Genomic DNA, 68247 nt, shown 5'->3' with positions numbered 1-68247 from the left:
CCAAATTGATATTTTTTGCCATGTGACACGTTTTGATAGGCTCCACACGTCCTCCCGTTTCTTTAATACCGTTTACTTAAAGTGCTAAATCGGCGGACAAAATTAAAGTACTAAAATGGGCAAAAAAGTATTTAAGGTTAAAATTTGCTTCTTAAATTTAATTCCTCTACTTTTATTTCTAAAAATTTAATTTCTCTATTTTTAAACTTCTAAGTTTAAGTTCAATTAAATCCAATAAATATATTTTAAAATAAAAAATGCTCATCTGGTAATTGCAAAAATACTTTAAAATGATGTTGGATTTAAATGAATAATTTTAAAAATATTAACAATTAAACTTGCATTTTAAATTTAAAAATACAAAGATTAAATTAATTGAAATAGAAGTAAAAAGATTAAATTCTGAATGTTCAAAAAGAATATAGACTTGAAATATATGTTAATCAAAATTTAAATACTAAAGTAGAAAATTTGATATAATTAAGCGTGATATCGTTAATGAATATAATGCTCTACTTTCTTTATGCATAAATAATATGCCATAATGTATAGCAACTTACAAATACTTCGAATATTCAATGAGCCCCAAAAGGCTGTTGAAGAGTCTGTTTTTAACATCCATTATCTGTATCTGTGATCACTACCAATTGATTGTGTATCACGACTTCAATCAACTGCATAACTCTTCTTAACTGTTCATCTGCAAAACCATTTACATCATACACATCACCGATGGTGGATGAAAATAAAAACAAAATTAAAAAGAAAAAAGGTCAACACTCAACAGCAACTTTGGAGAGAGAAGATTACCAAGGTGAGGAGATGATGATGGTACAGTTAATAACTTATCAGACAAGTAAATACTCGGACAATAGGGCAACACTCGTAACACCAATCAAGCATACCACGGCAATTAAATCTGCCATCCCAATTGATGAGTCTGATAAGAAGTAAAGCTTATGAGCATTACTGTCACCCCTGAATCCCCTAACTATCATTGCCTGTTAAAAACCAATTCAATTGCTCAGATATTGCACGCACAAACCTTTATTGGAAGCTATATTACTGAGGTTCGAGAGTGAGTGTTCAATATGGGTACATGTCCCAAACATTTATGTTTAACTTTATCCATTTGGAAGATCGATCATGAATCCATCAAAGGCACGAGAAAAATGACTGAATGTGTGAAATGTTAGTTTTTCCTTTTGGCCCAATAAAAAACTGGAGCAGGAATTGCAAAGAGAAATAGCATTGAAAAGAGCTAAGTCTGAATATGAACCTGAGAGATTTGCTCTGCATGCTTAAAAATGTTTTTGAAGATCCGCTGAATGTAGGAAGCAAAAACTGGAATCAAAGCCCAAAGAAACAATAGGTGAGGAATACATGAAATCAGAACCGGATAAGGCAGAAACAAAGCCCCTTTGTCTAATGTAGTTGTCAATCACACAATATGATAGAAAATAACTTCTAGGGAAAAGAAATAAAAACTCTATAGTCAAAAAGTTTTTGCTAGATTACATGTTGTACATGAAGTTTTAAAATCTTTAAAGCAGATAAATATTGAAAAATAATTTGAAAACAAATAAGTTATAACTTATAAAGGATATATTCATAGAATTACCTATTTAAAGAGTTAACCTGTTGAAAACCATAATTTCATGTTTTTAACTTATGGGTTTGGTGCCTAAATCTGATTGTTTCACCTAAAAAGAATCATATAATTTTCCATTAATGATCCTAAAATTTCATTGTTTTTTCTTCTATTTTTCCTCTACAAGTAAAAAAGCCTATGTTACTCAATCCTTGGGTGTCAATGTCATTACGTGTCTAACATAAGTATCTACAATTTTTTGCAAATTAGTCCATGTACTTAAGGGTCATATTCTCATACGTATATCTAGCCATGCATGGGAACACTAGTACGTCAAGAAAAACGAAGAGCCGGAAAAACAGGTAAAGAAGCAGCAAGTTTTCACTAAAGATTTTCATTACTATACTATGATAATGATTTAACCATTCCTGCAGAGGTCAGATATGTAGTTCTAGACTGTCATTGAATTCCTAAGTATTTAAAATGGAGATATGTGCAATCTGCAATTTATTTATAAAAGCTAGCCATTATGATGATTTTTTTCCCTAAACTTTATCATGGCCCATTAACTTCAGTTTGTACTGCTGAAAACCATAACAAACCTACTCTCCCACCCCCACAACCATCTTTTCTCTACACACAATCAATGAAGAGATAGAGATAGAAAGAGAGCTCCATGTCTAGTGTATATTCTTACTATCAATCGTTTCCTTCATTGTCAAGTGTTGCCAATTTATCCTACGAGATACAATCCCCAATGCAACATTACGAACCTGTTTACACATGAAGTTTGGCAGGATTAATCCTGCATTAACAAACACAAACATGAAACAAGAAAATTTTCCTACTAAATAGAATGAAGAAATACCAACATGATCTCTCTTACCTCATCAAACACTAAATTGATAAACCTCAATGAAAGCATGAGTGTAAGAACAATTTCAGCCACTGGGACACCAATATATCTCAAAGGAAGCATAAACCACCGCAAAGCAAATGCAAGTTGTTCTGGGGTTGTGGTTGCTAAGCAAAGGCTTGCACTTTGAAAGATCTTTCAAAAAAATAGAGACCTAACTGAGAATAATTAAGAGTATTTGTTTCTCAAACACAATATGTCTGAGCTACTATGCAAGACATATACATATTTGAGTAGTTATAGAATTGCCTATTTAAGTGGTAGAAGGTTTTTGAAAGTAATGTTATATCATTTTTTTTTTACTTATGTAGCAAGCAACTTACAATGAATGTTAAACATGATGCTGTGCTAGCAACAGACAATCCCTTCCTTGTAAACTGTAATGGTCCTAGCTTCATGATTAAATATGAATAGCCACTTAATGATTTTGGAAGATCAGGCAACCCTGTCAGTGAAGATGGTGGGGTTCTTGACTGAAGAAGTTGTGGTACACCATCAGTACCAAGCCCTGACAATACGAATAAAATTCCACAAAGTAGTGACACCCTTCCCAATTGATCCTACAAGAATTGCTGGACTCAGTATGCCAGAATTAAAAAAGATTATTTAATCGGTAAATTTTACTATATGCAACTAGTACGGGCATAATGTTTCCTAGTACTATGCAAGTTAAACTTGAAATGAAATGTGAAAGATTGGAACACAGTTTAAGGCGCACAGAACAACAATGCAACAGAGTAAGCAACCAACAGCCGTCACAGTTTAAAGGATGTCTTTAAACAATAGCATATTTTGAAACCAGTGCTTGGACAGCAGATGACAGAACCTTTGACAAGTAAATATAAACTATACCAACGTTTGGCATAAAGAAATAATCACTAACTACAAAACTAGATTAAGGAAAAAGCTGAACTTGATCAAGTTCATTAAGGAAAAAGTTCAAAGGAATAACATGAAAGTTGCATTGAGAAACTGAATAATTTATCAAAACATACTTCACTCTAGCAGCTAACAACTTTAAAACCTTACCATCCACACATTTTTTGGGAGAAACAACATTGACAAAAGAGCAATGTACGCTACCAATCCAAAACGAACTGCTATTTGGGCACGTGCTGGTAAAACAACTAACGCCAATAGCCATACCTGCATTATGAAGATTAGTATCTAAGATACTGGGAAACACTCTCACAACAAAGTTTACACATATTCTCTCTATATTTTCCCAATAGCATGCACGATTAAGGCATAAGTCATAGAGAAAGAAAACCTGAGGGCAACTCACAATGCTATAACATTCAGCTAAATATTTAGGTGAATTCCTGAACTTACAATATTTTATAACTTCATCTGGACATTTACCAAATTGCGATGAGGAAAACCCATTAAGAAAAAAGAAAAAAAAGAAGAAGCCAAATAACTTATTCATTCATGACACTCCATAACGAAACTAATCTAATCAACCCACAAGCAACTTAAACCATAAAAACTGTCCCCCCCAAAAAAAGAAATCAAGATTACCAAGTAGCCAACTATTCAAAGAACTCAATTTGGCCAATTTCATCATATTTTACAATCATAAAAGATTGAAATTGTAAATCTTTACCAATTTGATTCTAGGGTCCACTGAATGCAAAAAAGTGGTAGGTGAAGAAATGAACTGGCAAATGGGACTCGAAGTAGCAGTTGAAATCAATCTCAAAACTTTATCAGCTGCTAAACCTCCAGTGGGCAACCAGCGCACCCAGTTCCCTGCTTCACCATTGTTACTTCCGGTTGATGCTTTGACTTCGAAATTCCTTTTCTTTGAAATAAAACGAAAATTGGGGGATTTACTGCAATATGAAAGAAGGGGTAAACGGTTGGGATGCTTTGGAGGGAAATTTAAAATCCGGGTAGCAGTTGGGTGGATTAGGGATTTGAAATTAGGGCTCAACACGAAATGGAAAGGGGATTTAACCGTTGGAATTGGACTGTGAGTGCGGTTCATTGGGGGGTTTTGGTGGGGGAGAAGATAATGGAAAGGCTTATATTCCTTTTCAATTTGTTGATGGGTTGGCGGGTAATTTAGCTAATATAACCGGAATTTGGATCCTTATCATCAATCACCAATCCCACCATTGTTCTAGATATGAGAGTTCTAGCCCTAGCTTCTTCCATCTCTATTCCCTAACGACAATGGATATGTTTACATGCCCGGAAGTGGTTTACCAAACGGGTCAAATCGGGTCCGATTTGAGTTCGGTTTAAACTGATATCAATATTATTATAGAAATAAATATTTAGGATGTCCTCGTAAGTAATTTAGTTCTTATATTAGTTTTGCATTTTGTGTTTTATAAATTTTTTTGCAATGTATATTATAAGCTATAAGATATAATTTAGTTGAAAATTAAAAAATTAATTATTATAAATGTAAATTAAAATAATTATTTACCTATAATATCCATTATAAACTCTAAATAAAATTTAACAAAAGTTTTAACAATATTATAATTTTAAATACTTCATTAGTTTAAAAAATATAATGCAAAAATATTAACATCCATGAATGCCAAAATCATATAATATTTGAAATTGAAAAAACTATATGAAGTAACGTTACCTTCATTTCAAAGTATATCACCAAATCACATTTAAAAATAATAATTATTTATTTTACATAATATTTGATAATTCAAAATAATAAAATTAATTAAACATTTCCTTAAGGGGTGAAATAAAAAATGGGGAACAATTTTAGATTATAAATTTTGAAGGTCTACATATAATTTTATCATTATATTAATTTATATATATATTAATTTTAAAAGAATGATGTATTGAATTTTTTGAATAATTTTATTATATATTCGATCATATCTGTTCTTTTTTTACATAATATGAGGATAATACATTTTAAGCGCAAGGCAACAATGTTCATATTAAAATACTCATAAAATCCATTAAATATAAAAGAAAAAGTTTTGATATTTTGCAAAAATAAAACAAAAATTAACCTATAATATATATAAAAATAAAATGTTATATTATGAAATTGAAAACTGGTTAACATTGTATCGATTATCCAAAACTAAACTTTTATTTAACAAATATCTTTTTTATTATAAATAAAATTTAAAAGCCATAACAAATGTATACAATCATTCCTACAAAAGACAATGATGAAAGAAAGAATGTCCATCAGTTCATGGGATAAAATGCAATTCCAAGTCAAACTGTTCCGGCAGCAAGGGTTGTTGGAGTAAATTCTTCAGCACCAGCATGGATTGCACCCGTGCATATGAGCTGCGTTGCGCTCGCAACTATAGTTATCACTTCCAATGTCCGCTGCATTATCCGCCACCGCCAGTATAAATAATACATTCAAATTAAATGAAATAAAATTTACTTTTAAATATCAGTTTAATAATTAAGAGACTTACCAAATTGGCATCTGTCCAGCCAATGTAGATCTCTTTACATGCAAACCTACAAAACCAGCTCCATACATAAGGTTCTAAATACGTATAAAAAGTTAAAAACTACCAAAAAAAATTATATAAAAGTCATCAACAATTTTACTTTAATCCCAAGATATTGGTGTATTTTCAGGTACCATTTTGAATTTATTAATATTTTTTAATGATATATATATATATATATAAATATGTATCAATGAAGTAAAAACTAACCCCATGGCCAGCATAGTGAGGGTCCAAGTGAGAAGGGAGGAAGCAGCGGCGGCACCTAAATTAGGGGCATCCCATTGAAGAACATTGGTGACACCGGTAACCGAGGTGGCGACCCCCACAACACCCGCAATGAGGGAGAAAATCACAAAGAGACCGGTGGCCATGTTTCCCATCGGAAAGTATATCGGAAATATACGAGCCGGGATTGATAACACAGATGCTGCAAAAATCCAAATACAATTTTAAAAACAATTATTTTGTGAATTTGACACAAACAAAGCAGTTAAAAATGACCTGTTTCATGGGTTCTTTCAATTGCATGATTTACTGCCCAACCAGCTATTATTGTAACAATGATATACAATCCAAGATTGAGAAACAACAGCATTAATGCAGTTGATTTTGATCCTCCAGAACCCATAGTTTTAATCTTTTTTGAGCTAAAGAGAAACAATAAAAATAAATGAATTCACAAGGAATTGAGACAGGGATCAGTTATGTATATATAAGCAAGGACTGGGTTCTTTTTCTCCAATCATGAAATTTATTTAATCATATTTCTTGGATGTTCTTCACTCACTTTTTCATATAAAGTGGAAGTGACGCTTCTTCATTTCAAAGTAATGGCTTGTATTCCTATTCCTTTTCTGAGGTTACCTCAATAGAGGGATAAGGAATCCAAATATTCAATCTTGTATTTATTTTAGTTGGATAGTGGATTGGGGTGGAGAGTTGTGCCGGAGAGTTAGCAGGATTTGTAGAGTTAGCATTTGTACGAGTGTTTTGTAACGGAGAAGAAAAAGTCATTAGAGAAGAAGTGTAAGAGAGTATTAGTAGAGAAGAGATTTGTTAAGTATGACTACTATTTCAGTCAAATTTAAGAAATAAACTTTCAGTTAAATTTTGTTTATTTGTTTCAATCAAACTCTGATTAATCTAAATTATTTTATTATTATTTGACCTATGAATTTAACTTATAAATAGACCATTTTACAACCTTAGAAAATACACCTATTAGAGATTAGAACTCATAACACATTTAGAAAATTTTGTGTTTACGTTTTGAGAGTTCTTTATTTTCGGGTTTAATTTTTATCTCAATCTTTTGTACTCTTCATTCTTTTGTCATTATAGTAAAATTATCTTTACTCGTAGCCTTTTATCCTCTTTGAAGAGGTTTTTCCACATTAAATTTGTGTATTCAATTTCTTAATTTATTCTGCTATTTTTTTACTTGTTGCTTAATCAGGTTGATTCCAACAAGTGGTATCAGAGCTAGTTCAATTTTTATAGATCAGCTCATTCAGAGATGACAGCAACAAGGTTTGAAATTAAGAAGTTCGATGGTGAGAAATTTCAATCGTGGCAAGTTCGAATGATGGCAATTCTAGTTCAAATCGGCTTGAAAAACGTTGTTACCGGGAAAAAGCCTAAGAATTTTAATCAAACAGAATGGAAAGAGCTTGATGAAAAGACCTTGTCTGCAATCCAGTTGTGCCTCGCAAATATGGTATTGCAGGAGGTATTGATGGAGAAGACCTCATCCGCCTTGTGGATAAGGTTAGAAACTCTTTACACGACTAAGTCTCTGGCTAATCGTTTAGTGTTGAAACAACGTCTATTTACGTTTCACATGAACGAAGGTGAGCTTCTTAGAGATCACATCAGTTAATTCATTACTCTTTTAAGTGATTTAAATAATGTTGAGGTTCATATTGACGATGAAGATCAGTCTATGCTATTATTGTGCTCTTTACCCCCTTTTATACAAGTCTTTCAGGGAGACCCTAATTTGACAGAGATAAACTCTCGTTTGAATATGTGAAGAGTCATTTGTTGAGTAGAGACAAACTCGACAATGAGTTTGATTTGGATAGCAAGGAAAATAGGCAAGTTTCCGTTTTGGTAGCATCAAAGAAACGAGACAAAAGGTGTCGCTATTGTAATAAGTTAGGTCACATCAAAGCAAATTGTTATAAACTGCGAAATAAAAGAGCTGCTGAGAGTAACGAGGAAGATGTAGCTGGTGCTAATTTGGCCGATGAAAGTGGTAATTTTTTCTTGTTAGTGTCAATGAGTGATAACTCCAAACTTATGCCCAAGTGGATCCTAGATTCGGGATGTTCTTTCCACATGTGTTCCAATAAAGAATGGTTCTCCACATATAGTTCGGTTGAATGTGGAGTTGTGTGCATGGAAAACGATTCATCTAGTAAGGTAATTGGTGTTGGTACTGTTAAAATTAGGATACATGATGAGACGATTAGGACACTTTCAGATGTCAGGTATGTACCTGATTTACGAAAGAATCTCATCTCCTTAAGTATTTTAGACTTGAAAGGATGCAGAATCAACATCGAGTCGAGCGACATTAAAGTATCTCGTGAAGCTCTCATTTTGTTAAAAGGTAAAAGAATCGGCAACCTTAATATTTTTGAAGGTTCTACAGTGACCAGTGAAATCGGACGTCCCTCGTCCGTTAAGGAGTCGAAGTCAACTCGTTTGGAGCGGAGGCAACTTGGTCATAGAAGGGAAAAATGTATAACTGTTTTGTTGAAGAGAGGTTCTCTTTTGGATGCATGTTTTGAAAAGTTAAGGCATCGTGTTCTTGAAAATCAGACTCGGGTTAGTTTTAATTTGGCAGTGTACAAGTCGAAGGCTAGAAGTCTTCCAGTTTCTAAGCACATATTCGACTTAATTAATTCCCTACATAGTTCAAGATAGGCCCGTGGCGGGTTTTGGCAAAGATGGCATTGTGGAAATATGAGTCAAGGTGGAGATTTGTTGAGTATGACTCCTATTTCAATCAAATTTGAGAAATAATATTTCAGTTAAACTTTGTTTATTTGTTTCAATCAAACTCTGATTAGTCTAGATTATTTTATTATTATTTGACCTATGAATTTAGACTATAAATAGGCTCTTTTATAACCTTAGAAAATACACCCATTAGAGATTAGAACTCATAACACATTTAGAGAATTTTGTGTTTACGTTTTGAGGGTTCTTTGTTTTCAGGTTTTCGGGGTTTAGTTTTTATCTCCATCTTTTGTACTCTTCGTTTTTTTGCCATTATAGTAAAATTATCTTTGCCCGTGATTTTTTATCCTCTTTGAAGGGCTTTTTACACGTTAAATTTGTATGTTTAATTTCTCAATTTATTCCGCTATTTTTTTACTTGTTGCTTAATCGGGTCGATCCCAATAAAATTGATACTTGAAATTTATACCCCGTTCCATAGTCATTGCTAGATGAGACATGCAGCTTGGGCTACGCTTTGATAAAAATGTTGGGAGGTAAAAGCATTTGATTAGGGTGTTAATTCAAAATAACGGACTGAATTCTATTTACCCACAAATTAATTAAATCGGATAAAAATTTAATTGAATTGACAATTGAATCAGTTTTATTTTTTCTTTTTAAATAATTTATTCAATTAAACTAGAAAAATCGATTGGATTTATGATCCAACTAATTCAACTATCAATCCAATTTTAAAACCTTTGATTAAAACTACTTTTATGTAAAATTACATACTCTATAAGCTCGAGTTTCTTTGGATTCTTAATTTGAGTTTGTTTAGATATTAATCTACTCTATTATATGAGTAGGATAAATTTGAAAATCGAATTGTACATGTTTAATCTAATTTAATAGTGAGATGATTTATTAATTAGTTGGCATGAATTGCAAAGTCTATATTACTTTGGATGGAATAAACTTTTCTTGTTCAACATTGCAAAGAAAGAATAAAGTTGAATGGTTCGGTAGCAAGCATTTATTTATCTATTTAAATCGTAATTGCATGTCTGGTTTTTATTTAGGTAATCAAACTTTGACAAGATAAAGAAAAAATGAATTGAAATAAACTAGAAATTTGAGACTTAAAATGCTTGAGATTGACTAGAAATTTGAGGTTGAAGTTCTCATGCCGAATGTGAGATAAAAATTGAGATTATGGACTTTGCATTTTTTGTAGCAAACCAACAACAAAAATATCAATTAAATGAAGATAGTTTATAAGATCTAGTAATTTTGATTCACAAAACATAATCCATTTGAGAATCATCAGACAAGGTAGGAAAGATCACAATGCAACTCATTTTTAGGACCCTTTATTTACAGGGATATTCCCTAAATTAGAACAAATGGAAAAAAAAAAAAGAGGCAAAAATGAAAACCATCCATGTGAATGAGCTGCCTCAACCTAATTGCTTACTTAATGAGTTGATACACACACACACATATATATATATTGCAAATTGTGTTAATTAGACCTTCAAAGCTACCTTTTGAGCAGCAAGTGCTTCAGCTTCAAGTGTTGGCTCATACAAGATTGTAGTTTCTGCAAGTAATCCTGTTACAACATAAGGGTCCATGTTCGAAGCCGGACGCCTATCTTCCAAGTAACCTAACAAATGAACGAGTGTTGAAATAAGAAACTTTTTCATATATTTGGAGAATCTTATCTTATATCTACGAAGGACCTGACATTGTGATAGTAGTACCTTTTCCATTCTTCTCAGTGTCACGCCCGACACGGATGGAGCAACCACGGTTAGCCACTCCCTGCAAGTTGAAATTTACGAAACGTGAAGAACAATTAAAGAAAAAAAGAATCTAATGATTCATTCCATGGCATCCAATACATATATCTTCATCAAACATACCCAAGAAAACGAGTCAATACTGGCAGTCTCATGCTTCCCTGTGAGTCTTCTCTCGTTTCCTTCACCATAGGCACTAATATGTTCCTTATGGCGAAGTGACAAATTCAAGATGGCCTTCTTTATAACTTCAAAGCCTCCCTCTTCCCTCATGCTCTTTGTACTGTAATTGGTGTGGCATCCAGCACCATTCCAGTCACCCTGGAAAACATGAAATGAGAATTGAGAAACCCTCTAATACGGGACTAACGAGTAAGAACCGAGCTGCTCAGGATGTTCGGTTACCTCTATTGGCTTAGGATCAAGGGAGAGAACAACGCCAGCTTGTTCAGTGATTCTCTGTAGGAATAGAGGAAAACATTTGTAAAAACGCTACGTTAGCCGGACTCGGAGGTGACCATGGGATACTAATGTGTTCATTCATATTTGTACCCCTATACTTGATCTATGTATGGTAATCAATGGCAAAGCCAACACACTGCACTAGCAATCAAGTTAAGTTTGCCTAACACACAGTCCTTTCATGTTGAAGAAAAGGGTCTTGCAGTTTATGCAATAAGCAAAATGTACTATTATGGATGTACAGGTTCTGAAAATTAAAGCCACAATTCATTGCATCAACCACCATAAAAGTATAGCCAAATCATATATAGAGAATAAATACCTCAAGAATGTATCTGGAACACCAGATATGGTCTCCAGCTTCAATGCCAACACTTGGACCAACTTGATACTCCCACTGCATGGTAATTTACAATATCAAATGGCGATATCTGATAAATATACAAGCAAAGCAAGCATGAAAGCAACAACAACAGACCTGGCCTGGCATGACCTCCCCATTGGTGCCACTGATGTTAATACCAGCATATAAGCAAGCCTTGTAATGAGCATCGGAGATGTCACGCCCGAACGACTTGTCAGCTCCAGCTCCACAGTAATAAGGACCCTGAATTTGGCGATAAAAGAACCACATATCTTCATTTATGAGTGCATGTGAAACTATATTATTTATATCATGAATGCATACAATTATATTACCTGAGGACCAGGGTAGCCTCCAACAGGCCAACCCAAAGGCCATTTCACGTTTTGTTGAAGCAAAGTGTACTCTTGCTCAATCCCAAACCTAAACACAACATTTTTAAGACACTTTAACAAAATCTTTGCAGCAATAAGGATGTTAAAATTAGTTCTGAAATTAATCCAAATTTAAACGGAAGAACGAGATGATTGAATACATACCATGGGACTTCATCAACCACCTTCTTGTTACTGAAAATCTCAGCAGCTTTGTGACGCTTGTTCGTGGGGATCGGCTCGCCAGCCGGTGTGTATGCATCACAGATCACCTTTGTAAAATACAAGAGAAAATACCATCCACACTATTACTTGAAACAATGAATTAATTAGAATATTTTAGATGATACAAATACTCACCAAAATATTGTTACCTCCCCTGAAAGGGTCCTTAAAAATTGCTTGAGGGCTGGATGAAAATTTTTAATCAAAATGGTTATTTTGATGATAAAAAAAAAAAAAAACAAAATTCTAATCTTTCCTTTTAGAGGTCTTACTATAGAATAACTTCACTATCTTCACCAGGTGCTTGTCCAGTGCTTGATCCATCATAGTTCCACTTAGGAAGTTCGGAGGGATGTTCAACAGGCTTTGAAATTGTCTGCAAATTGTAGGAAATAAACATAAGAAAAAAAAAACACTATATGCATTGAAAATTACACAAATTCTAGTTATGGTACTTTTATCTTACCCTTGACTTGCTCCGCATGTCGATTCCACTGCCTCCTATCCTGTTTCAGTAGGTGGTTGCATGAACCGATTGGGTTAATTACTTTACTATTGGGACAAAACAAATGAGAGAAAAAATAAAGGTGATGTTTGAAACATTGATGTATGTGTAAGGGTTGATGATGATGTACCAAATATATTCAGCAATGATCTTGTCAGTGTATGGAGTGATGTCCATGTTTAGTAGCTTTTCTGTCCTGTTGACAGTGCTGTTCTCAGAGTGCAAGGCAAGCACTCTGAATTTGCCAGCACTTTTGGCTGCTCCTTTCATGTTCTGTTTCAGTAACAAAGAACTCCACATCTTTGTTACAATGGGGCTTCCAAAGGTCGAGCACTTTGGTACTCTCATTTGCCATTGAGTTGAAGGTACCAGAATCTGTGCCATTTTCCCGTTAACGTCACTGCGTGTGAAAAATCGATAATGACGGTGTATGGCAAAGAAAAGAGAAAGAAAAATAAAGAATACACAATATCGAATTCAAATGATGAGAAGAGGAGTAGACTATGTCTATTTATAGGCTTGTAAAACTATATTCTAATAGGAGGAGTGTAGTAAAGTTGAAACAACTTATTGTAATAAATATCAAATAGACGAAGTGTAATAAGGTTAAAAACCTTATTCTAAAATAAAATAAAGAAGTGTAATTCTATATGGATTTTACTTTTATTTTATTCTACCATTGTATTTTATTTTAACAAGTATTCAGGTCACTCAATTCTAACACTGCGAAATAAAACAAAACACACTACTTGATTGAGAACATGTTTAAGATTTTCATCTATAACAGCAATGGCATATTATTTCCAGTAGGGTCAGTTTAGTTAGTTGAATATTCATTAGTATTCCAATAAAAATCAAAATTTGAATTTCACCAATAGTCTCATTTAATAGATAATCTGTAAGTATCACTTTTATTCCTCTATAAAGATCGATCTGACCTAGTTGCATATGGAAAATTTAATAGATGTTATTAGGATGAATTGATGGCACATATTACCGTAACGTGAAGCACAAGTATTTAAGCCGTCAAAGCCTAAAAACCCTTGTTACTTTGTGAATAGTGAACCCCAATGAAAATCACTAATAAAAGAATAAAATGACTTGACAATGAGATTCACAGGGAACAAACCTAGGATACGGCCTGAAATGGGTCTGACCGGAACCGGAAACTATGTCTTGCTGGTGTGGGATTGCCTGTAGATGTATAGTGAAAGACCAAGAATGATTATTTTATGGTGCAAATATTAATAATAATAAAGAGGTTGATAGAGAGAAAAGGAATTGTTGGCTTTTGCAAAGCAGATAGGGGTGTTGTTTATGAGTGGAGGAAAATTAGTTTTTGGTCTCTTTAATGCCGCCAAGAGAAGCAAATGCTGCCTTGGACTACACTCGAAAACGAAAACTTTCAGATAAGGTATTTTCTCTTTCTGCCTTTTTCTATCAATTCTCAACCTCAACTTCCATGGATATACCTGATAGACTCAACTTTTTTTCATTTTTTTAATTGCCATTTGAGAGCTTAAAATATGATGATTCCAATGCTCATTTACGACAGTGATTCTTGCCACATGCCCTTGTTGCAAATTTTAGAACAAGAAACAGCAATGAAATTACTGTATAAACCAGCTTGAAATTCTAAATTAAGCACCGAATTAATTAAAAAATATATATGTTTTGCAATCTGTTTCAAGGTCCAATCATCATCAACTCTCAAGGCTTGGAGGATCAAAGTCTGTTGTGGTGGTTGATAAAAGAGGGGGTGACAACGCTGGCATGCATTTGCACTTTTGGGACCACTGATAAGGATGGAATCTGTGTCAACTAATGCACATATCCAACTTCCCTTGGTTTAATCTTCAAAATCTTGGTCTAGTGGCCATGGAGCTGACACCAATGTATATATATTACTCAAAATTCCAAAGCTGTTTATTAGGGCCAATGATTTCTCTAAAGTCCCTTGTGCCCGACTATTTGTTTGTTCTTTGTTTAATCCAATAGCACGATGACAGATGGGTGTTTACTTTTTTACAAGAAAACAATAATCATTCTAGTTTTTTTTATTAATTCATAATTAAGTCAGCAGCTACAAATGTAAACAACTTGTGGTGAATAATTTGTATCTTTATTAAACCAGAGTAGCAGTAATTTTATAAAAGAGATTGGCTGTAATAGATGTATGGTGCTTCTATAGAGAGAATAAAAGGTGGAAAATATAAAACAATAAAAGATCAAGTATCATTCTATCAGCTAGTTAACAAGTGAAAATTTTAGCATAAACACTTAAAAGTTCACTTAGTCTATAAAACAAGCTAGTAACCACATGTGCACTCTAGAGATAGAGCAATACGGCTACACGACACAATACGGACAAATAACACGAACATAATGTGAAAATATAAACATGAAAAAAATCTATATAACAAGGCTTTAAAGGATATTGTTTATCCATGTCTGAGTTGTATGATTCCATCTTCCAACTTGTGATTTATCATCTAACTCACTGCTGTTATTTCTCCAGCATTAGAAATGGAACTACTGTTGACTTTCTCAATGATTGAAAGCACGGGAGCAAAGAGTGTCAGTTTATTTTCTGGTTCTCCAACCACCATTGTTGAAGAGACATACTCTGCATTGCTTTCTCTATTCTCATAACTTCTCTGCGGCTCAAATATGGTACTTTCTCTATTGTCTTTCCGTCATATTTCCAGGGAAGTTGTTGGCTAGATTTTATTTTATCGTGTGTTTCTTCTATTTTGCATATCAATTCGTGTTTGGTCCACTAACTGTCCGTAAATAACACAACATTTGTATTTGATACATTATAATATATAAACTTATATATTGATAGTTTAACAGTTAATTAAAATTTTTGAAAAATGGTATCACATAATTCATTGTTAGTGTAACAGTACATTAATATAAATCTTGAAAATAAGAAAAAAAACTAATTTTAATTTTTCTTTTTATAAGTAACGTCTTGTGGTTCACTTATAAATCCCTTTACCACTTCAATTAGAATTATCGAACCCAATTTCTTGTTTCCACTGGTAATGTTTAGGAAAACCTGATGATGAAAAAGAAAACTTGAAGCATTAGTATATGTTGGATAGTCTCTTATATATGGAATATTTAAAGTTAAATTATCACCCAATTGAGATTTATGAGAAACCAGAGAAAAAGAGCGAGTTACTAATAATCCAAGATACATCCCTTTTAAGAGAGAGAGACAAACAGCAAAGAGACAGGATCAAAGTAAGAAACTTGACAGAATCTTAGTTTCCCACCTATGCTGCTTTGGCTCTTTTTTTCTCAAGTACATGTATCTCATACTTATATCAGGCGTATGAATACAAGGATATGACCTCCAAGGATCCTGAATACATGAAAAACTTTAAAAAATTTCTAACCATACCGAGTTTGAGTAATGTAGGTTTAGATTTGGGTGAGAATCCACAAAATACAAAGTTAATGACTCAAAATAACCTGTCTTGATATCATTGATGCCTCAAAGTCCAAACAATGATGAGTTATCATTTGAGAATATGGAAAAACACATGAAATCAACCAACAACAGGAGTGATTTGTTACTTAACAGAGTGCAAGAGGGAAATGAGAAGTGCATCGTTGATACAATCACTTCAAATGCAGCTCCAAATGAAAACAAGAGGTTAAAAGAAGACCAAAGCAAGCAATTCATATAGAGAAAAAGAAAAACAGTACCATCTAACAGCACAATCAGGAAAAGGGAAATCAGGCTGTGGACTGTGTTCAATTGTGTCATTCAGCATTCTTGTCAGGTGACGAGGAAAGGGCTAAGTTCAAAACGGTGCCGTAACACTCAACTGCAGAATCCAGAGTAATGTTATATTTTATTGACTTGAATCACTTAATTCAACCACCTACACCATTCTTTCAAAAGTGTGCAACCTTTAGAAAGTTGTATGCGTTAACACATGATTAAACTGATATACTTTATTGAGATGAAGGAAAACATTGAGTCAGCAACAACACATTCAGTGAATGCATAGCAAAAATTCAATCATGCAGTTAAATGTGAAAAGATAAGCTAAAGGAAAAGCAATTGATAATTACTAGATTGTTGAAAGTAGTTTTTTAATCTGGACTCATATCCCAGACTTGTGTCCTACATGTATTTGGGTATATATTAGAGTATGACCCTCCACATACAGAAAACATGGAAAAACTTGAGCACAACCATATTAGACACATACCCATGAGTCCAGGTAACATAAACAGCAATTCAACTCCGACAAGAAATTCACCTCATAAAAACCTTATAACAACTTGAATTTGAACTTTTTAATATCAAGTTGGCTACAAAGATCTTAATCCAGAAGAGGATAGCCAGATATAACTCCGACACAATAGATCTAGTATCATTCTATCAGCTAATTAACAACATAAGAATTGAAATTTTCAGCATAGACGCTTAAAAGTCCAGATAAAACAAGCTAGTGACCACAAAATTGTGCACTCTAGAGAGTGCAACTTTGGACATGATAAGATTACGCACTAGAAAAATAGCAAAAATACGACATGAAAAAACAGCACCAACATGACACAAATAAGCAAACATAAAAAATTATATAAAACGAATTACTATCATAGAAAAAGATATATAAATATATAATATCTTAAACATGGTTATGACATATGAGAATATACCAAAAAGTACATGGATGACCAGGTCTCCCCCTGGCATAAACGATGGAACTAAAGATGACAAGGCTTCAAAAGACATGTTAAGCGGAACACGAACACTAAAAGTTTTAGGCTGTTTCCTCTAAAATCGTCTAGATGTAACAATGAACAAAGAAAACTCTAGCCAAAAATGCAATTCTTCACAGTATAATAAGCTCACGATTCAATACCTGCTTAAATGCATAGTTATCCTGCACCCAACAATATCTATCTCCGCATCATGCACTTTAAAAAATAGAAATAATCCCTAATCTAGTTTCATCATGAAACAAGTAACTAGTCTTTATTCAAATTAACAAATTCCCAATAACACAAAGTTAGACAAACAAATAAAAAACTACCTCAAAAATACCAAACCGAGAACCCTTCACAAGAAAAACCTCAAATCATTGGCTCCCTTTGCCTAACCTTAGCCTTCTCAGCATCAATGATAGACCCCACCAAATCTACAGCCTCCTCAAGCTTCCCTTTAGCATTAACAACAACATAATCAAATCTCTTAACACGCTTCACCTCTTCTCTAGCAGTAGCAATCCTAACAAGCAATTCCTCCTCACTCTCAGTCTTCCTGTCGATCAGCCTCTCAACAAGAGCAAGCTCACTCTCAGCCACCAGAAAAATGAACACCCCAGAATCCCCAAGAGCCTTCCTTAATGTTTCAGCTCCTTGAATGTCCACTCTCAACACAATATCACACCCTTTTGCCATAAAATCCCTTATTTGCTTCTTGGGTATTCCTTTATAATCCCCATAAACTAAAGCATACTCCAAAAGCTCATCTTTTTCAACCATTGATAAAAACTCATCCTTTGACACAAAAAAGTAATCCTTACCATTAACTTCACCAGGTCTCATTCCTCTGCTTGTAGCAGTAACAACAAAATGAAGATTCTCCCTAACTTCTCTCAATCTTTTGATGACTGCATCTTTGCCCACCCCACTCGGACCACTTATAACAATGATTAAAGGATTTGGGGAGGGGCAAATAGAGTCAGAGCTGAAAGATATTCCTAAAGAAGACTCCAAAGCACGAAGTAACTCTGGTTTTGAGGCTTTTTCAAGGGAGGGAAAAGAACGGAACTTCTGGGTATCAGCCATTTTGATGGCGGAAGTGAAAAAGAGTCCTTTGGGAAGAGTTCGGGGTGTTGAAAAAGTGGGTTTTAGGGGGAAGGCGAAGGGGAGCTGTTTGGCGTGAAAGAGAGAGGTGCAGAATCTACGAAACATGAGGGATTTTGGAGGGGTTTAGTTAAGACTTGGATCCAAGAAGGTGATGAGAAAAATCAGAATCCAAAGAAGTTTTTATTGTTGGTATTGGGCATTTTGAAACAATTTGGGCATTCTAAGGCTTGGATTGAGTTTCGTGTGTCTGGCGTTTTCAAGGACGACTGGACGAGGTGGATTGGATGTGTTCAGAACTTGGGATAGTTTGAAGGTAAGTTGGTTAGAAATAATTTGAATTTTATTGGTTGTACTTAATTTGAAGTCAGACAAATTTGTAACAAGTTTGGTATGATAAACTAGAGCTAAAGCTCTGACCACAACAAAATAAGGCTCTAATAGCCAATCAACTTAAAGCCCTAATTTGGTCGAATTAAAAGCCTCCATCATTGAACATCGGGAGGGAGCAGAGGAGAGGGTTTAAGGCCATGTAATAGCCAGCAGCTATCAATCACTTTGTTGGAATGAATCTTTATCGATCCACGTTGCTTTCCTATTGATGGAATTGTCACTGCAAACCTGAAACAATAAATGTGAATCCTCGTATACATCATACAATTAAAACAGGAGCCAACATGGACTCACAAAGACAAATGTTGTTATCCGTATAGCAAATGGACTAGTCTTCGAGCTTGAGCGACTGACATAGTTCAAAAATGAGCCAAGCGCAAAGTTGACGCCACTTAGAAAGCCTCTACTGTGGAAGGGAAAAGCCTATCCGAGGCCAAGCATTATTATTCCAAAAAAACGATCCTCCTCAAGCTCGAAAATTGGCCGACGAATGGAATGACAAAGGCAGTTTAGTAGTGGTGGTGTTTGATTGCTCAACTGTTAAACAGGTGGCCTCCATGGAGGCTTTTCATGTTCAAAGAGCCTTTGCTAAAATAGGACTGTTGAGGCTCAGGGGTTGCCAGCGAAGTTATTCATTGACGGCTTTATACAATACCTGAATATGTGAATTATGATAATTTATTGGATTGATTGTAATTGTATATGTTTGCTTGATGATATACGATACTTAATAACGGGATATTGCTCTATTAACATTGTCAGATAGAGTTACATGTATAGTTGGCATGCCATTGGGTTTGTATTGATAGCTGTGAGACTCAACGCTATGTGTGTATATATTGTGATAGTTCTCTAATATCCTAGGGTCAAGAATGTATCACCATTTCAAATACATTGGGGGTACAAGCGTATTCTAGTGTGATTGGTGGGATCGGTGCATTTATACCCGATTAGCACTTCGGTATGATGTTGGACTGATCTGTGTATCCATTCTTATATCAGATTTGATTAATATGGATTAAAATGTAAAAATGACATGTTGATCATATATGTAACTCAAATGAGTTATTAATGTTAATATACAACATGATTAGGACATGATAAGTTAAATGCAAATGCCCTAAGAGTGCATTGAAACTAAGTTACATGAAAGCAAGCAAAATGTTGACAAAAATATGATTTAATGATGAATGATATGTAACACCCCAAATCCGGTCTAAACGTTATGACCGAAGCTGGCGATGTCACATTGTAACACCCCTTACCCGTATTCGACGTCGGAATAGGGTACGAGGTATTACTAGAAGACATACATTTGCATACGTATTAAACCGAGTTACAAAATTTCATCCGAATTAAAACCTTTAAATTATTAACGTGCTTTTATAATTCTTTACAACATATCCTCGAAATATTATATTCATAACAAATAGGGCCTACGAAACCTGATATTTACTCATGTAATTCAAAGCTTCATTTCCATTTCATTCAATTCACAATTTCTCATGTTCACAATTCAAATCAATTTCTCAATCCAATATATATATTTCAATCGTCTAAGAATATAATTTAAGTTACACGAACTTACCAGGCTAAATTGCAGAAATACCAAAATTCAGGGACATTTTGGTAATTTTCTATTTTCCTCGAATTTCCACCCAATCTTGATATAAATTAAAATCTCATTCAATTTATTAATTTAAATAATAAAACAATTCATTTCATACAATTTGGTCACTTTTTGACATTTTTACCAATTTACCCTTAAAATATTACTTTTATTCAATTTAGTCCTTGAACCTAAAACATACAAATTGGTCATTTTAATGAGAATTCATGCTAGTTGAATAATCATCTATTTTCCTCCTCCTCTCCATTCCACATCCTTAATGTATAATATGCTTATATGTAACATTATCTATAATTTCACCATTTATTTATATATTAATTCAAAGTTGTCCACTTGAGTTATAGTCACTAAATTATTTATATCTTGAGCTACGGAACTCCAAATTAAGATCCGATAAATTCATATGAAACTAGACTCAAATATCTTCTTACCCTAAGATTTTCAGAATTTTTGGTCTAGCCAATAAGTACAGTTTATTCTTTAAAGTTCCCTTGTTTCACTGTTTGACAATTCCAACCCCTCTTCACTAAAAATTAATTATATCTTTTTACAGAATTTGGATGATTTTTCCGTTTGTTTCTATTGAAAATAAACTCATTAATGATTTTAAAAATATAAATTTAATCCTCTAATTATTTTTATTCAATTTTTTATGATTTTCCAAAGTCAGAACAGGGGAACCCGAATTCATTCTGACCTTGTCTCACAAAATTTATTATATCTCATGATTTACAATTTCATTACTTACACCGTTTCTTCTATGAGAAACTAGACTTAATAAGATTTAATTCCATATTTTTTTCATCCTCTAATTCGATTTCCACAATTTATGGTGATTTTTTAAAGTTAACCTACTGCTGCTCTCCAAAACTGTTTTAGTGCAAGATGTTGATTACTAAGTTTATAACTCCCTAATTCCCTTTCTCTATAATATTTCCCATCATTTTCACTTACTTCCCTTCACTAATATATCAAGAACATAAGACTTCATTTAAGAAAACTCTACTATAACATCATTTCCATGCTTTTTCAACAATAACAAACTTAAAAATATATTGAAATCTTGATGTTCTTACCTTGTACTATTGATTTTAATATTTAACTTGATTTTCTCTCTCCTCCAGCTTCTATTTCTTGAATCTAACTTGACATTCTAGCTCCCCATTGCCTCCTTATTATTGTTCTCTCTTGGAAGCTATGGAAATTCTTTTGATTTCTAGGTGAAAATGGTGAATTTTTGGTGAAAGGACTAAATTGTAAAGAAAGCAAAACTTTCTTTCTTCTCCTCTCTTCTAACGTTGGTTGCATGAAAAGTTGATGATTTTTTCATCATCTTTCCTCCCTTTTATATTAATCATTTAATAATAAAATAATACTAAAAATCTTAATAAAATATTAATTAAATAACATTTATCTAATTAATTAATTAAAAATATCACAAACATCATCATTACCTTCTAGAATTTTCTCTCTATTTGACCATTTTGCCCTTCATAATCTTTTGAAATTCCATCATTGAGTCATCACTTAATTTGGTAAAATTGTAATTTAGTCCCTTAAAATTCTTCACCTTTTCAATTTGGTCCTAATTCATCCATTTTCCTTAGTATCTAGATTATTCCTTAAAATATTGACACTATTGGTCCTTCAAATTTTTTGTATTTACACTTGAACCCCTCAAATTTTGAGTATTTACACTTGGGCAACAAAACTTTTCTCACTTTTGCAATTTAATCTTTTCTTGAATTAATATGTCATAATATACTTCCCAATGTTGACATAACTCAATATTACCCTTTTATCACTTTATTTTCTTATTTTACTATATCAAGGATATTATCTTACTTTCTTCTGTAGTAATTTTTGGGATATTACATGATATGAAGCCATTAATGGTTAAATAATTTCCAAATGTATACGTATCAATAATGTTATTCTTAAAATGGTTGTTGTTATTATAAATAATCTTATTAAATAGTAGTATATTTGATTTTATTATGTTTATAGTTTAATTCGATTTATGTTAGCACCATTGAGTATACTTTATTCAGCGTGCGAATTTGTTTATTTTTACGCGCAGATCTCAGATAAAAGCTATGGTAAATATGTGGTCAAGTGTCCAACTTAAAAGCTAAGGTCGAAATTTACCTCGTTGCTAATTTGTACGTATATAAGTGTTATTATACCAACTAAAAGAACATTTTGGAGATTTTATTTTTTTAGATTTTATATATAGAATTTTTTAATTTTTAATAATTTTAAGGTTTTTCTATAATTTTTATATAGAACCCAGGGCAAATTGAAAAAAAATATAAAATTTTTGGACTAAAATTATTATTATACTAACTAAAAGGAGCCACTTAAAAGCTGAGTGAGCAAAAAAACAAATTTTAGAATTTTTTAGTTAAGTGACATAATTTTGTGACTGTAGTTTCTAATAAAAATATTATTTAAATATGGAAAATAAATAATTTTACGCCAAACGCACCGTTTTAGGTGATCCCAGCCAAGCGATCTTCATTCGACTTTCTTTCGGAATTTCTCCCATCTATTTCTTTCAGGTAATCACCATTTTTTCTTGCTATTTCCTCGTAATTCCCAGGGAATCTTTACAGGTAAAGTATTCTAATTATTTTCAATAAGAAAAAAAATTATATTCGATGCACTTAATCTTATTATTATCATTTTCGAAATGGGAACAGCCCTTGAAAGTTGATGTGGATTTTGATAATCTGAATGATGTTATATTAATTTTTTTTGGAGGGGGTGGGGGAGCTCTGATGATGAATTTGGTTTCTTGAATTACCTGTCTTGCTGTTTTCACCGGAATCATTTTTGTTTTTCATGTAAAATGCATAATCTGCTTTTGCCGTTGGTTTTCCACATCCTAAAAATTTCCATTTCTTAGGGGTTCTTTTTTCTCGACTTATAAATTTGAAAATATTAATTTGAGTGGTGTCTTTCGGAAACATTTCTCATATTGGTTAATGAATTCCTTTCACAAAATCATTTATTGATTTTGATTCAGAATTTTTTTGTAATTGCAATTGTATATGAAAACGACATGTTGCTGCTGTTTAACTTGCTGCATCTTTGAGTATGTTCCCTTACATTCTCTAAATGCCTATTCTAGTTAAGGTTATTGGAACATGCAATTTATGGTTGTTTTATGCCTATTTTGAAGTTGAAGGAGAATCATTTAAAGAAGATTTTATCGCAATGAGTCGGATTGATGATTCTATGCGAAATCAAATAGCAGCTCTTTTGCGAGTTATAAATTTCACACGAACTTTCAGAGAAGACACCGTTCCATGTGAAATAGAAGAGGTAATAGACTCGGTTTCCTTGTCTGCTCTGTTATTTCGATTATTCATGCGACTTATTTCTGAATGTTTTCGTTGTTTTGGCTTTTGATTTTCTCAGGGTCTCTTTTTGGGTTCTATTGCAGCTGCTAATAATATTGATGCACTTAAAAGTTTAAATATCACGCACATCTTAACTGTGGCTAGTTCCCTGAAACCTGTACATACCAATGACTTCGTGTACAAAGTTATACCAGGTGGGAATGCTCTCCTTTATCGGGTTTTATAATTGAACTAACATATCATAAAGCTTGAACTTTCCATGCTGTGAATTTCTAGGCATTGTAACTTCACCTGTCTGCTGATGTTTAAAGTTGTGCATTTGTTCAGTACCTAGGCGAAAATCGAGTTGTCACCTAATGCATACTTTAGCTTTGCAGCAATTTTTTGTTTCAAAACGAGTGATGTAGGATAAGGCTTTAGCTTTGCAAAATGTTGTGTGTTTCAAAACAAGTGATGTAAGATAAGTAAGGAGAAGAGATAGATTATTGGGAAAATCTGAAATTGACTGATAATAATGTGTGAGGAGCAGACAAAATTGGGAGGAAACAAAAGAAATATAGAGAACATCGGAAAGGAATCAACAGAGTAAGAAATACACTAAGAAACTGCTAAATGCCAAATATAAGCCTAAAATCCTAATATTTGGGAAAGAAGTAAAATGCTAGTCAATATAAATTTTTTGAACTATTCTTAATATATAACTATACATAGAAGTTACAATTAAACCCATTAAATATAAAATAAAGTCCTAGTTAATTTAACCCCTCAAATAGCATATTTCCTCCATTTATGAGTTTCTAACTAAGTCTAAGATTGTGGCATTGGCCAAAAAAAGAAAAACTAGGAATGTGACAAGTTATCTTTAAGTTACAATTGCATGCTAATCTCCGCAAATTAAGCTGTCTGCTCCATATGCTCAAGCATCCCCTGAGCTCCCTTCATGTTTTATCAATTTCTACCAGGTTTGTACCTTTTGTTATATAATGATTTTCTCTAGTCTTTTTTCTGTGCTTCCTCTGCAGCATTATGATTTCTACCATCCATAGAATAAGTACTTATAGTACCTTAGAGGTTCTTATGCTTATTAATGTTTTAAGCCCTATTGTGCATCCAAAAGTGGCATTTAATGGTTACTCTAAAACCTTTCTTTTTCTCTTCGAGACAGTCTTGGACAAAGAAGACACAAACTTAAGTCAGTATTTTGATGAATGCTTCAATTTCATTGATGAAGCAAAAAGAGAAGGTGGTGGTGTATTGGTTCACTGCTTCGTTGGAAAATCAAGAAGGTAATGTTTCTAGTGATCTTGGTGTGGTTTAGTTTGAAAACAGCAGCAATAGAAAGAAATAAGTCTGAAAACAAGTAAGATAGAAATTGGAACTCTTGAGAACGGAGGTTATAAAAACCTCTATTTTCTGTCTGTTACTTGAGAGAAAATAATATTAAAGTTTTTCCCCTCCTTCCCATGCTTAAACAACACATTTTAAAAGGATATTCTTTCGAGCTACACCTTGGTTCTTTAAATTGTTAGATGCTTAAAGCATTTCTAGATTTTTTTTTTCTCAGATGAGTCATTTTGAGTGCTGAAATTGTTGTCATGCAGTGTGACTATCGTTGTTGCCTATTTAATGAAAAAGCATGGTATGAGCCTTTCACAGGCCTTTGAACATGTGAGGAGCAAACGACCACTGGCATCTCCTAATCCTGGTTTCATCCAGCAATTGAAAGAGTTTGAAAAATCTCTTCAAGGTTAGTCTTAATATTATTTTTCTAGATAAATACAGACATCTTTATATTAACCCCTTGATGCAAAAGTACCATCACACATACAAACATGACCCTGTATAATCATGCATCAATCCCCGAAATGAAGCTTTCGATACATATCATGCTGCTGGGAAAAGCTTGGGTTAGGAAAATTTTTCATTGGAATATAAGTGTGTTTAAAAAGTATGGTTAAATATGGGGTTTAAAAACTTTTGAACTGTTCTACATTATTGTGAAAAATTGTTGCAAGGAATTGGAATGTCAAAGAAGTATTATGTTAAAAATAATAAAATGTTTTTACCGTTTACCATTGCATTTGCGGTGTAAAGCAAATTTTTTACCTTAAAAACTGTGCCAACGCAGTGCTAAAACAGGCCTTGATGAAATTGGTTATTCCAACTATATATGCTTTTAAATGGGATCTTTAAAGGCTTAATAATGTAGATTGTGTTTAGAAATCTCCATGGCAGACTTCGTGGAGCTGCATTTATAAATGACAATGTTAGTATTGCCAGTTGAATTCCTATCATTCATTGTTTTTCCAGTTCGTAATCGTTTTGCCTATGTATTTCTTTTATTGCATGTTCAATTTTTGCATTAACTGAACGGCTCCCTTGTTTTATTTCCACCGGCGATGCTGCAGAGCCAACAAAGAACAAATGAAAGATCATGAATGAAGAAAAGCTGCTTCATCTTGTAGAGAAACAGTCAGTTAGGCAAAGATATTGATATATGATCAACATATTATGTAGATTTTATTTAAGGCTTGCGGTTGCAGGTTGGTGGCGATAGCTGATCAGCCACCACTTTGCAGATTGGATATATCAAGCTCCCATTGGCATTTAACCTGAACAGGCTGTAAGGAGGAGTCTCCTTTATAATAATTTTTGTTTCTTTTTCAATGTTGAAATAAATTTGCAAAGGATGGGTCTTGGGAAACGTTAATTTATGAATTTGAATTTTATTTATTTTATAAATTGTAAGAAATTTCAATTTGTATTATTTTTGTTTTTTAGTTCCAAATAATTAAAATTATTTAGGTTTATTTAGAAAATTGTTTTTCCTATAAATGGAAAGCAATGGCACAAGCTATAGTACAAATACATGAATGTGTTAAAATCTACATAAAAATAATACCATGAATACTTTTAAGACAAATTATATATAATTGTAAAGGTGAAAATTTTAAAATTGAAGTTTGATTTAATGTATAATTTGATATATGAAATTTAATTTAGTTCAATTATGTACATGGATTTTGGATTGTGGTTTACATGTATTCATAAAATTTTGATTTTGATTCAACCATACACATTTAAAGAAATAAATACATCAATTTATTTTATATTGGATAAATATAATTATTTATATGCGTAATATATAAACATAAAATGATGATAAATAGTGTTAATAATCTTTGAGAACTGAATCAAATCAAAATTTTATGTATAAAATATACAAAATCAAATTTTATGTCTAAAATTGCACATTAGACCGAAGTTCATGTATAAATTTGAGATTTATCTCAATTAAAAACTATTTTAACAGTATTAATTAGACTTGATAATTTCAGATCAACTTAATTACATGACACGATTACAATATAAATAAACACTAAAACATAGTATAAATAATGAATGGGTTAGAATTTAAATAAATTAAACTATAAATTTGACAAAATTCATGTAAATATATAGTACATCGAATATGATTATCGCATAAAAATAATATGAAAATTATAGAAATACACATACTTTTTTTTTTCTCTTTCTTTTTTTTTCCTTATTTAATCTTTCTTTTCTTTTCCTTCACCACAAAAATAAACAGAAATATCTTAATTGTCCTTCCATTTCTTAAAATCATGAATCGCTCTCATTCAAATTAAGCAATTTTATTGCTTGGGATAATAACAATAATAATAATAGCACGCTGAACAAAGTACACGGCATGTGGTGAATTCAACGGTCACTGCACCATTAAAGACGTAACACACCTGATCTAGATTTGATAATCTTTAAAATAATAAGATATAAAAGCGAATGGATAATTAAAAATATTATATATATATATATAATGCATATTTTTAAAAAGTTTGAATATATAAACGAATACAAAAATATATTATCAACCTCTTAAATAAAATTTTAAATCTAAATTTTATGAAAAGAAAAATTTAACATTTAAAATTTGCGTCACTCATTTAAAAAAATTGATTCCATATTTAATTGGAGTTTGAAATTTATATAGTATGAGGTATTAATTTATTAAAATTTATATAAATATAATACGTAAAATACAGCTATTAATAAAAGGAAATTATAAAAAAATTTATGGTTTAAAAATAGTTAGAAATACAATTATAATTAATGTGTCCGAATGATTACGAAAACATATTTAGAGTCAGAGCAGATAACTAGAAAATATCATCCCAAATCAATAACCAATACAACATAGTTAAAGAAGAGATCCGGAGCTTCTCTTTGGTATGTACTCCTTTCTTCAATCCCATTTCAGAATTTCATAGGAAAAGGGAAAAGCTTTTTAGTTTCATTCTCTTTATCCATTCCCCAATTTCATGTCTTTGAAATTTCTCTTACACTGCTGTATTTTTTAATTAACTTCCTCTGGATCTTTGAGCTACCCAAATGGTTAACATGCTAAATTTGGCCTTCTTAAGACTTTTTTTTTTCCATATCTTTGTACTTTTATACTTTAACTGCTGTCTTGGTCGTATAACATAGTCATTAAGGACTTTTTCCAGAATACATACGGTTCATGGTTTCTATAAATCTGGGTAAATGCGTAGCTTTTGTTTTCCGCTGTGATAAATTATGGGTTTGCGTTAATGGTTGAAACCTAGGCTGATCAATGAAATCAGATTTCAGAATTGCAACACCAATTGGAATGTTTAATAATGTAGGTTTTATATAAGAATGATTTTTTTTTCTTTTTCTTTTCTTCCCAGAATTTTGCTCTGTTCTGGGCATCTAATTATGTTCCATAATGCCATTTTTAACACTTGGAAATGGTATTCATGATTCCGTATGGGGATTAACAAAAAAAATTGAATATGGTTTATATATATTTGTATAGATTGTAGTTTTAATCTATATGAAAGTCTAATGTTAAACATGAGATAGTTAGTAGCTGCTACAAGTTAGCTTTTCAGCTGTTTAATTCTGTTTGATGTAAATTCACTATCTTTTTTTGGATTCTAACTTATTCATGCCTATGCTAATTGCTAACTGGTGTTTCACTGACATGGGAAACTAGTTTAACATATAAAAAGGTTAAAATAGAGAAATTTTGGTCGTTCTGTTGCATAGATCAAACATGTTTCTTACCAGTTGAGTGTCATGCACCTGCCTTTGAAGGGTTAAAAAGAATGGATCAGATCCATTATTCCATCGAAAATGAAATGCAAGAAAGGTGCAGGGTAGATATATATAGAAAATTTCAAGGAAACGGTGCTCTATGCCAAATTGAAGAGGTACTCATTTTTTATGACCTTGCTTTTGCTTTATCCTACTTTTGTTTGTTCTCTCTAGACTAATTTCATATATATGTTTTTCAGGGCCTTTTTTTGGGTTCCTTGGGTGATGCAAGCAATAAGGGTGCATTGAAAAGCTCCAATGTAACGCATATCTTAACCGTGGCTAACCTATCTCTTCCTTTGTATCCAAATGAGTTTGCTCATAAAATTATCGAAGGTATCATGGATTCTTGCCTGTTCTAGCAAAAATTTCTTAGTTCAGATCGGAGTTTATGCTTTTTAGCAAATAATTTTCCCTTTGTCCTTCCAATTCCTTGATAAACAAGCTAAGAAACATGACAGCAAAATGAAAGTTTTAACTTGTCGAATTCTTGGTGCTTTGATAAAATTTGAGACAGTCATGGACAGGGAAGATACGAATCTAATGCAGTATTTTGACGAGTGTTTCAGCTTCATCGATGAAGCTAAAAGACTAGGTGGTGGTGTGTTGGTTCACTGCTTTATGGGAATATCTAGAAGGTGGTTTTCCATACTTATTATTAGGGTTACAACATAACTAAAGATATATGAAGTTTTTACTTTTACAGACATTGTTAGAGCATCACTAGTTCAGCTTGCATTACTGTTATTCCGAAACCTTTTATAGTTTGTCACAAATGGGAATTTGCTTATTATATCAACAATATGATTTAAACATTAAAAAGAAGAAAAAGAAAAGCTTGTAGTAGTACCTTTTTGTTCGATAATAGCTTTTATATTATGTTATCTAAGTACATCATGTTGAAAGCTTTTGTTTCTCGAACCTTACAGTGTGACAGTGGTTATTGCTTATCTAATGAAAAAGCATGGTATGAGGCTTTCTCAAGCTTTGGAACATGTAAAGCGTAGACGACCTCAAGCATCTCCGAATTCTGGTTTCATTTTACAGCTGCAACAATTTGAAAAAACCCTTCGAGGTTGATCATTGTTCGGTCACTTCCCTAGGCCCTTGAAGTTCCATCTGTTGCGTTTGAGTGTATAGTTTGTGGTTTTTGCTTGCTTTGATTCTTGGTGAATTCACTATAACTTGGACTGAACTTTGTTTGTGTGACTCTTTCTTGTAATGTAGGTAAGGAATATGAAAAGACTCGGCTCAATCGGTCTGCGTTAGTTTGTCGGTCCATTTTCTCCTTCTTCAACAAAAAGCAGTGAGAAGAAAGGCCTGGCTTTTTGGCATTGTTACGATGCACTCGATAAAGATGCTAGTATATTGTGTGATGGTTAAATGTAATCAACATATACTAGCCAAATAAACATGATCCAATTTATTAAACTATATAAATTGGAACATACAATAATAGAATGGAAATTTTTCTCAATTAAAATGTTAATATATATATGAATTTTTTATAAATCTAGGCATTTAGTTGAATTTTTTTTTTAAATCCAGGATTAAGTCCACTATCTTGGACCAAATTACTGCAAAATTTCACCAAGCTAAATCTACTGTTAGCGCATTATTAGCTCAAGCCAAGAAAAAAAAATATAAAAAACAGATGTTCAGCTTAATAGATTCCGATTTAAAAGACAACAAATCTTCAATATCGTCAATTAAAACGATGGCTCTTATAGATGATACTGTAATAATGTAGGAAATAATTTTCAAATTTGCAATTAATTTATCTATTCTCATAATTTCGTATAATTCTAACAATATAATCACATTGGTCCCACAAATAAAATTTTGAATGGCCGGAATACCAGCTGTTTGTATGTCCATTCGTATTAAGGAAGGAAAATTATATTAGAAGTAATTTGAGAAATGAATTTGATAAAACTAGTATTAGTTCAGAATAGTTAACAAGTTTAAACATGTTTTGAAAAAAATAATTGCGAAAACACATTCATTTCAGTTCCGCAGTTCAATTCAGTTCATAATAGTAGAATTGCGAGATAAAAGTAACTTTCATCCATCAAATTATTACTGTAATAATGAAGCTTTATCTTACAAAAATGGTATAAACAACAAGGATCTGCCAAAAGCCCAAATATTCTCAATTTGTACTTAAGGACTGGATAAAGAAGATTACATATTGATTTCATAAAGGCAAAGCTAGAACGAAAAAAAAAAGCCTAAAATCAAAAGAGAAAAAGGAAGTTCACCCATGCCAAATGAAGGACAAATATGCACCTAAAAACTACTTCCATTGAACAGTTCAGATGGACCTTCCAACTTCGATCCGCATAAAGAATTTAATGAAATGAACAAGTGAAAGCTGCAGCTGCTGATTTCGAGCCCCCTCATTTAGTGCTTGTTTTTTTTGCTTGCACTACTTTTGAGTTGTGAGAAACATGGAGGCAAACCAGGAAATGAGAACTGCTTTTGAATAAAAATAGTTTAAGGAGCCTCACCATGAAGAGCTTCATCAAGGCTACCACCTGCTAGATAATCATAGATTAACAGCTTTGATGCAGGTGAACTACAATATCCTCGCAAGTTTACAAGGTATCGATGTTTTATGCTTCCAAGAATTTCAAGCTCTCTTTCAAAAAATAGATCAAATCCTTCATTCAACTTCACAATTCGTTTCAAAGCCAACACATTTCCATCATCCATAGAAAGTTTGTACACTGTCCCAAACCCTCCAGTACCTAAAATGTGTTCCTCATTCAAAGTTTCTAATTTCTTAATGGTGTCTTTGGAAGAGTATGGCAAGTCTCCATTAAACATAACAATCGATGCCCCTGAAGCAACAGTACCATGTTAATAGAGATGTTGAGATATTAGAGAGTAAATATGAAAACTGAAAACAGCTCGATTTTCCAAAATTGAAGATCAGTTAGCAAGAACACCTCCACTGACGTCCATGGCCAGAGTTCTGCCCTCATTTTTACCAAACTTCTTATATAGGAAGCATCCCCAAAAACACATAAGTGCCACCAAAAGTAGTGCACCTACAGTGGCTGATGCACTAATGAGAAGTCTGCCGGAGTATTTCTTTTTACCACCTTAATTTTGAGCTACAAGAAGAAGATTGAAATATTAACCAAAATGACCTCCAAGAAGAAAACAATAGATTCAAGAATAAAGGCAAGAAAATTTCGAGGAGTTCAGATTTGACAGACAAAATTTAAATTCTTCATATCCATATTTTAACACTGAAATAAGCACCAAACACAGAGTTATACATTCCCAAATGTATGCAGCTCACCTGAACTTGGAGACCTGGAATTTGTCGTAGCTCCATTGTCATCTTTGCATGCTACATTGATTTGCTTTCCAATAAACCACGATTCCCAACAAAACTGCCAAAAGGACATGTTAAACTATTTAGCCTAATAATCGTACAACAATCTTCTTTGACTTTCCAGAAGATGAAGATTCTAAAATTGCACAGTAAAGGTATCACATATAAGGATACCACTTCCTGGAACCCTCCTGCATGACAATTTTGCTGACATAGCATATAAATAACAAAAAATTTATTGAACACAGAAGCAAAATAAATTATACTTACGAGCTTGCAGTATAGCTGCTGAAAACACCTTGTGATGGTATAAGACCAACCAAAAAATTCTTGGACACATTGCTTCAGGAAATTCAATATGATCACCAAAGATCAGTTCATGTTCAATATATCTTTAAGTAAACTTAGTTGTAGAAGCTAACAAATATGAAGCAAGGGAACTAACAATGTAATGAGCTTATCCAGCATCCCAATTGATGGAGGGATAGATCCGCTGAGAGAGTTGCTCGAGATATCCCTGCAATTTTTTTAAAGAAAATGTAAGCATCATTAAGCAATATCAACACTCAGCTCTTTACCACTCTAGCCCACATTTATTAGCAAAAGAAACAACTTACAGATTCTGAAGTGAAGATAAGTTCTCCAATTCATTTGGGATTATTCCACTTAAGTAATTGCCTTGCAAGTAGCTGTAGAAGAGAACAGATTACAGTTTAATAAAATAATAAATGCAGGCAATTTCAAAACAAATTCTTCAATACCGAATCTAAATAACCCTCAAACTTGAAAGCCATAATAGGTACTTCATATTTACAACAAACTAGTTGAACACCACAATGTCAATCTTTCAGAAAATAAACATAAAACCTCAAATACCAAATACATTCAGATAATATTTAGGCAATACTAATAGAAAGTAACAGGAAAGGTTAATTCTTGGTTTTTACTTCTCCTCTTTATATGAAAAAACGATTAGATTTGAGAACGTCCAAGTTGGATAAAATATCAGGACAAGGTCCAACGAAGGAGATTATTCACCTAGCCAACCCTGCTTCCCAAAAAACATATCACTTGGCCTGGTGATAGGCCAAGTCGTGATACCACCCAATAAAGCGTGAAAGTCCAAGGTTCACTTCCCCCCTAGGCCTTCACACAAACATACTAAAAGGATAGCATACAGGTTGAAAATTATAAATATCCAACACATAAGAACAATAGAACCAAAAGAAAATCCATTTATAATTCATAATCAAACAAAAGAAAAGGTATTTTTGAGGGTCTAAGTGCTGTTTTGCTTGCATCAACACCACAGCCGAATGGTGAATCTCAAAGGGAATGAAAGATTTTAATTCAACCATTTGCAAGAAAAATCTGTAGAACAGCTAACAAGACTTTCCAAGCACGAAGAAGCATAAGATTGCTGAATCCAGACGTGGATAGTAATACTTACATTCCTTGCAGCTCTGTGCAATTAGCAAGCTCTGAAGGAATTGCCCCATAAAAGTTTTTGTTACAAAGAATTCTGTTTCACAAAACAATTACAGAAAAAATCAGCTGCAACAAATAATATTTGGATACAATCCCCAGATCATGCATCAAAGATGAAGAAAAACAAGTCCGTCCAATAATACATACAACTGTCTCAAGTGTTCCAGCTTCCCAAGTTCAGGTGACATAGGACCACTCAGTTTATGATTGGTAAGGCTCCTGAAGAGAAAAAATAGGGAAAAAAGAATATGTTAAATGGCACTGCCACATAGACAAAATTGTCAAACGGAAGACATTTGGATATGATCTTCGAAACTCACAAAATTGTCACTCTCTTGGTTTTACTATCACATGTCACCCCTTTCCATTTGCATGGATCAGGATCCTCTGGTCTCCAGTGAGAAAATACACCGTCTGAACTAACGATTGCTACCTGAAAGCTTAGAAGTGCCTCTCCTGCATATCAAGAAAAGCACTTTCACATTTTATAACCAGAAAGGCTCTTAATAACTGGCTAGATAAAGATTCTAAAACCCCAAAAAATCTGTTATCATCAAAACTACAACCTAAATGACAAAGTCAAAAAAGGAAAGCAAAAGCATGATGAAAACTAAAAGTAAACATGATCGCCATAATTCAAAAAGGGGGAAATTGTCAATATGTAAAATTTCCTAAGTGAGAAAATTATCCGATATATTCCTACCAAATGTGATACATAAGGAAAGCATTACAGATCTTTTTAAAATGGTGAGAGAAAAAGAAGATAAAATAACTATAATTATTTAACACATATATATCACCTACCATCAGGACTGATAGCTCTGCCTTCGTTTATTAAGAAAAAAAGAATAGTGCGTGAAGCAGCCATGGCCATTGACATTCCATCAGACATATGCCCATAATGGCACTGAACAAGCATAATATAGATGCTAAAAATCATCTGACAAACCAAGCTCGAAAATTGGTCCTTGTTGTAACATATGATTATCTGATCTATACTGCCATTTGGCAGCCACAAAAGAAAGAAAATTTATGCCTGGCAAGAAAAAGAGAAGCAAGATAAGAATTAGAAACAATACAAAATCTGAAATAAAAATGTAGATCAATCTTCTTGAATCGAACACAAATTGCTTCCAAAACCCTTCCAGTTTGCGCAAAAATGCATTAGTAAAAACTAACCAAGAATCCCCCTGTAAAAGGGAAAAAAAAAACTATCATTAACATTTTTTTCTGTTTAAAGAACAGAGGAACTTGAAGCACCCTCTCATACAGAAGCAAAGGACAACCCAGAGTGCCAAAGCCTTACACATTAATACACATAAAATAATAGCTGAATCATGAATTTGGGGGGGGGGGTAATTTATCTAGAAAACCCTTGCACGTTTAGATATGATGAACAAGCTAGTCTGAAAAAGCTGCTTGCTCTTGTGCCATACATTGTGTGTCACGAATCTTCATGAATGAACTAGTCAGTACAAGAAAGTAATATTATTCAAAAATACAATTCATAAACAAACAGCAGATGATAGCAGACATTTAGAACAACTAGCAGTACTAGACTTCAGAGCCCGTTTAAAGAAAATTGAACCCATCTTATAAACAAAATTCTGATCATCAAAGGATTTTATTGTATTGCATCCGTTACCTAATATAAGAAGAGCTTAGCAGTTTGGTACTTTGGTCTACGCGAAATATTTTCAAATCTCCATTTAAAGTTGCACATACTAAGTAGAAATACAATAGAAAGTGGTTAATCTAAAAATCATCTTCTCCAACCTATACTTCTACACGGCTACAGCCGTTTCCTCTGAAGTTGAAACTAAACTAACAGCCTCTAAAATTTGATAAAAGCTGAATTGAAAGAACAAAATAATCGATAAAGTGACATAAATTTCGCGCCATAAAAAACGAAATTGAGATTCCTAGAATCTGCCGCTCAACTTAAGCTAATTATATCTTAAGTACGCTGAAGAGAAATTGAGCTAAAACGAAGTAAAGATGCGAGCGTAGAACAGCAAATAATAAACATTATCTAGAACTTCAGCATAAACAAAGCTAAATTCAGAAACAAGAAGAAAAAGAAAAGAGAGGAGAAATTGAAGAAAAACCTTCGAGATTGATTCGATCTGCAGCAGGCAATGAGTTGTAAAGAAAGAAAACAAACAAAAAAATAAAGTGGAGGAAACAAAAATGATTCAGTGCTACTTTGTTTGTTGTATGAGTAATGAGTGCCAGATTGGTTTTTATTTTTATTTTTATTGTTTTCTGAAAGGGAATGTGTGATCGTAGAGTGGAGAGAGTTTTTAGTAGTGGAAAAAGAGCGAGCGGGCGAGCGAGCGAGAAAAGAACTAGATGCTTAGAAACAAAAGGGTGAGCTGAGCCAGCCAATGAGATCGAGAAGCTTTCGCACGTGCGATTGTGACCTTCCGTACGTGTCAACCGACGCTTCCTTCTTTCTAGAACCGATTGTGAGTGAACCCAGCTATGCTTAAAAGTCTTTGCGCACGCTGCGCTTTTTCGAGATTTTTTTTTTTTTGCCGAAGCTTGTCACGTGTTGAATATATATAATCAACACATACACCAATTTTCTTTTTCATATGAAGTCATAAACACAACTTCTTAGGCAAATTAAATGAAACTTTTTATCATTTCTATAAGAGGTTAATCTGTATAATTGTTGACTGAAGCGATGCATATTCCTATTATTGTAGCCTGTTATTCTTGACAACCACACAAGAAATAGATCAAAAAACACCTTTGTATATTTAGGATTAGGCTTAATCACGAAATATACTTTTCTATTTTTTTATTTTTAAAATTATTTGACATAAAAAATGATGTGGTATTGTTTATGTAACCTTTTACCTTATATTACTTGGTGATTGGATCATGTCACTATTGATCGTGGTTGATTAATGGTTGATAAATCGATGTATTACTGAGAGAAAAAAATTTAGTTTAAGTATCAAATTTAACTTAAAAAATTTAAATACTAAAATAAAAATATATAGTTTAAGGAGAATTTTATATTAAACCTTTTCTAACAGTTAGATAATTTTATTTGCATTCCTTTTAACCATTTTTTTCTCTTTAAACCTTAAGTTTTAAAATTAACATTTTAAATTTTCAGGTTATCTTTGTACCACAATGCTAAGCATTTGAATCATACTTTTAAAACTATTTTTCCTTCATTTTCTAAAAATTATTTTTTGAAAAAATAAATAAAGTAGCTCTTAATACTTTAACTAAATCCATGGCACTTACCAACCCAACAAGGTTGAGGTACTCGGAGGATTTTCTTGGTCCATTGGACCAAATATCAATCTATAGGTCCAAAGCTTGTGAGTAACCATTTCAGGGCCTAAAGAAAAGTCATAAAAACCAACCCCTACTTTAAAGTGCAACAATTGGTTGGCAATTTCTTTTAAGATTAACACCAAAACAAAAGAGTGTTCCTGAGTTGATTTAGCCATTTAGGTCTCTTTTAATAAGTGTTTATTTTTAGTGTAATTTATTTAATTTTTTATCTCATGTTATAATATTATTATAATATTTAATTTTATTATTATCGTCATTTTATACTGATCACAAATAAATATAAAAAAGAATTTTCATTTAAACAGGGAGAAGTGGAATGGCATCTTCACTGTTTTTGGATTCACTCAGCAAACATCTCGGCATTAGTATTATATGACATTGACGAGATTGCCAGCCAAAAACATCATTTTCCATGGTTTATTCACCTAACACCACTTCTTTCAATTTAGAATATTAAAATCAATAAATAAAACCCACAAAAATTATTATTATTTAGTCCGTTTCAATTTTTTTTTCACATATGGAAAACAAATGCAATATAGATATAGTGGCGTCAAGATTATAAAATTTACTATTTAATTGGAAATATTTACATTTGATCATTTTAAAATTCACTATTATTAAATAAAATTATTATATTCTATGCTTATAATATTTTTAAATTTATCAAAGACATCTTAAATAAAAGATAATTAAATTAGTAGTAACCCAATTATTAATAGATTTCTTTTTAATTATTTAATTATGAAAAATATGTTAGTTAGTTGGTGATTAAAACAGACAAAATTAAATAGTTGAGCGATTATTTTATAATTTTTTATAATTGAATGATAATTTTTTATTAATAATTGGACGACTATTAGTATAGTTTACCTTGCATAAAATTCAATACACTCGAAAATAAGGGTGTAATCCAGTTGAGACGAGCTTGAATACTACTAAGTTCGAGCTCAACTTAAAATTTAAAGCTTGATACTCAACTTGAGCTCAACCAAGCATTTATTTTTAAGCTTGAGCTTGATTAAGCTCGTTTGCTATTTTTGTACTCAAGCTCATAATTAAACTTTAAAGTTAATAATGTATATAAAATACAAAAAGCTTGATAGACTTAATCGAGGATTATTAAAGTTAAATTTTGCTGATAGCTTGAGTTTCTCAAACTCAATTTCATAATTACCCAATCAAAATGAATTTATTTGAAACTCAAATAATTTACGAGCATGATTCCCACCCATGCATTAACCATGACAGCTGAAACAAAAATCTAATTAGTAATTCTTATTTAGTGGTTTAATAATTAAAAGAAAAAATCTAAGATTTTCCTCTGAGCAATTTTGGTTATGTTTGTTTGAAAACCACAGAAGAAACTACCAGTCAATGAGAAGCTGAGTTGCAGAGGAAGTTGAAAGATCGAAACCAAAAGAAAATGGCGCTTCTCCTCACCGCTCAACCTTCTTCTCTCCTCCTATCCAAATCTCTCAAAGTCAAGTCTTTCTTCTCTCAATCCCCTAAACCTACTTCTCTCTCCTTCCCCTTTTCAAGTAAACCCCACAAACCCCTCAGTTTCTCTTCTTTCATTTCCCTTTCCAGCTCACGATCCGACCCTACTCCCGAATCCGAATCCGATTCCGACCCAGAAACCCCTACCCAGATTAACATAACCGATGAATGGGGTGAAAGATCGGAGCTTGGGTCGGATCCCGTACCCACCAAGCTCCCCGATTCTGATCCTCCGAGGAACGAGGACGAGTGGGAGGAACAGTATGTTGAGAAAGGTAACGGTACCCCCGCCGCTGCCCAAGGAGCTGCTGAGCCAGCGACTGCGGCTGCTGAGCCAGCGACTGCGGATGTGGCGGAGGGTTTTGATGATAGGGTTGCGGATTTGAAGAGGTGTTTGGTGGATTCGGTTTACGGGACGGAGTTGGGGTTTCGAGCGGGGCAGGAGTTAAGGGCTGAGATTTTGGAGTTAGTCAATCAGTTGGAAGCTGTTAACCCGACCCGAGCTCCGATTGAGGCCACTCAGCTTCTTGATGGCAACTGGATTTTGCTGTGAGTGCCTTCTTTATTTAAATATTATTGCTTGATGAAAATTGCTCTTGATTGAGTTGGAAAATGTTTGATTCAGTTGAAACAATGCATTTATTTAGGGCCTGCAATTCTGCATTTTCTGCCCTTGTTAGCATTGACATTAGCTCCATTACATGTTTTAAAGCTTAGAATTGAATGGAACCGTATTGCTAATCCCATGATTGAAAATAATGCTAGTTTATTGAGTAGTACATGTTTTTATCTCATACTTGTTTGATTTTCAGGTATACGGCGTTTTCAGAACTGTTGCCACTTCTGGCAGCTGGTGCAACCCCCCTACTGAAAGTTAAAAGCATAAGCCAATCAATTGATACAGCGAGTCAGTCTATTGTGAACTCCACCACATTGTCTGGCCCTTTTGCTGATCTCTCCTTTAGTGCATCAGCTACCTTCGAAGTTAGATCTCCTTCAAGAATACAGGTAAATCCTAAATTAAACCCAATCGCTGTTGTTTAAGCTATATATATATATATATATATTGATTTAACACTGGCTTCATTGCGAAAAAACTAGAAGCGTGTTATCCAACAAAAGATTGCATCTTTCGACACTGTATATATATGGTGTTGGGATCTATAAGCAAGCAAATTGTTAATTGAAATGATTGAGAATGATGGTTGTTGTCGTATTATCGATTTTGGAAATCTTAATGTATTGAAACATTCAGGTTGAATTTAAGGAAGGGATTGTGCAACCTCCAGAAATAAAACCAAGTGTTGATCTTCCTGCAGATATAGATGTTTTTGGTCAAAGAATTAGTTTGTCGCCTGTGCAGCAATCTCTTGGCCCCCTGCAGGATTTAGTCGCAAATATTTCAAGAACCATTTCGGGTCAGCCACCTCTTAAGATTCCCATTGGTAACCGATCAAGTTCCTGGCTTCTGATTACATATCTTGATGAAGATCTTCGGATATCTAGAGGAGATGGTGGTCTTTTTGTGCTTGCTAGACAGGGGAGTCCTCTTCTGGAGCAGTAGCCATACAGTATCTATGAAGGGGATGTACCATATATATTGTCGTTGTCATCCTTTCCGCTGAGAGCCAAGGAAATTTTTGTTGTTGATAATTCTTACATGTCAAGTGTAGGATAAAAATAATACTTGTGGGAGACAGACTTCTAAACGTATGCATTTGAAGGAGAAATTGAACAATTTCATTTCCTGATTGCGAGGTGTAAAACTAGAAATACTTGGTCTGTTGATAATGGTATCTAGTGGAATCCTATATGTAAGTTGGGTTTAATATTATATATTGTTTATTAATGTTAGGCAGAACCATTACAATAGCTTGGAGCCATAGCCAATTGCATTTCTGGCTTCAATGTTTGATTTGATTCTTTACATTCTTTGGGTGGGGATATCGTTTCCTTAGCCAGAGATTTTTATTCTCTTTCTGGGGTCTGAGACTCTATGGTATCTGGTAACTATATAGGATCTCAGCAGTACTCTTTTAGAGCTATTTTCATTTGGAGCATTGAATTTTTTTACAATTGGACAATATCGAATTAGTTAAATCAGAAATTGAAGTTTGAATGATGTTCTCTTATGAAACAATAAAAAAAATTGGTGGGTTTACCGGTTTTTTAGATTATTCATTTGTTTCTTTTTATTTAATTCAAAAGTTCAGTTGAGGATAACTTTATATATATTTTGTTTGGTGAATAACAATAATAGGGAAAAGCCTGAACAATCAACGTGTCTAACGCGACTCGAATTTAGGCTACATCTGGAAATTCAGGTTATACCTGAGATGATGAATACTCTTGACCATCAAGCCATCACATGGGATTCAACTTTATATCTTTAGTATCTCTAGTATATACTCCAATAAAATTTAGGGTAAGTTATTAAAATAGTCATTTTTGTTTGTGTCAGATTATATTTTAGTCACTTATGTTTAAAATATTATGTTTTAGTCACTTACATTATCGTGTTGTAATATTTTAGTTACTGAGCTGTTAATAGTGTAACGGTAAGCTGACGTGGCATGTTAAATCATCATTTTAAACGAAAATTTTAGGTTAAATTCTACAATTGATTCTTATATTTTTTTCATTTTGAGCAATTTAATTTTTTTCTTTTATATTCTTTTAACTTTCCTTTTTCTTTTCTCATTTTCTTCTGCTTCTCTCTTCTTCATTTATTTTAACGTAGTTTTTCTCTGTTTTCTGTTAGGATCGAACCGATTAAGCAACAAGTAACAAAAATAGCAGAATAAATTGAGAAATTGAACACACAAATTTAACGTGAAAAAATCCCTCCAAATAGGATAAAAAATCACGGACACAGATAAATTTACTATAATGACAAAAGAACGAAGAGTACAAAAGATAGAGATAAAAAACTAAACTCCGAAAAACCCAAAAACAAATAACGCTCAAAACGTAAACACAAAATTCTCTAAATATGTTATGAGTTCTAATCTCTAATTGATGTATTTTATAAAGTTGTAAAATAGCCTATTTATAGGCTAAATTAGTAGGGCAAATAAATTATACTAATAAATGTTAAATATATTAAATTAATAAATACTAAATCTTTTAGAAAGAAAATATATTTTGTTTAACTTGACTTGCAAGCAATCTCTTAGAATTTGGGTTACACAACTCTAACATTTTCTATTTGTTAAAACTAGTCCACAAGTTCGCCTCACTCGAAAAAAATAAATTGTTCAAAAAATAAAAGTATAGAGACTAGTTTTAACAAATGAAAAATATAAAAAAAACTACATTAAAAGGAATGGAGAAGGGAGGAAAATAGAGGGAGAAGTAGAAGAGAATGAAAAATAAAGGGAAGTTAAAAAATAAAAGAAAAAATTAAATTGCTTAAAACGAAAAAATATGAAAACCGATAATGGCTTAGTAAAACTTAACATGTAACACCAATAACGGCTTAGTAACTAAAATGTTATAACACGATAATACAAGTGACTAAAACTTAACATTTCAAATATAAATAGGTAAACAAAAGTGACTATTTTAATTCATTATCTTAAAAATTTTATTAAGATGTGTTGGTAGAGAATTCTATTCTAATCTTCTCCCTCAGCTTTTCTTTCAAAGTAATAAAGCATACCGTTAACGTTACTTATCCCAAGGAAAAAATAGATTAAGGGTCAAAGTACAAAATAAAATTACGTCATCCCGTTACTTAAAATATTTGCATTTCAACCGAACTCTATTACTTGTTATATAATTAATCAAATAAATAAAACATCACCAAAACAAATAAATGGACAACGAACGATAGCATTTCCCTTATTAAATATATTTTTTATTTTATTTGTTTTTTCGAAAACGTCAAATAATTTCCTTCCTCTCAATTCTCGCCCTGTTTCTTCACTTACTTCTCAACAGTTTATTTTAAACGGTGCAACAGAACAGAGTTTTTTAGCTTGTTTCTTTGCTTTTTTCCCATCCCTTTTCTCGAGAAAATAGTGTGTTCGTAACAAGAAGACATACAGAGAAGGAGCAATCATGAGCTTTCAGGATCTGGAAGCTGGACGGTCATTTCCTTCGAGGCAGCAAAACCTCATCAACGGCAAGCAAGACGCCACGCAAGCTGTGGCTTCTGGCATTTTCCAGATCAATACCGCTGTCTCCACCTTCCAGCGACTCGTCAACACCCTTGGTACCCCTAAGGACTCGCCCGACCTCCGTGAAAAACTGTCAAGTCTTCCCAATTCAGTCCATTCGCTTACGATTTTAACTGTTCACCTTATTTCAATGCTATCATCATTTGATTTTGGATCAAATTAGACAAAACTGTTGCTTATATTTGTTAATCGCTTTGATTTTAGCTTTTGTATCAAGTCCAATTTAGATGAAATTCTCTAAATTTATAACTTTATATTGTTTCTTGATAGTTAACGTTGGTGTTTTTATGATCACTTAGCGATCTGCCAACATTGTATTGCATATGCAATGATCTTTCGAATTTCTCGAGTGATTTTGATTATATTCTAATCAGGTCATGAGTGGGAGAATATAGCTGACATATTTCTCAATTGGCAGGCACAAAACGAGGCTGCATATTGGACAATTAGTGAAGGACACTTCCACCAAACTTAAACAAGCTAGTGAAACAGATCACCGTGATGAAGTTAGCGTAAGCTTGGATTTTGGTTGATTATAGCTGTGGACCTCTGGTGTTATTCATTCATAATATTTCTTTTGTTCTATTCCAACTCATAGTAACTCATCATGCATTGGTGATTGAATTTATTGATAAAACCACTCAACGCCCCCCTTTCCCCTCAGGAAGTACTTGATGCCCTTTTAATCCTTTGTAATTGTAGGCAAGCAAGAAGATAATAGATGCTAAACTTGCCAAGGATTTTCAAGCAGTTTTGAAAGAGTTTCAGAAGGCTCAACGACTCGCAGCCGAAAGAGAAACGGCATACACTCCTTTTGTTCCCCAGGCAGTTCTTCCTTCAAGGTAGTTTCATGTATAGGACGGTTCATCATTCTTGTGTTAGTGGCATACTTAGAAAATTGAGTTATTAGCAAGATGGTTTTATCAAATCACACATAAAATTATCTATATTGATTACTGAAGTTTCTGCCATTTACTGTTTGCAAGTGCAAAATTTGTTTTGTGTGGATATCCTTAATCATGCTTCTTCCTGTTACATGCAGCAACGGGACCAGTGAGATAGACTTAGGTTCAGATAAAGGTGCTGAACAGAAAGCCCTTCTTGTGGAATCAAGAAGGTAAGTTCTGGTTTACAAATAGATTAGGAAGTTGCCATCTACATGCAAGCTTTGCCTCTCTGTACATTTATATGCATACAAACACCTGTTCAAGGGTGATAATGATCAAAAAGATCTCAAGTGATATTATGTCTTGCTGAATTGTATATTCTAAATACTTATGAGCCATATCCTGCTACTACTATAAGTATTGCTTCTCTGTGATCCATGGATGTTGTTTATCTATTATATTCTTATAACTGATTATCATTTGATATCCAACTACAGCCTTTTTACCGTTTGAGTATTTTTTTTCTTCTTAAAGACAGGAGGTTGTGCTGTTGGATAATGAGATTGCATTTAATGAGGCTATTATTGAAGAAAGAGAACTAGGAATACAAGAAATTCAGCAGAAAATTGGTGAGGTCAACGAGATATTCAAAGATCTTGCAGTGCTAGTTCATGAACAAGGAGCTCTAATTGGTAAAAGCATTTCATCCTTTGCACTGAATTCACTATGCTTGTTCTGAATCGCCTTGAAATGTACCAAAAGCATATCTATAATGCAGATGACATCGGAACACATATCGAAAATTCACAGGCTGCCACTGTACAAGCAAAATCCCATCTTGTAAAAGCTGCAAAGATCCAGAGATCAAGTTCTTCTCTGGTAACACACAATACTCTATGATTCTTTATATAAAGCACCATCAAGACATATATATGCTCTGATTGATGGCACCATCTAAATTGGCTTGCCACAGGCCTGCTTGCTCCTGGTGATATTCGGAATCGTGCTTCTCATCGTGATCGTAGTACTTGCAGCCTGATCAAGAAGAGTAAGTTCAAAGATCTTGTCATTTCTAGTCTTGGTATGTAGTATGTGGTTATCAGTCGCCCATTATGATATTTTGTTGATCTTTGGGTTTGCTGAGGGTGTGTTACAGCTTTATGTGTATTATACTTTACGTCTTGTTGGAATTTACTGTAATAATTGTTGCTGTAATTATTGTTCGGTTTTCCATATCAATATCGGGCCTTATTTTCCATGCCTTTTTTAATCCTTCCTATTGCGACAAGCAACTTCCCAGGCGATCGAATAATAAGGGCAAGTAGCTCTATGTAATATTCCATTGCAAGGTAGTTTGTAATGTCCGGTAAATTTATTTATTTTTTATTAAAATTAGTACGTATCAGTATTAATTTGTTTAGATACACTGTTTCAAATTTAGTGATATTTTAAAATATATATTTAATATATGTATATAAATATTTTGAAAAATATCAAAATAATATTAAATAAATTTTAAATATAAAATATTTATGTATCTGTAGATGTATAATATTTCGATAAAATTTTTGTTACTTTGTACTATACGGAAAAGATTAGAAATTGTATATATATTATTCATGTATCAATCAGTGCATAATGTTCTAATTAATGCGGCCGAATTTGAGTGGAACAGGTGATATGAATTAAAATTTTAATTGGTATAAAAAAATTAGTTACACTAATTTATTACTAGAAAATTAGGCTCAGATTGAAATAGTTACCAAACCGACTGTATAGATGTATAGCCCAAATCTTATAAAATAATCAATACAAAAAATGTCTAATTTACAATTTATATTTTACACTATTTGAAAGCGAGATTAGCTATTTGGAAGAACTTTAAGGGCTAGTTTGGCAATGCTTTTGAAAAGTGCTGTAGAAAAGTGCTTTTGAGAAGTACTTTTGAAAATTTTGAATTTTTGGTATTACTGTCAAAAAGTACTTTTGAAAAATAAAATGTTCATTTTAGACATGATATTATAAAGTAACAAATATATATTTAAATAATGTTCAAATTAGTTAATATTATGATATTTTTACAAAAATCTAAAAAAAATAATTTATTATAATTTATTGTTAATATTTTAATATATAATATTAATTTTAAATATTTTAAGAAAAGTGGGTTCAAATAAAAGAAAAAAGGGGAAAAAATGAGTTCTAACTTCTGAAAAAAGGAGAAAAAAAGAAGACAACAAATAAGGTCAAAAATGTAATATCAACCTCAAAAGCTCTTTTGGCTGAAAAAAGCATTAAAATTTGGCTTTTTCATCTGAGAAAAATGATTTTTTTAAAGCTGAAAAAGCTTTTACTTTTTACCCCATTCTTTATTGTTTTTTATATAAAAACACTTTTTTCCTTAAAAGCTCATTAAATAATCAATGCCGAATGCAGCCTAAGTTAACACCAAACAGAAAATTACTTATAAGAGGTTAAAAATGTAATTTTATTATTTTTGAGAAATCAAATTCACCACTGATCCTAAATTATCCGTTTCTATGCCCTAATTTTTTTTTAAAAAATAATCAAATTGACTTTCAAAATAGAATTAATCTTTTGTTTTTTTTCCTCTAAATGTACTCGTATGTTTTTAAAATTAAATAAAAGTACAGTTGGAATAATTTTAAGTTGTTTTCTGAGTTAGATTAGCTCAAGGCAAATTTAACTTAAAAATGGAAGATTGATTATGACTTGTCATGTGCATTATCGACGGTGTTTGTTAAAGGGAACAAAGATTAATCTTTCATTGTTCCAATAGAGAATGTTTTTGAAAGATTGTAAAACTTTATAAATTATAATCATGGTTAAACAAGAAATTATAATTTTATTCACATGCAACAACCACTTAATAATAAAGCTCGATGAATGTTTAAATCTTAAGCCTTAAATTAATTGAACTACTTCTATATTTGACTGATGTTATTTACAATGCATTGGACTATTTGGTACCTACGCCAACGGAAATTTGGGTTGGGACTTGGGATCTGAAATAAAAATAGATAAACCGGAGATCAGTTCATGGGATTTGAACCCGACGTGAATCGAACACGCAACCTTCTGATCTGGAGTCAGACGCGCTACCATTGCGCCACGGATCCCCGTTGTTTTACTATCTTTAAGAAACCTTTAATAATGAATAAAACATGGGTATATTAGTTAATGACAGGACTCAGCCGAATAACGATTAAAACGAATGTGAAGGGAATCATTTAAAATCTTTTTATAATAAAAAAAAAAAAAACAAAGGCATTTATATAACGTGAATAGGATGGGATTCCCACATAACAGCAGGAAAGAAGTAGCGCCAACCATTTGATTAAATGTCATTACAACTAAGCTCAAACACACCCCCAAGATATGAGGCAACAAAAGAAGCAAAATATTGTAGATTCAATGAACCACAACCCATTTAAAAGCATCATTTGAATTTCAATACAAATGTGTTAATTTGAATAGATAAGATAAAATACTCAGTCTCAGCCAGCATTTATCTGTAAAAGGAAGCAAACTCTGAAACGGAAATAAACTTTTTAGATTCCCTCAATTTTCACCTTCATTACCTCTTTTGAAACCCACCTTTCCTTTTGTAGAGCATATCATGTTCACTACGTTAATGCACACACACGTTCAACATGCATAATAGATGCTATTGTGATTGCCTCATCTATAAAGATAAAATTAGGTCCATATGCATGTACATGCATCAAGCTGTAAAATCTGTTAACAAATATATAGAACTGGAACCCAAGCAACTGGAACGGGCTGAATTTGTCTCATTCAATGGCCATACCGGCAGCCAAAAGGATTACAGGAGACAAAATAAATACAGGTATGCAAAAAAACAGAGCAACTCCATATAAGGTCAAGCTACTGGCATGCAGGCAAAACGAAAACAATGTTTCACGTATTCCTAGCCAACACTTGGTGCCGTAACCAACTCATTAAAGTATATAGCTGTAAAGCTTTAATCATGACAAGTAATGGTGGAAGCATAAACTGTTAAAAAGGCATTATGATTCAAAACAAGTGCAAAAGGTTTGGAATCTAATAACCGTCAAAATTTGTCGGTTATGGCAGCAATAGAAGTTGGTGGAAATAGTACCATAAAAGCAGGATGCAAGAACAGGACAAATGAAAAACAGTTACATAAAAAACAGCAAGCCTTTGTATAAGATTTACGTTTCAATAGATTCCAAGGTCCTCACAGCATGCATATGCAACAAAGGTATCATGAACCCTTATTCGATGCCAGTAGCTAAAAAGATCATTGCAACCATAAAATCAAAAACTTCCCACCTAATTCTCAATCAATCATAAAAACTAATCTGCAATTAATAGAACATTTGGATATCAACACATCACTTGGCATTCAATTTCAAAATGTATTCCATTATAGAAGAATTAAAAAGAAACAAAACTGATATTTTCGCTCCATTTAAAGCACCAATAGCTTTCTTTCGAAATGTAGTATGCAATCTGGATGCACATTCTAAAGGTGATCCTTATGGGGAAAAAAGGAGGTGGACCCTGTCTAAAACAGATTACAATCTCTGATATTCAACAACCACATTATAGACCAATTACCCTTAAAACCTAGAAGAGAATGTGAACTAACGATTACCAGCAAATCGTAGAGGTGAATATGAACTAATTCCCCAAGCTGGCAACCTATGCACCTAAACTAAAAAGGGGTACCATAGCATCATCCTTATAAACATTTTTGGTAGGATTTAGTGAGGAACTACCGATAACTTCAAAGAACAAAACCATCTGGAGCCATACCAATCAATTCTTCAAATCTAAATCCGATCAAGCATTTAAAGAAGCACAACGATTTAATCAATGCACATAAAAAGCAAGAAGACAAGAAATGAGTCTATGATTGACAAAAAGCAAGAAAATCAAAATGAAACTATCATTGGAAATATGGAAAAATCCACTGATTAAAACTTGTCAAGGTGAAAACTATAACAGTTGCTAAGCAAAAGAACACTTGAAAGCCTCAAAGTACAACTTAAATTTCCCTAAAACGTCAAAGTATTTTGAGAAGTACCTATCTCCAAAGCAACGGCGGACAGAATATACATGATTAACACTGAAACACCATGTAATTTTTGTCAAGAGGCTACAACTAATCTCAAAGTACCCAACCTACTTATTGTCACCCCCTGTATGAACCAATGCCTAACAATGGAATAGTGTGCAACTTACTTTGCCTCCATTAGCCAGCACCAGGGTTCCAATCCTTGTACAATTGCAACGACCCTCCAAAACAACCAGCTATGAAAACAAATCAAGCTACACCTTTCTCATCAAATTTCCCTACAATTTTTAGTCAGACTTGAATCGAGTTCTCCTTCTCTTCCCCGTCGCTACAGCCGGAATTGGTCACAGTTTTCCTCACTTCTTCCTCGCAGTTAAGAAGCTGCCTTCCATCAGTGCCTGCCATTTTCTTCTGGCTACATTCTTCAAGCAAACCCTTTTCCCTTTCTTTCAGAATCATTATATCGCAAAAGAAATCAGTTAAAACTGTTTCATACCCTGGCATTTTTGCATAGCCCGGAAAATAGTTAATGTCAATGATAAGATAACGATTTCCGAACCGGGTATCTCTTATCACATCAAAGTTAAACAAATTCAATTTCATCGCCTTCCTCAAACCCTTTGCAATATCTGTCATGAAAATCTGTGGTGGCAATTCGGTATCCTCCAAATTCATCATCTTATAATACGTATCATCGCTTTTCTCGTGAGTGGGCAAATTGGAAACTTGAGAAAACCGTAGAGAACCTTCCAAGCTCTTCAATTTTTCTTCCGAAACATCCGGTAATGACTTCCTTTTAACACATTGCACATATTCCCCAGCCACGTAAACCTTGAAAATAACCCCTCCATGGTTAACAAACTCCTGCAATACAATAGGGGGCTTGAGCTTGTTCAACCCGTCGCGGTTAAAAACCAGAGTCATTTTGTGAGATTTGGCGCTTCCATCAGCCACCAACGGCTTCGCAATCACTGGAAACTTAAGCAACTCCCAAGCTTGGTTATCGAATAGGGTTTCTTGGTCGTAAATCACAATCTGTTTAGGGATCCCAAATGTTTCGCTTTGATTCTCGATCTTCAGTTCGGACACCACCTGCAGCATCGAAATCCTGTTGTGGAGCCGCTCAATCGCGTCGGGAGAATCGACGATTACGGCATTAGGGTTTCGAGAACGGAAATCCGCGAGCTGGATCTTCCAATCCTCACCGTACAACTTGTGGAGTACGCAATCGAACGGCCCTTGATCGACCAAAGAACGCTCCCTATCGATCTTAACCAGATCCACTCCTCGTGATTTCGCCAGGTTCACCAAAGATTCTCGAATGAAACTGTTCTCTTTCTTCGGCAAAAGCGCGTAACCAATCGTGAATCTCCTCTTCTCTCCCGCCATTTCTCTGATCTGTTCCCCCAAACCCTTCAATTTCTATCTTCCAAAACAAAATTCTCTCTCCTTCTACTCGTTTTCTTCACCGTTTAAAAAGCTCGATTCATAACACGAAACACTCGTTTCTTCGCATTTTAGATTTCCGAGGAACCAAACAAAACGAAATACACTGCTGATGAATTCATCAAAAGACTCAATTTCTTGGAATCTTTTATGGTGGGTTTTCCTTTTTATATATAAAATTTAATAAATTCTGGAAATTTTTATTTTTTTTCCTTGTAAGCCTTGGAAAAATCGAAATTAAAAATGAAAGGGGTAAGATAAGACCGTAATGGGGAGTTTTTTTTTTTTTTTTAAATGTAAGAGAGTGAAAGAAAAATTAAGGAAAATGTGATACGATGAAGGGAGGTAATATTTATAACTCCGACGGGACTAGGGTTAGAAGATGATGATAGAGTAACCCAGGGTGACTATGCAAGTGAAACACGTGGCGTGTTTTTATGATGATATGCTGATTCGCGCCGCACAATTAACGGATAATGGACGGTAGGTATTTTTAGCTTAGGTCAATATGACAGCTGATTGATGATGGTCAACGTTTGATTGAAATGACTTTTCTTTTTCCTTTTAGAGAAGAGAAGTTTCATCAAAAATAAAAAGAGAGTTTGATTTGTAACTCGTTTTTTATTTTAATAGAATCTCTTTCCCATTATACAAAATTTCAACATAAAACCCTTTTTTACGAAATAGTAAGTTTACAATTGAAGTCAAACAAACTTGAAGGGTTATATTATATAACACGTGAATATATCAAGAAATAAGCTACAGATACATTATAATTTTGTAAATAACCCACTAATCCACTTCAATCGTCAACAGAATTGTGAACTGGTGTGTTGTTTCTAATCCCAATGTTCGCATCAAGTTATGAATTTCCATTGGTTTCACAAATAAGCTATCGAAGGCTCAAAACACAAATAATAAGAGGCTTAGTATAAGCTTCACGATCAGCGGGTGAATTTTAAATTTAAATTTTGGGGTTTAATTAAAATTTTCAAGAATTTAATAAGATTTTTTCAAAATCAAATGCATGATCTAATTAAAAATTTTAAGATTTTCTTTAAAGAAAAGAAGAGCTTAATTAAAATTTTCAATAAATTTCAAGGGAAATATAAAATTTTCTACAATTTTTTGGGGGGTGTTGTAGAGGGAAAATGAAGAGAAATGAAGCATAGGGTAATCAATGACAGGTCGCTAGCACGAAGGCCAGTACTACCACTGACAGCGCAACAGGAGAGAAAAATGTGAGAAATGGCCAAGGATTGCAAAGACAACCCAATAAGCCACCAACCATAAAACCATTTAACATGGTAAAATAAATAAATAAACCATACATCAAGGTGGTCTTTAAATTCTTTTTCGGGCTGGCCATTTTGATTCTTTAACTCATAAATAAGAGAATAATACGCTTTAAACTCATATTTTGTTACATTAGTAACAATTTTCATACCAATAAAATTAAAACTAAATCAACTACATCACTAGGTAAACAAAATCAACTTTGAAACTTCATGTTGAGTAACACATGCATTTTAAGCAAACTTTTATCTTGAAAATTAATTAACAAAATTAACGTAAGAAATTGATGTTAAATTAAATGATTCAAAACATAAATTATTCTAATTTAGTAACTGAATTTATAATTAAATAAAAAAGTGTACTACTAATTTAACAAATAAGTATGTCTTGCACCCTTCTTTCTATATTTAAAGTAACAAATTTGGTATATAATTTTAATGTTTGATTTAATATATAATTTTTTTGTCATAATTTAATATTTAAATTTGACTTCAAAATTTTATTTTGTATCTTGAGTGCGCTAGAACTCATGTTCTCCTGCACAGGCCACAATAACAACACCAACTGAATTAAGACTTAATCGAATACTTTTTTTAACAATATATGTATGTTTGGCATATTTAATATGGTATGCTTAATGTTATTCGATGACCCTTTTTTTCCCCACATTTCATGTATGAGTCTTTTTATAATTGAAGCAACCCTAAACATTGTATTTGATTTAATTAAAAATAATAACGTATTTAAAACCATAAAAATTAAAAACATGTCTCTAATTTTAAATTTTGAACAATATGTTGAAAAGAAAATAAACTTCTTTCTCTGAATGAGGCCCAACTAGAGCTGGATATATGTGGACTTCGAAAGTCTTAAAACGTATAAAGACCCAAAGCGAGAAAGCTTTTTTCTTTTTTTTCCCTTCTCTGGGTTATTTACATAAAACATCCCCAAATTTAATCCAAATTTTAAATTAACCACAAACTGTAACATGTTGTAATTAAATTTTAAATTATTAGAATTATTTCAACTAACGTAGTTACCAGCATGAGGTTAAATGTCAAATTAGATTTAATACGGAGCATATATCTCTCTTCAAGAACATGTCTTACATTCAATACCTCATTCTCTTTAGCTTCAAATATTTTGGATCTTTATTTATTACTTTTAGATTCTTTCTTTTCATTAGTTTTTGCTTGCAGTTGAATTATGCTATTTTTCATTTGGCTTGTTCTCATTTTTCAAGTTGTTTAGCCGTTAATATAGGTTTTTTTCTTACCTCGAACAACTTGAACTGAATCTGATCCATTCCCCTATTATTTGGTATTAGATTTGGGCTTTTTGAGTTGTTTCTCTTTGTGTTAAAATTATTTTTACTCCTGTTGTTCTGAAAATCTTTGAGCTGAAATTTTATATACAAATCCGTAACGGTGAAAGAAACCTGCCCAATACGAAAAAAATTCATAAAATGATTTGCGAGTTGAATTTGGTGCTAAATTACCTATTTCTCACTTGACTTGTTCTCATGTTTCAAGTTGCTTAGTAGCTGAGATAGAATTTTCCCTTGCCTCAAACAACTTTAACTCGACCTTATTCACTACCCTTACCATTCGGTATCAATATATAAAGAAATAAATGAAATTTTAAAATCCAAATCTATTATAAACAAAGTTTTAAAAAATAAAGGGTTAAATGCCGCTTAGATTGTAAATTAGTTTCTAAACTTCAAAATATTCTAATCAAGTTATTAAAGTATCAATGTTGTAATAATGAAGTCTTTTGGTTAGTTTAGTTGTTAGGTTTGACATTAAATTTTAGTTCATATTTAATGCGGAGGATACTTGAAACAAATTAAAAAAAAAAGACATTATCAATAAAATTTAGGATGATTAAATTTTTTAATACATTAGATTCAAATCAAAGTTTTTAAAATTGGATCGATAATTGAACCAATTTGACTGGTTTATTTGGTTCGATTGAATAAATTATGAAAATTATTTTTAAAATAGAGAACACCAATTCAATTGGTCCAACCTCTTATTTTAGTTCAATATCCCAATTAGTCCCCAGTCCAATCGATCTGATTTTAAAAGTAGTGATTCAAACTATCAAAGTGATAGCTAAAACACAACATGTTGTAAATATATTCCACGTTAGAGAGTTAAGTTACATTTTGAGGACTCAATTACAAATATTTCAAAATTTGAGACCAATTCAAAATATAACCATAATTTGAGAGTGTTGAGTGAAATTAACCCTTAGACGCACACCTTCCCTACACTTCAAATCACGTGAGACTCGATGCCGTGGGGACTGGATTTGGTTGACGCAAGGCAATCTGATCACATCTCTATCCACACACGTTTTTAATCATTCTCTTTCTTTTTCTTCACTCAAAAAGCTTTTTACTTTTTAGACCCTTTTTTTGTTTTAAAAAAATGACGTGTCAAAATCTCAGCTTTTTATAAATAAATTCAATTATAGAACGCAAATACGAAACGACGACAAGTTGACAACAAGGTTGTACTATGTTCTAAAAAAAAAGATGACGACCGACGACGCTGTTTCTTTCTTTCTTTATTAATTTCGACATTTATTTTTACTGGTAATTTGTTTCTTTTTCTGGTATCTTTTTTTCTCTTTCTTTGAGTTTGAGATAATAATGAAGAATTTGAGAGAGGGAAGGGAAGAGGAGGTGTCCCAAATGACAAATTAATTTTCAAATTCCAATTCACCACATAAAAGGAAAAGAAAATTATTGGGGGAAAGCACGAAACTGAAAACAGATAAGAGAAGGGAAGGGAATTATGGAAGGCAGAGAAGAGATTAAGGGATCAAAACCCAGTTTTCCTTTAAGCTTTTGGGAGGTGACGATGGCTTTTACGGTGGTGATGGGTTTTGTTTTGGGGCTTGGGGGAGTTTATTTAACCATGCCCGCTTCTGATTATAGCTTCCTTAAATTACCCAGAAGCCTTGAAGATCTTCATATCCTCAGGTTCGTTTGGCCTTTTGCTATTAATTTGGTTTTTTAGAAAAAAAAAAAAAAGAGATTGAATTGGTTACTTTGATGTGTTTTATTGGTGATTGAGAATGTATCACAAAATTAGTTGTGTTTTTGTATTTTTTTCTGGGAAATATTTTTGTTTTGGTGGGTAATGCTTTCTTTGAGATTTCATGCAATTCTTTTATGTTTTATTTTCTCTGTAATTTAACAAGTCATGGGATCCATCTGGTTTTCAAGAAATTGGAGCCTTTTTAGTTTCGTTTTTTCTTATAATGAATTTGGGCAACAAATGAATGAATTTTGGACTGGACTGCAATGTACTTCAGCTCATAAGGATCAATGGTGCAGAGAATAGAACTTCAAGTCCTTAGAGAACTAAGAATACCATAGAATAATGTGGGGCAATATTTATTGGTTAATGCTAAGTTTGATTCGATTATGTGAGATGGTTTAGATATTTGCTTTAAAGAGATAGTTGGTGAGAAAATGCATTTGGTTAAAGAGGGTATACAATGAAATGAACTATCATGCTCTGATCATTTGAGCTCTCCAGGTTCACAATTAAAGCATTTTTCTTCTCATTGGCTTATCCTAATCCCTGTGTTATCCGTCTTTTGTGATGTCGTTTGTGTTGCTTTGATATGCATTGATTGTTTTCGTACAATGTATCATTGTAGAGATCACCTTGAAATCTACACAAGTGACTACACCCTACAAGTCTTGGTGGGGTATTGTGCAGTCTACATTTTCATGCAAACTTTCATGATTCCGGGAACTGTTTTCATGTCATTGCTCGCCGGAGCATTGTTTGGAGTCTTGAAAGGTGTAGCTCTCGTTGTGATCACTGCCACTGCTGGAGCTTCTTCATGCTATTTCCTGTCGAAATTAGTTGGACGCCCCCTTGTCATTTCCCTTTGGCCTGACAAGCTGAGCTTCTTCCAAGCTCAGGTGATTTCAACTCCTTGTTCAGTAAGTTGTCTTTTTCTTACATCGAGCTAAAAAGTATAATAAGCTTTATCGGCTTCGTGCTTGCAGGTGGCTCAAAGAAGAGAAAGCCTGTTGAACTATATGCTTTTCTTGAGGCTTACTCCAACTTTGCCGAACACATTCATTAATGTTGCTTCGCCTATTGTTGATGTGCCTTACCATATTTTCTTCATGGCAACTTTCATTGGACTTATTCCTGCTGCTTTCTTAACTGTCAGGGTATTTTACTTTGGACTTCCATGTGAAATTTGCATGTTAAGCTGTTAGACTGACATGGCAGAGCACATCCCTTGAATACATTCTTGATACTTAAATAACGTGTGGTTGCATGTTTCTTCTGCGTACAGGCAGGAATAGCTCTCGGAGAATTGCAATCGGTAGGGGATCTTTACGACTTCAACTCAATTGCCACTCTTTTCCTTATAGGGGTTGTCTCTGTCACGCCTACGCTAATGAGCAAGCCCAAATTATAGCATCCTAGCACCTGAGCTTTTGTATAGGCTAGCATCAAATAAATGCAATGTGCTGCTGCTGCTTCTTGGGTTAACGGAATCCGCATCCAATACCAAACATGGTGATTGGATAAGGTTTTACTGTGTCAATCATCAAATTCTTTGCCATGCATTGTATTATTTGCTTTAACCATTCCCAGGTTAAGTCTGTATAGGAAGATGGATATAAGAAAAGTTGGGGGGAAGTTATCTGTTTCAATTTCTAAAATTCATTGTCAGTAATAATACTACTCTTCAGTGTCTGTACAGATTGTATATCCATTTTTAGAAGCTTATCATTATCAGTGGACATCTTGTCAAATGTTTGTACAAATTTACCCCGGGGAACAAGGTTCACAATGCTAAAATTTACTCAATATGTTAATTGAGGTAATTCACCTTAAGAAACAAGAATTTATTAGGACACAAGGGTTGTTACTAAATAATTGTCGAAGGCAAGATATGGCTTTCAAAAGAAGAGGCTAGAATTAAGCATGTGTCACAAATCTAAGCTTTTAGATGGTCTATATCCAAGACTCACCATATTTATAGTTCCAACATATCATAGTCATCAGAGGAAATTAGGGGCAAATATAACATGATTCAGCCATAAGATCCAAATCCTTCTCATAAGGACTCGTTCAATAACCCCACATTTTTACCATTTGCCAAGCATCACCTTTCCAAATTAAGGTTACCAATCGCTTGTTCATACTCCTATAACAAAGAAAAATTGAAAAAAAAAAAAAAGAAAAAAGGATTACTGATCTCATCTCCTAGAAAAGAAAAGTTAACACAGTCTAGCCAATGGTATATGCTACCATTTTTATTCAATGTCAACATATTCTTCTAATGTTGCTCATCCAGCCTACAATCCCCCAGTGCCTGTAATCATAACAGTAATTTTCCTCCTTTCATTCTTATTTGGTTTCTTCACAGTACACTTTTTAAAGTGTCTCCTTGAATATATTGCAAGTAATAGGAACATTGAGGCTAACACTGCTGCAGATGTTGTGGTTGCTGCTGCCCCAGAAGATACAGCAAATAAAAGCAATGGCCTTGATCCTGAACTAGTACAAGCTTTCCCAACGTTCTATTATTCGACCGTCAAAGAGTTTCGTCGCGAAAAGTACGGCCTAGAATGTGCTATTTGTTTGGGGGAGTTCGTAGATGACGATATGCTTCGACTTTTGACGATTTGTTGCCATGTTTTCCACAAAGAATGTGTCGATCTTTGGCTTGAATCGAATAAAACATGCCCGGTTTGCCGTGGCGAGCTAGACGTGCCTAGAAAATCGTTAGAGAAATCTCCTGTGCTGCTTCAGAGTAATTCCATGCATCAAATTGGGGCAAATCAAAGTCCTCTACAAAATGCTGTTTGCATTGAGATTAAAGAAGATAACAAGGAGAAAGCTGATGAAGCACAAAGCTCTTCAACCACAAAAGAACATCACAAGAAACGTGAAGGAGTGGAAAGATTTTTTAGGTCAAATTCCACAGGCCACTCCATATTTAGAACTAGAGAAGAAGATGACAAATATACTCTAAGATTGCTTGACCATGTCAAAATAAAAATTTTAAGGGGACATAAAGCTGCAATAAGTTGTATATCATTTAGAGATTTTACAAGCCCCTTGAATTCCAAAAATGCAGCTTCAGGTGAAACATCAGAGTCACTTCAAGGTGACTTAGATAAAGTATAAGTTCATGTAGGCTCCTTTCTTCAATTATCTTAGGATATTCTAAATAGAATTTGAACTCATGCCTTCCTATTACAATAAACTCGGGAAAAAAAATAAACGAATTCATTGTGAACTTTCATCTATTTAATTTTTTTATCACTAGATTATATGTAGATGGGTATGGTATATGTAGTTTTGTCGTTTCAGAGGTGTGTAAATATTTGAACATAAGAACAATAGTTGAGAGGAAAGCCAATTACATTGTGAAAGGATTTTATTACATTCCAGTTAAACGTTTCACTAAGCATTGCAGACATCATTGTAACTATACATACCATCACCAAAGAGTCACATGGATTAGCCTGCAATATGGCTGACAAATCGGACCATCAGTCTTCTTCACCAGATAAGGCGACAGCTCCCTTCCCTGTGTTTCTTTGTCTCTTGTGTTTCTCTCTTTTATGGCCATTTCATCTAATTACAGTGATCATGAAAGTGCTCAAAAGAACTCTAATGGCTCTTGGTTTTTTTGAACCTAAGCCTAAGCTGTTAATTAAAAGTCTACTCCACTGATTCTCACATATGTTCCTTTATTTGTATGATCACTGGCAAGTCAAATGATGATCTTCCAATTGTATATGCTGCAGAGAATGGGTTGTCAAGCACATGTTAAGCTTTCCTTGTAAAACAGTAGTGTACGAGAATCTAGGGCCCGTGAGCCAGTCATTTTTTTTCCCTGCTAAATACAACATAGATTTGAATGTGCACAGTAGTTTTAACCCACAGCTTGTTGTATTGTTTGTATGCATATCCCTATATAGATTTGGGTCCCCCCCCCCCCACCTCCACACTCTCCATTGCAGTCACTGTGCCTGCATTGTTGACAAACCCCAAAACAAGGCTGAGTGAAGAGCTTCTTTCATTTTCCTTCACTTTCTTGCTGGCACACAAAAGAGAACTTATCCTTTCTTTCTCCTATACTGCCCCTCTCACGTGCATGCACCATATATTTTTCTCTCTAATACATTATTACCCCAGACCTTAGCTGCTAACTTCATTTTAACCTCTCTCTCTCTCTCTCTCAACAACAAGATTTGAAGCTGTGGGGTTTATGGTAGAAAGTCCCTTTTGTCTTTAAAATGAAACTACATTTGCAAGTTCCCAACATTTCAAGCCGTATGATTAGCTGGAGCTGTGAATTGTGGAGATTGTAGAGAAGATAATGGCACTTGAAACCCTTTCATCTAACGAGCTGTTGAACTTTATTATCTATGATACTATATTCGCAACCCCATGTAGCAGCCATCACCATGAGTCATTGGTCACTGATTTCTCAATGGAAAATAGTTTCAGCTCCTTAGAACAAGCTAGTAATAGTGGTAATGCTTTGAGTTGTTTGCCAATGGTGACCCCAAAGTGCCGCTCAAAGGGAATGGAAAGGTCCAACTTGGCAGTTCAAGGGAGGAAAAAAAGAAGGAGAAAGCCAAGGGTTTGCAAGAACAAAGCAGAGGCTGAGACACAAAGAATGACTCACATTGCTGTTGAGAGAAACAGACGAAAGCAAATGAATGAGCATCTCACTGTTCTACGCTCCCTCATGCCTGAATCTTATGTTCAAAGGGTTTGTCTCTTTCTTCCCCTCTCTTCTATGTATGTATGTATGTAGAATAAAATAATTGTTGCATGTGTAGGGTGATCAAGCATCCATAGTAGGTGGAGCTATAGAGTTTGTGAAGGAACTTGAGCATCTTCTGCAAACACTTGAAGCTCAAAAGCTTCGAGTAGAAACCAACATGTCATTGCTATCATCATCGTCGTCACCACCGTTTGCACAATTCTTCACGCACCCTCAATACACTTGGTCACAGATCCCTAACAAACATACACCAAAAACAAAGGCATCAATAGCAGAAATCGAGGTGACATTGATCCAAACTCATGCTAACCTTCGAATCCTCACACGAAAAGTTCACAAGCAGCTTCCCAAGCTTGTTGCTGCTTTACACTCACTTTACCTTTCCATCCTTCACCTCAACGTCACATCCATGGATACATTAGTTCTCTACTCTATCAGTGTCAAGGTAAATTCATCTTATTATATATAATTTTAGCAAATAAATTATTGATCTTCACATGGTAAAATGGCAGGTTGAAGAAGGATGCCAACTGAACTCAGTAGATGACATAGCAGGTGCAGTTCACAACATGCTCAGAATAATTGAGGAAGAAGCTACTACCTTATGTTGATAAACTTTTGTACCTAAATTACCTTTTGTTTTACTGTCAAATCACCAAAATGCCACCACTTCTTTTTGTTCCTTCTTTATAAATAAAGTTGGTTTTTTTTGAGAGGGGTGTTTAGGGTTTCTTCAATTTTTATTTTTATTTTATAAGCTTTTCCCTTTAGAGTCAATGAATTTTGGGTTTTTTTTTTTGTGATTTTTTAGAATGTATAATAATTCTACGTGAGTTTAAGGGTGTATTTGGTTAGATGAAAAAGTATGAGGATGAGAGAAAGAAAAAGAAATTGGAAAGAAAATGAATTGTGAGTAAGTTTTGTAGGGAAGAAAAGCAAGGGGAAAAAATAGGGGAAGATCATTTTTTATTCTAATGCATAAAAATCAAACTTTCCAAATTGAAATGATGAAAGGAGAGAAAATGAGAGAGATTAGCATCTTGGTTTAAAATTATGCATTTTTCAAAGGTTTTATTTCCTTTCCTTCCATTTTTCACCTTTACCAAGTAATAATTTTCTATTCATTTTTCCATCTCTTCTACTAAGAACACCTATAAAAAGAAAAATTATATTTTTCATCTTTCTAATTTTCCATTCTCTTTCCTCTCAAGTGAATGTCGGTTGTTGAGGTCCTATCCATGCATGCTTTGTTTTGTATGTGTATATATTAATTATAAAAGGAGGGCAAAGTCCTAACAACAACGTGATTACTATGACTCGAACTCAAATCACACTTGAAATGGTGAATACCTTGATCATTAAGCCAACACTCGAGATATCTTATTTTATATATACCGATATAAATGCCTAAATTCTCCCTAATAACCACAATTATAGTAATCTTGCATAATTTTTCACACAATATATATTTTCATTTAATCCCCTAAAGTAGCTAAAAAATAAAGATTGAAATGCCACTAAAAAAAGAAGGTATTCATCATTAAAAACTAAAACTTAATTGTCTACATCATTATGTATTGAGTTTAATGATAAAACTTTTATAAAATGTATGGATTCGAACCATAGAGACATTATCGTTGAAATGATGAATCACAAATCTTAACCATAAACAATAAAATAAATACAAAAAATAAAAATTATTTTCCCGTGAAACTACTAGAATTCAGTATATTAATATTATAATAATAAAACAATTTCTCCGAAACTAAATTCATGGAAAACAGAAGTCGATAAAAAAAAAAGGCATTGGAAAAAGTGACAGCATAGAATATAGTGTTTGTAAGAGAAGGTGGATATTGGATGCATGATGGTAGCATCTCAGCCTTCAACTTTGTTTCTTAGTGTCGCTTAATTATAACTTATGTCTTGTTGTGTAAAACCAGCTGCAGCAGGGAGGTGGACTGTAAGAATCTTTGGCCCCATCTTCTCTGAATGCGACACAACATTAATATTATTACCTCTTTTTGTAGACTGCATGTAAAATATATTTGTACATTTTTCATGGGTATCCTTAATTCCTCCAAACCATGTTCCTAACTTGAAAGTAAGCAGTTGACGTCGAGTTTGTCTGAGTTCATTACTTAAGGTAGTTCAATTTATTATTTCATAACAAACAGTATACTTCAATTACATATATATATATATAAATATATATTAAAGAAAAATGAAAGAGAAATCAGCTGATAAGTCACTTTCCTCCCTCTTGTAGCATTTAAAACAGCAAAGATTCCAGGTCACCCATCCTCTATCTCTGCTTCAGCTCGATTGCAAAGACTTTCTTCTCACCTTCCCATCAACGGCAAATCTCTAGTCAGGAAGGAGGAGTTCATTTTAACTCATGATGTCTGAAAAATAATCATTCTTAAAAGAATAAATTATAATATTATAAATGTAATTTTTATTTTTTTTAAATACAAAAACCTGTCTTTTTCCATAAATATGATCCACATTTTCGTCAATGCTGTCATAGATAATATGGAGGCCAAAATTGACTTTTTAATATCTTCAAAACATGTTTGAGTTAAGCATTTTGAGGAATTCCTTTTTATTGATATAAGGTTTAATTTACCTATAATTGAATTAGTTACTTAAATGAGAATATTTAAATAATTTAATAATGATTTTTTACTTTTTTATCCTTTAATTTAACATATGTAAACCGAACACAAGGGTAAGGTTAGGTCCATGGAGTCATCCGGGCCGGGCTTTAGTTTATAAGGATTAAGGACGAGAGTCATTATTATATGTTTCGTATGGTAGGCTCATTGTTGGAAGCCTAGGAAAGGAACCTGAGTTAAAAATAGTGGAGCATTTATTATCTTTTCAACATCATTTAATCAAGTTTCAAAAAAAACTCATAAATATTTTTTAATATAAATTTTTAAAATATTATTATATATAAATTTTAAGTTATTTTCATTATTTCAAATATAAAATATTTATTTTTATATTATGAAAATTAAATTTAATTATAGAATTCAATTCAGTTCAAATTTAGGTAATTGTAATTTTTTAATTCTATTTTATAAACCGTCTAAATATTTTGGTTCAATTCAATTTTACTTCTTTAATTTTTCTTACTTAACCTTTCAAGTCAAGCAATACATCACATAAATCAAATATTATTTTTGATCAAAGATTTTATCCAGGGGCGAAACCAAGGGGACTGGAGTGCCTCGGTATCCTCTAAAATGAAGAATTTTTCATTTAGGTCCTTCAAAATTTTTAAAATTTTAAATTAGTAAAGGTAAAATTACACTTTAGTCTTCCCCAAAAATGATAAAACTTTGATTCTTTCCTTTAAAAAATATAAAAATAGAGACAATTAAAATGATACAATTGTATTTTTATTATTGTAAATATTACAATTTAATTTTAATCTCTTAATATTGAAACACCTCAAAATATTTGAATAAGCAAAACCGTGAAAACTAAAAAGTTTACACATGTTTGGCCTCAAACCCCATCACTTGTGACATATAAAGTTCGGCTTGTGTGACTGTATAATGTACCCCTTAACTTGTAAGTTTGTAAAAGGGTCTTGGCAAAACGGAGTGAGCAAAACTTTATATATTTATATTATTTTTTGTTTGGGACTTAAATTTAATAATTACATCGAGTCGAGGTTAAATTTAGAGTTGAGTTGTTGGATTTTTAAACTTTTCAGCATAATACCAAATTTACTTTTCAATGTTTATATTCTTTTATCAATTTGATTTTTATTTTTATTTTGTTCATTTTAATGGAATTGTTGATGAAAATATTAATTTTTTGACAATGTTGACATGACAACACCTATGGTAGTCCATGTATACTTTATATTGACATAACACTATTTATTTTATATATTATTATAATAATTTTTTTAAAAATAATATAAAGTACATGTAAATTGTCATTCAGACTATCATGATTAAAAAATTTTAACATTTTAATTTGTATTTTTCTTAAAGAAATAACAAGTAGATAATCAAATTCAACTTTTTCTTAAAAAATTGAAGACCAAATCATATTGAAGAAAAAAAGTTATAAACATTGAGGAAGTTATGTCAAACATTTTAATGTTATTTTTTCCATAAAAAGTTCCAAACTTGAGGTTTTACCTAAAAGAAAATCCAACACTAAACCTGGAGCAACATAAAGTGGGGCAATTAGTTTTGGTGAGATAGTGCCACTTCTCTAGCCAATCATATATCCCAAGTGAAGTGCCTCGACAAAAAACCGAGTCACATCCAACTCAAAACTCAATATCAAATGAAACCCTTAAAAGAGAAACCCCATTTCAAATGAGTTTTGATTAAAAAAAAAGTAATTAGTTATATTTTATTAACAAATACTATTATATTTATTTTTTATATAATATTAAAATTATTTATAGTTCTCTCTACTTATAAATAAAAAGACAATTCATTTTGATGCACTTGAATCAATATTCTCTTATATTTACAATAATATCTATGCTAATTATTTGTGCACCATATCTCATTATTGAAATATTTATATAATATTATGAGACCCAATTGTCCCAACTCCCCATACACCGTGGGGTCAAGCAGAAGGGGGTTGCATCACAAATTTTATAAGCTTTTGGCATTTTTCATGAAGGGACCCCCAACATCACCTTGTCTCGTATGGTGTCCGTTCTTATCCGCTTCTTAAACATCACCACTAAACATATATATAACTAGGCAGATTTTGGATCAGGGTTAATACCAAAGTACATATTGATGGCATTCATGCATTGAAGCTTGAAAGCTAAAGGGGCCAAATTAAAAGTCATAAAGAGTAGTAAAAAATTTAATGCATATCATTTTCAGCTGAACTAGGATATCCATCTAGAACCTCCGGTTTATCTTTTTACTTTACAAAAATTAAAAAGGTTAAAATATGCTGCTACTCCTTGTACTTCTATAGAATTTGATATTTAATCCTTGTACTATAAAAGTTAAAATTTCAATCCTCTTAATTTTTAGTCTAATCGTTATTTTGCTAAAAGAATTTCAACTTAATATGTTTATTTTTCGTCAATTATGTACCACGTCATATAAGGACAATCTAATCAACATGTCAAATTGACAAATTTTGATAGAAAATACTTACGATTTTAGTGATTGGGATTGAGATTATTAAATAAAAAATAAAAGGACTTCATTTTTAAATCTTTAAGTACAAGAACTAAATCTTAAATTTTATTATAGTACAAGAACTAACAACATATTTTAACCAAATTAAAATGTTTGTCTTTTATATTCTTTGAAAGTTAGTTCAGTTGTTGGTAAATACATACACTCGGAGTATTGTTTTTGCTAATTGATTGTGTGTAAATTGTTGAACAATTGAATTCTTAGATTAATGATTTTACAACAAACTTTAAAGTATTACCAATTAGGCTAATTCTCAATTTTCACAAAATGAAAGGATCAAATTCTGATGAAATAAAATAAAGGATTAAAATTTTTTAGTTTTCAGGGACTAAATTTATAATTAGATAAAAGAAATTAGGTAATATTGTGTATATGTTTTGTGAAGTGATAAAGGGATAGATGAGCCAATGCATGAGAAGGAATGGGATGATGTTGGACCCGCAATTGGAGATGGACAAAAAATTAAGAAGATGATGCTGATGGTGGAGTGGGCATGATACAAAGGATGGATATCATAGCAATAATTAAACATCAGATGAGATAAGGGTTAAACTAATGACATCATGGCTTAGGCAAATTGATTAAGATATTTCACCTCTATCAAACACCCATTTTTGTTGTGTATTTTATTGCTAAAATCAAATGCCATGATGGCATCATGGGTCATGCATTTCCTATGAAAAATTTAGGTTCAAAAAATTAATTAAGCTTTTATTATTATTTTTTTATACAATTAAATTTTTTAATTGAAAAAATTAATCAAATACATCCTTTAACAAACGTTAACCGTTAAAAACTAACTATACTAGTGACATGGTAATTACGACTTTTAAATAAAACTTATTTTTCAAACATGGCATTAAATATATATAAATTTTAATGATGTGGATTTTTTCGGACAAGAATTTTTTTTAAATATTTCTTTTTATGTTTCAATTTTAAACGTTTAATGTAACAGCCCTAACCCACATTCGTCGTCAGAATAGGGTTTCAGAGCATTACCGAAATTTATCGATCAAACAGACATAAATTTATACATTGATATCACATAATATTCAGGTCAGAAACCAATTAAATTCATACATAATGTCTCTTATTTGAGCCCTCGAGGCCCAAAATACGTGTTAGAAACAAATCGGGACTAATTCGGAGACTCAAAGAATTTTTCGTAAAATATTAAAAAATTTCAAAGCTGCAGGGTTCACACGCCCATGTGTCTGGCCGTGTGGACTCAAAATGTACCTTAACAACAAGATTACCATTCCCTGCAAGCTTAAATAATAAGCAACTCAAAAATCATTCGTTTAACCAATTCAAAACATAATCAAACACATCCAAAATATGTCAAAACAATCATCTTAGGTGCCTAACCAATGTATCCTCATAGGTACCACAATTATATCATCAAAACATATCAATAAAACATCATGCAAATCCAATTTGTAAACATGCCAAATTCAATCTATTTTACCTATTTCATGTTCATTTAAACATTAACCAAAACTTACCATAATATGACCTCAAACATAAACACATATTTATATGTATATAACAATCCAATATTAACTTATAATCTTATTTACAATCAATCCACAAAATGACTAATATTTAGACACCTTAGGTACATGCTGACATAAAGGGAAAAACATCACCACGTTTGAGTTCGGGATCGTTGTTGGATGCTGAATCGGCGATCAAATTAAGTGCCTAACCTGCGTACGGAAAACAAAACCGTACGCTGAGTAAAAACTCAGTGGTATTTCTATAATCTAAATATTTAAAAATAAAACAAAATAATATGTAAAATAAAATGTTAAGCACAATTGAACCTTTAAAACCATATAATACTAAATTTTCCATCACCTGCTAAAGAAATAGCTTTTCACAATTTTAATCACATTTCATTTATGCAATTGCTTTATCCATACCGTATTCAATTCATTATTCCACTTCATATCTCATACCATTCCATTTCAATATAAATTATAAGACTTTATTATTCATTTACCCCTATTACCATGACTCAGACTCGGACGGATATACGGATCCAACCAAAACACACCAGTTTGACACCCAGTGCCTCATCGGATAATTCGAAGTAATTAATTAACACCCAATGTCTCATCAGTTAAACTGAAGTAAATTGGCACCCAGTGCCTCATCGAATTAATCTGAAGTAACAAATTAACACCCAGTGTCTCATCGACTTGAAGTCGAAAAAATCCCTGAACTCTTCCAATCCTGTGGCATGCTATCTATATCAGACTCAACCCAATACAGTTAATAGGGTTTCAATTCACTTTTCAAATACAACCAATATTCATTTCAATTCAATTAATCATATTCAATATATATACCAATTCAATCAATATAAATTCAATAAATTCATCACATACTAAATCAATCCATTTCAATTGTAAAACACAATAATTCTCACCTTAATCACTTACTATAACATTTAATCAAAATACAACAATTTATAATTAGATTCGGATTATAAAAATACAAACCGAAATTTGAGTTATTTCTCGTCAACTTTATCTTTTCCTTTTTAGTCGAGGATTCCAGTATGGCGTTAGCTACTGAAATTAAAATAATTAAAATTCATCAATACAACACTATTTAATATCATATTTAATATTTCAATTTTACTCCATATTTGCCTAAATTCCACTTTAGTCCCTAAACCGAGACTAATTTTATTTCTTTACAATCAATCTTATATTTTCATACTAATTCCACTTTAGACTAGATTTAACTCCTTAATTTCACTTAAATCCTAAATTTTGAATTTTCACAATTTAGTCCCTAATACTCAAAATTTACAATCTATTCTACAATTCAATCCTTTTCATTTCTAACTTAAAATCTATCAATTTAATCCCTAATACTAAAACTTTTCAACATAAACATCACTTAAAAACTTAATAATTCCTAAAATTTTGACATGGGTTTGGTAGTATTTAATATCGGGATTCCAAAAACATAAAAATTACAAGAAAATGGACTAAATTGACTAACCAATTTAAGCTTTGAACCCTTGAAACCCTAATTCTCCTTATTTCTTCTCTTCTTTCCTTTTCTCTTCTGTTTCGTTTCTATGCTCTTTCTTTTCTATTTTTTATTTAATTATTATAATATAATATTACATATACTTAACTTTTAAGTTTTAATATTATAATATTATAATATATATTTTCACATTAAATATTTATAATATATATACACTTATGCTGCCTCAATTATGACCATTGGCATAATTTCTCCTTTGGTCCCTTTAATTTTTCTTTAATCTATAATTCAACTTTTACCCTTTATACAATTTAGTCCTTTTACCTAATTACTCTTAATTCATGTAATTTCACCTAACCAAAACCTAATTAACTACACAACTACGTAAATATTTTTAATAAATATTTATGAGTCTGATTTAAGATATCGGAGTCTCGAAAATGTATTTTTCGACACTCGTGGCTATTGGGTCTTTACAATTCTCCCCCTAAATAAATTTCGTCCCCAAAATTTACCTAAAAAGAGGTGGGGGTACTGAGATCTCATTATCTCTTCCGGTTCCCAAGTCATTTCCTCAATACTATGACGACACCATAATACTTTCACTAACGAAACTCGTTTATTACGTAATTCTTTTACTCCTCGTGCTAAAATCTCAATCGA

General features: G+C 32.7%; 12 protein-coding genes, 1 non-coding gene and 1 pseudogene across 26 annotated transcripts in view; 7 read left to right on the top strand and 7 right to left on the bottom strand.

Moving 5' to 3' along the window:
* The window catches only part of LOC105800329 (protein ABCI12, chloroplastic), a 9136-nt gene extending 4423 nt beyond the window's left edge, over positions 1-4713 (bottom strand). The window contains exons 1-8 of one of the 4 annotated variants that reach the window (XM_012631374.2): positions 4114-4704; positions 3537-3653; positions 2831-3067; positions 2478-2642; positions 2289-2364; positions 1280-1344; positions 811-1001; positions 450-700 (exon numbers count right to left, since the gene is read on the bottom strand). In XM_012631374.2, coding sequence (XP_012486828.1) covers positions 849-1001; positions 1280-1344; positions 2289-2364; positions 2478-2642; positions 2831-3067; positions 3537-3653; positions 4114-4497 — 1197 coding nt within the window. In that variant the 5' untranslated portion in view covers positions 4498-4704 and the 3' untranslated portion in view covers positions 450-700; positions 811-848. Of the gene's footprint in view, positions 1-449; positions 701-810; positions 1002-1279; positions 1345-2288; positions 2365-2477; positions 2643-2830; positions 3068-3536; positions 3654-4113 lie in introns of those variants that run through there. The other 3 variants (XM_052620885.1, XM_052620886.1, XM_052620887.1) reach the window with 3 other exon arrangements.
* An 857-nt stretch (positions 4714-5570) lies between these two features.
* Positions 5571-6669, bottom strand: LOC105800328 (membrane protein PM19L). The gene is made up of 4 exons (XM_012631373.2): positions 6476-6669; positions 6182-6401; positions 5933-5978; positions 5571-5837 (listed from the first exon to the last, which is right to left on the bottom strand). The coding sequence occupies exons 1-4, from the start codon at positions 6600-6602 to the stop codon at positions 5721-5723; spliced, it is 510 nt and encodes a 169-aa protein (XP_012486827.1). The 5' UTR covers positions 6603-6669; the 3' UTR covers positions 5571-5720.
* Positions 6670-10177: 3508 nt separating this feature from the next.
* LOC105800327 (glutamine synthetase leaf isozyme, chloroplastic) lies at positions 10178-13990 on the bottom strand. The gene is made up of 13 exons (XM_012631372.2): positions 13788-13990; positions 12789-13058; positions 12620-12659; positions 12426-12529; positions 12289-12337; positions 12094-12200; positions 11890-11977; positions 11669-11797; positions 11513-11587; positions 11134-11187; positions 10852-11049; positions 10690-10750; positions 10178-10592 (listed from the first exon to the last, which is right to left on the bottom strand). Exons 2-13 carry the CDS (start codon positions 13040-13042, stop codon positions 10453-10455), a joined length of 1299 nt encoding a protein of 432 aa, XP_012486826.1. The 5' UTR covers positions 13043-13058; positions 13788-13990; the 3' UTR covers positions 10178-10452.
* A 919-nt stretch (positions 13991-14909) lies between these two features.
* LOC105800326 (guanylate kinase 3, chloroplastic) lies at positions 14910-18956 on the bottom strand. Of its 5 annotated transcripts, none has more exons than XR_008188704.1 (3): positions 17722-18954; positions 16379-16500; positions 14910-15722 (listed from the first exon to the last, which is right to left on the bottom strand). XR_008188704.1 is itself a non-coding variant. In XM_052620762.1 (2 exons), exon 1 carries the CDS (start codon positions 18602-18604, stop codon positions 17762-17764), a length of 843 nt encoding a protein of 280 aa, XP_052476722.1. In that variant the 5' UTR covers positions 18605-18956; the 3' UTR covers positions 14910-15722; positions 17722-17761. The 5 variants fall into 5 exon arrangements, 3 of the variants coding, with proteins under 3 accessions (XP_052476722.1, XP_052476721.1, XP_012486824.1); XR_001135792.2 differs by lacking the exon at positions 14910-15722 and adding an exon at positions 17551-17571 and having other exon boundaries at positions 16075-16500; positions 17722-18955; XM_052620762.1 differs by lacking the exon at positions 16379-16500 and having other exon boundaries at positions 17722-18956.
* Positions 18957-22998: 4042 nt separating this feature from the next.
* Positions 22999-26651, top strand: LOC105800325 (dual specificity protein phosphatase 1). Of its 3 annotated transcripts, none has more exons than XM_012631366.2 (6): positions 22999-23080; positions 23704-23846; positions 23943-24078; positions 25050-25170; positions 25486-25631; positions 26293-26651. In XM_012631366.2, the coding sequence occupies exons 2-6, from the start codon at positions 23739-23741 to the stop codon at positions 26310-26312; spliced, it is 531 nt and encodes a 176-aa protein (XP_012486820.1). In that variant the 5' UTR covers positions 22999-23080; positions 23704-23738; the 3' UTR covers positions 26313-26651. The 3 variants fall into 3 exon arrangements, with proteins under 3 accessions (XP_012486820.1, XP_012486819.1, XP_052476512.1); XM_012631365.2 differs by having other exon boundaries at positions 23022-23134; XM_052620552.1 differs by lacking the exon at positions 22999-23080 and adding an exon at positions 23240-23616.
* A 1349-nt stretch (positions 26652-28000) lies between these two features.
* LOC105800323 (dual specificity protein phosphatase 1B) lies at positions 28001-30535 on the top strand. Of its 5 annotated transcripts, none has more exons than XM_012631360.2 (6): positions 28001-28132; positions 29024-29139; positions 29224-29359; positions 29541-29661; positions 29953-30098; positions 30251-30535. In XM_012631360.2, exons 2-6 carry the CDS (start codon positions 29035-29037, stop codon positions 30331-30333), a joined length of 591 nt encoding a protein of 196 aa, XP_012486814.1. In that variant the 5' UTR covers positions 28001-28132; positions 29024-29034; the 3' UTR covers positions 30334-30535. The 5 variants fall into 5 exon arrangements, 4 of the variants coding, with proteins under 4 accessions (XP_012486814.1, XP_052476495.1, XP_012486818.1 ...); XM_052620535.1 differs by having other exon boundaries at positions 28044-28132; positions 29953-30108; XR_001135791.2 differs by having other exon boundaries at positions 28046-28132; positions 29953-30157.
* A 540-nt stretch (positions 30536-31075) lies between these two features.
* Positions 31076-35951, bottom strand: LOC105800322 (LRR receptor-like serine/threonine-protein kinase FEI 2; annotated as a pseudogene).
* A 2435-nt stretch (positions 35952-38386) lies between these two features.
* On the top strand, positions 38387-40547 carry LOC105800321 (plastid lipid-associated protein 3, chloroplastic). The gene is made up of 3 exons (XM_012631359.2): positions 38387-39224; positions 39488-39683; positions 39931-40547. The coding sequence occupies exons 1-3, from the start codon at positions 38602-38604 to the stop codon at positions 40237-40239; spliced, it is 1128 nt and encodes a 375-aa protein (XP_012486813.1). The 5' UTR covers positions 38387-38601; the 3' UTR covers positions 40240-40547.
* A 2023-nt stretch (positions 40548-42570) lies between these two features.
* LOC105800319 (syntaxin-22) lies at positions 42571-44999 on the top strand. The gene is made up of 7 exons (XM_012631357.2): positions 42571-42928; positions 43275-43368; positions 43559-43698; positions 43899-43973; positions 44278-44435; positions 44522-44622; positions 44717-44999. Exons 1-7 carry the CDS (start codon positions 42738-42740, stop codon positions 44780-44782), a joined length of 825 nt encoding a protein of 274 aa, XP_012486811.1. The 5' UTR covers positions 42571-42737; the 3' UTR covers positions 44783-44999.
* A 1812-nt stretch (positions 45000-46811) lies between these two features.
* Positions 46812-46883, bottom strand: TRNAW-CCA (transfer RNA tryptophan (anticodon CCA)). Its single transcript has one exon. It is a non-coding gene; the product is annotated as a tRNA-Trp (tRNA).
* Positions 46884-48667: 1784 nt separating this feature from the next.
* Positions 48668-50563, bottom strand: LOC105800315 (inositol-tetrakisphosphate 1-kinase 1). The gene has a single exon (XM_052621424.1). It carries the CDS (start codon positions 50216-50218, stop codon positions 49121-49123), a length of 1098 nt encoding a protein of 365 aa, XP_052477384.1. The 5' UTR covers positions 50219-50563; the 3' UTR covers positions 48668-49120.
* Positions 50564-54079: 3516 nt separating this feature from the next.
* On the top strand, positions 54080-56372 carry LOC105800320 (uncharacterized membrane protein At4g09580). The gene is made up of 4 exons (XM_012631358.2): positions 54080-54563; positions 55250-55520; positions 55608-55778; positions 55907-56372. The coding sequence occupies exons 1-4, from the start codon at positions 54376-54378 to the stop codon at positions 56030-56032; spliced, it is 756 nt and encodes a 251-aa protein (XP_012486812.1). The 5' UTR covers positions 54080-54375; the 3' UTR covers positions 56033-56372.
* A 134-nt stretch (positions 56373-56506) lies between these two features.
* Positions 56507-57865, top strand: LOC105800317 (RING-H2 finger protein ATL29). The gene has a single exon (XM_012631356.2). It carries the CDS (start codon positions 56884-56886, stop codon positions 57751-57753), a length of 870 nt encoding a protein of 289 aa, XP_012486810.1. The 5' UTR covers positions 56507-56883; the 3' UTR covers positions 57754-57865.
* Positions 57866-58659: 794 nt separating this feature from the next.
* LOC105800316 (transcription factor bHLH71) lies at positions 58660-60081 on the top strand. Its single transcript, XM_012631355.2, has 3 exons — positions 58660-59353; positions 59424-59813; positions 59881-60081. The coding sequence occupies exons 1-3, from the start codon at positions 58955-58957 to the stop codon at positions 59977-59979; spliced, it is 888 nt and encodes a 295-aa protein (XP_012486809.1). The 5' UTR covers positions 58660-58954; the 3' UTR covers positions 59980-60081.
* Positions 60082-68247: the final 8166 nt, after the last annotated feature.

Source organism: Gossypium raimondii, chromosome 9 (genome assembly GCF_025698545.1).
Source record: "Gossypium raimondii isolate GPD5lz chromosome 9, ASM2569854v1, whole genome shotgun sequence".
Classification (NCBI taxonomy): domain Eukaryota; kingdom Viridiplantae; phylum Streptophyta; class Magnoliopsida; order Malvales; family Malvaceae; genus Gossypium; species Gossypium raimondii.
The sequence above is the reverse complement of the archived record's forward strand: the minus strand, read 5'-3'. Positions and strand labels throughout refer to the sequence as shown.

Bases quoted from the DNA above. Each gene is read 5' to 3' on its own strand.
- LOC105800328 (XM_012631373.2), bottom strand. From the start codon at position 6,602: ATGGGTTCTGGAGGATCAAAATCAACTGCATTAATGCTGTTGTTTCTC. The intron at 5,979-6,181 runs GTTAGTTTTTAC...CTGGTTTTGTAG, and splicing joins CTCACTATGCTGGCCATGGG to GTTTGCATGTAAAGAGATCT. The intron at 5,838-5,932 runs GTAAGTCTCTTA...CGGATAATGCAG, and splicing joins GCTGGACAGATGCCAATTTG to CGGACATTGGAAGTGATAAC.
- LOC105800327 (XM_012631372.2), bottom strand. From the start codon at position 13,042: ATGGCACAGATTCTGGTACCTTCAACTCAATGGCAAATGAGAGTACCA. The intron at 12,660-12,788 runs GTACATCATCAT...CTACTGAAACAG, and splicing joins ATCATTGCTGAATATATTTG to GATAGGAGGCAGTGGAATCG. The intron at 11,188-11,512 runs GTATTTATTCTC...CTATTCCTACAG, and splicing joins GTTCCAGATACATTCTTGAG to AGAATCACTGAACAAGCTGG.
- LOC105800326 (XM_052620762.1), bottom strand. From the start codon at position 18,604: ATGTTTCGTAGATTCTGCACCTCTCTCTTTCACGCCAAACAGCTCCCC.
- LOC105800325 (XM_012631366.2), top strand. From the start codon at position 23,739: ATGAGTCGGATTGATGATTCTATGCGAAATCAAATAGCAGCTCTTTTG. The intron at 23,847-23,942 runs GTAATAGACTCG...TGATTTTCTCAG, and splicing joins TTCCATGTGAAATAGAAGAG to GGTCTCTTTTTGGGTTCTAT. The intron at 25,632-26,292 runs GTTAGTCTTAAT...GCGATGCTGCAG, and splicing joins GTTTGAAAAATCTCTTCAAG to AGCCAACAAAGAACAAATGA.
- LOC105800323 (XM_012631360.2), top strand. From the start codon at position 29,035: ATGGATCAGATCCATTATTCCATCGAAAATGAAATGCAAGAAAGGTGC. The intron at 29,360-29,540 runs GTATCATGGATT...AATTTGAGACAG, and splicing joins TGCTCATAAAATTATCGAAG to TCATGGACAGGGAAGATACG. The intron at 30,099-30,250 runs GTTGATCATTGT...CTTGTAATGTAG, and splicing joins ATTTGAAAAAACCCTTCGAG to GTAAGGAATATGAAAAGACT.
- LOC105800321 (XM_012631359.2), top strand. From the start codon at position 38,602: ATGGCGCTTCTCCTCACCGCTCAACCTTCTTCTCTCCTCCTATCCAAA. The intron at 39,225-39,487 runs GTGAGTGCCTTC...TTTGATTTTCAG, and splicing joins GATGGCAACTGGATTTTGCT to GTATACGGCGTTTTCAGAAC. The intron at 39,684-39,930 runs GTAAATCCTAAA...TGAAACATTCAG, and splicing joins GATCTCCTTCAAGAATACAG to GTTGAATTTAAGGAAGGGAT.
- LOC105800319 (XM_012631357.2), top strand. From the start codon at position 42,738: ATGAGCTTTCAGGATCTGGAAGCTGGACGGTCATTTCCTTCGAGGCAG. The intron at 42,929-43,274 runs GTCAAGTCTTCC...CTCAATTGGCAG, and splicing joins CCCGACCTCCGTGAAAAACT to GCACAAAACGAGGCTGCATA. The intron at 43,974-44,277 runs GTAAGTTCTGGT...TTCTTCTTAAAG, and splicing joins CTTCTTGTGGAATCAAGAAG to ACAGGAGGTTGTGCTGTTGG.
- LOC105800315 (XM_052621424.1), bottom strand. From the start codon at position 50,218: ATGGCGGGAGAGAAGAGGAGATTCACGATTGGTTACGCGCTTTTGCCG.
- LOC105800320 (XM_012631358.2), top strand. From the start codon at position 54,376: ATGGAAGGCAGAGAAGAGATTAAGGGATCAAAACCCAGTTTTCCTTTA. The intron at 55,521-55,607 runs GTGATTTCAACT...TCGTGCTTGCAG, and splicing joins TGAGCTTCTTCCAAGCTCAG to GTGGCTCAAAGAAGAGAAAG. The intron at 55,779-55,906 runs GTATTTTACTTT...TTCTGCGTACAG, and splicing joins CTGCTTTCTTAACTGTCAGG to GCAGGAATAGCTCTCGGAGA.
- LOC105800317 (XM_012631356.2), top strand. From the start codon at position 56,884: ATGTCAACATATTCTTCTAATGTTGCTCATCCAGCCTACAATCCCCCA.
- LOC105800316 (XM_012631355.2), top strand. From the start codon at position 58,955: ATGGCACTTGAAACCCTTTCATCTAACGAGCTGTTGAACTTTATTATC. The intron at 59,354-59,423 runs GTTTGTCTCTTT...TTGCATGTGTAG, and splicing joins CTGAATCTTATGTTCAAAGG to GGTGATCAAGCATCCATAGT. The intron at 59,814-59,880 runs GTAAATTCATCT...GTAAAATGGCAG, and splicing joins TCTACTCTATCAGTGTCAAG to GTTGAAGAAGGATGCCAACT.